This window comes from Dromiciops gliroides, chromosome 2 (genome assembly GCF_019393635.1).
Source record: "Dromiciops gliroides isolate mDroGli1 chromosome 2, mDroGli1.pri, whole genome shotgun sequence".
NCBI lineage: Eukaryota > Metazoa > Chordata > Mammalia > Microbiotheria > Microbiotheriidae > Dromiciops > Dromiciops gliroides.
The window spans coordinates 418,295,738-418,367,826 of NC_057862.1; positions in this window are offsets into that span (position 1 = coordinate 418,295,738).

Here is a 72,089-nt window from a genome sequence, read left to right on the forward strand (position 1 = left end):
CTAGCTGATATAGCTCTATCAAACATCACTCTTCATGAACTCTGTAAATATGTTGAGCAAACAGTATTTACCTATTTACAAATCCAAATGTTCATACCTTGATGTTAGTAAAGCTTAACTCTAACATTACCCATCAGTTTATTGGTAAGTACAACCTTATATTTGAATAAATCACAAAATTGTAGTTTTCTTCCAATTGCATTACAATGAAATTGCTCAGTAAGATGAATTCTAAAAGCCCATTCAATCAATCAACAAACACTGCAGGCCTACTCGGGGCTAGGTATTTTGGGGCCACTAAGAAGCAAAAGAAACTGTTCTGACCCTCAGGGAGCTGACACTTCCCCTTGCTCTCCACAGGTGTTCAGTACCTTTGGGCAGTCTTTGTAATCAGCATTTTTTTCCCCACTCCAGCAAAGGTGATATCACCACGTGTTAACCGCTGACTTCAAGTGCAAACTGTACACTTTCAAAATGTGGACCATTATTTTAATCAGCATAATTACTAATACTTTATGTGCCAAGACAAAGGTGAAATTCAAGAGATAGGATTTGCCTGTGGTGGGATCAATTATCATAACTTACTGTGAGTGCAGTGCACTTCCTTCATTACCAGAAGCAAAAGATCTTTGCACTAAAGATTCTCACCTAAATCCTACTGTTATACATCATCTGCAAAACATGTCACTAATGTAAGCATCTTAAAAACACTTACATGTACACAAGTAAATAGCAGAAAATAAACCAAATAGAAGTTGGAGAACCCTGTGCTCTTTGAGAGAACAAAAACTAACTCTGCAAAACACATTGGCATCTTTGACATCATTTCTGATCCCAAACATTCTAATCTCAAACTTCACCAGCAACTACAGGAGGATAGAATAGGGCTATAGTCAGACAATTCTCCTATAATCGCTAGCTGGAAGGGTTCAGATCTCCTGCTGAGCCTAAAGGAGGCATTTCAGAATCCATATGGACAGCATAAAAAGAATCTATCTCTTCTTGTTGGATGGACAGAGCATTAGAAATTAAACAAAGGGTTCAGGCACTCCAAAACACAATCCATGAAGGATTTTAAAGAAGATATTATTGTATTTTTTAAAATCCCCTTGTATTTGCATGCTAGAGTTTATATGGCTCCTTTAGCTCTGCTGTATTGATAGGCATATATTTTCACACTATATAAACAAAGGGAGAAATTCAGTAAAAACCACTTAGCAATTATTGTAGTCTTATTGGGTTTATTTAAATTGTTAAAATGAATCCAATTATAATGTGGAAAATGGTGCGTGTTCCTCTGTGTGTATGTGTGTTTCTGTGTGTGTGTTTCCATGCATGTACTTGCTTACCTCTCCACTTAAAGAAAGAAAACCAAGTGGGTCTAACTTCCTTTTTTTCTGGGGACCAATGGCCACCAACGCCATAAGGTTTTGCATCCCTCTCATCAGTGCAAGTTCTTGTTGCTGTATCTGTTGCAGAGAGAGAAAGTATTTCATGCTCAGATTTCTTTTTCAAACTACCTTTTGTCTCTCATGGAGAGAGAACAATTGGTATAGAAGAATTTAATTTCTGAAAAAATCACCTTTGTCCCATACTTCAGAAGACTTCAAAAGATCAGGGCCCCAAAGAATTTAACAGCAATCCAACAGATATTTATTAAACACCAACTATGTACAAGGAACCACAGTAGGTATACAAAGACACACAAAAAAGTCTCTCTTCTCTCTTAGGGGGATTTGCTGTAGAATACATATGCAGATACAGAGACATTGATTTCAAATAACAATGTTAATTTCTCAAACAATTCCAATGCACAACTCCTAGCCCATCTTCAAAGCAACTTTTGCATATCACCAAGAGCAGTGTCTTCTCTGCCTCCACCATTACCACCCCCTAAAATGCGTTAGAATTTCTAATAAATTTACATTTCCAGCCAGGGATTTCTAACTGAAGGTGGGACTTATGTTCCAATTTAGCACCATGCAATGGGTTTTGTTCCTTTTTGGGGTCCTGGAATAGGAGGTTTCTTTGCTGGTATGGTATAGGGGAAAGAATGTCTGCTTAGGAGTAGTAAGGCCCAGGTTCCAATGCTCACTCCCTCATTGACTACCTGTCCTTCAAATAATGATTTATTTGAAAGTCTTTTTTTTTTTTTTTGCAGGTCAATGTGGTTTAAGTGACTTGCCCAGGGTCACACAGCTAATAAGTATCAAGTGTCTGAGGCCGGATTTGAGCTCAGGTCTTCCTGAATTCAGGACCGGTGCTTTATCCACTGCACTACCTAGCTGCCCCCTTCCTTTGCTTTTAAAGCTTAAAGTTCCTTTCCATTATTTTTATTTCTAGGCATAATTGTACTTTTTGGAGAATTCACTCAGATGTTCTGTTAGAATGCATCAGAGAATCTCATGGTTGGAAGGAGTATCAGAAGCCTTGTAGTCTATCCTAGACCAGCACAAGAATTCTCTCTTCATTATACAGTGCAAGTGATTGTCCAAATTTTGGTTAACATTTTCCAATAAGAAAGAACCTATTAACTACACCCATTGTCACCCCCAATCTACTTTTGCCTAGCTCTAATTGTTGGAAAGCTTTTCCTAAGAACTTTTTTTGGTCCCAGTGTGCCTTTGGGCACTGGGTAGAAGTTACAAAGAGGCAAATTTAGGATTGAGGTAAAGAAAAACTTCCTAAAAATGAAAATTATCCAAAAGTATAATTGGCTACCTTAGAAGTTGGTGGGTTCCTAGCTGTCCTGTGAGTTCCTAGTTGGTGTGCCACCTAGCAGCCCAAGCATTATGCTATAGGAAAGATTCCTCAGAAGCAGCTAGGTGGCACAGTGACTACAGTCAGGAAGACTCATCTTTATGAGTTCGAATCTGGCTTCAGACACTTACTCATTGTATGACCCTGGGCAAATCACTTATCACTATTTGTCTTAGTTTCCTCATCTATAAAATGAGCTGGAGAAGGAAATGGCAAACCACTCTGGTATCTCTGCCAAGAAACCCCCAAATAGGGGCACAAAGAATCAGATACAATTGAAACAACTGAACAACAACAAAGATTCCTTATGAGTTGGGGTTGGATTAGATGGCTGTAGAAGGCCCTTCTAACTCAAAAAATAATGTGATTTTTGTGAATTTTTTCCTTATCGAAAGCCTAAGTTTGCCTCTCTGAAACTTGCATCCATTTCCCCTGCTTCTTTAGAACAAGTCTAATTGATCTGGATTTCTATTCAAATAATTGAAGACACATATCATGTTCCTCTTTTGTCTTCTCTTGTCCAGGCTAAATTTCCTTAGTTCCTTTAATTGATCCTCATATAGCACCATCTCAAGACTTTTCACCTTCTTGGTTGTTTTCTACTGGACACTCCTCTAGCTTATCAATGTCCTTCCTAAAATGTGACACCTAGAACTGAGCTCAATACTCTAAACATGATTTTACCAAAGCAGAAACAGATTGCCTATCTAGTCTTGGACATTATGCCTTTTTTTTAAAGGCTACCTAATTAGCATTAGCTTTCTTGGTTACCATATTATATGCATATTGAGCTTGCTATCCACTAAGACCCTCAGATCTTTTTTGGGTGTACTACTATCTAGGCACACACCCAAATCTTGGACTTAATGACTTTTTTTTTCAGGGCAATTGGGGTTAAGTGACCTGCCCAGGGTCACACAGCTAATAAGTGTCAAGTGTCTGAGGTTGGATTTGAACTCAGGTCCTCCTGACTCCAGGGCTGGTGCTCTATCCACTACACCACCTAGCTGCCCCGGACTTAATAACTTTTAAACCAACTATGACTTTACATTTATCCCTATTAAATTTAACCTATTTATATTCAATCCGATGGTCTGTCAAGATCTTTTTGTCTCCTGACTCTATCATTAATTTCATTAGCTTTCCAGCTTTATGTCATTTGCCAATATGATAATCATACAATTTATACCTTTACTGAAGTCACTGATAAAAATAGTAATCATAAGAAAGTCAACACTGATTCCAGAGGCCTTCTGAGAACCTCCTTCTAAGTTGGCATTGAACCATTAATGACTACTCTTTGGGTCTATCCATTCAACTAGTTCTAAGTCCAACTAACTATACTACTATTTAGGCCACATTGCTCCACCTTTTCCATAAGGATAGCATGAAAGACTGTGTCACATGCTTTGCTAAAATCTAGGTAAACTATACATACAGCATTTTTCTGATCTACCAATCTAGTAACCTTGTCAAAGAGTCTGATGAAGTCATATTCAACATGCTGGCTTTTTGTGATCACCACTTCCTTTTCTAGATGCTCAATAACTATATTCAAATACACAAATGGATCCATTTTTTCCATCTATTTTGGATGTTCTCTCCAGGGATACAGATTAAAGTACAATTATGATTGCGCCCATTCTGTACAACTCTTGGTCATTCCTCCCATAGGTTCATCATCCAGGGTAGAGGCCCTGCTTCCATTTCTCTTGACATTACAAAGATATTACCACTGGTGGTAGAAGATTCTTGCAATTTCTCTTGCCCTTGTCATACTGACTAGCTCCTCTTCTCTTCCTATCATACATTTCTGATAATATATTTTACTCCTGATCTTCAAATTTCCTCATTGGTTATGTATTGTATTCCACTCATATCTACCTTTCACCTCTCCCTATTCCTCTGAGCAATATTTATTTTCAGTTCTATAGGAACTGCTGTGTTCTATATCTCAGAGCCATATAGCAACACTGGTAAAATGTTAATTTTTTTTTTTAGTGAGGCAATTGGGGTTAAGTGACTTGCCCAGGGTCACACAGCTAGTAAGTATTAAGTGTCTGAGGCCGGATTTGAACTCAGGTACTCCTGACTCCAGGGCCAGTGCTCTATCCACTGCACCATCTAGCTGCCTGTAAAATGTTAATATTAAGAAGATGGATTTTTGCTTCCAGGAGAATGTGGTCGTTAAAGGAGCATTACACTTTTCTGAAGGAAAACCAGTCTACTACCATTCTTTGCTTTAATTCTGGATCCAACTCATTTTCTATTTGTACTTTCCTAGATATACATACTGATGGACAAGCTCTCTAGGTTACCCATCCAACTGTACATCATAATCAGGATGAAAGATATTTTTCATTTACTTGTTCTTCCCTGTGTGCATGGTCAGGCAAAATCTTTTTGAGTACTTATTGTTTTTCCCCAAAAGCTCTTCAGTGTTCTAGAGTTGGTTACAAACAGCACAATTTCATCCACAAAAAGGAGTACCATTCATAGGCAACACCCCTTCAGTCTCTTCCCTGGAGCTCTTCTGTGGCAGGTGCAAATACTTTTGGTGAGTATACATCTCATCTCCTTCATGCTTATCTGGAGCTTTTGATAAAAAAGGTCATTGAAAAGGGTTATTTCTGTTCTTTCTTTCAAGGAATCTTGAATGATTTGAATGGATGAATGGGAAGAGAACCATGAAGGCAACATTTTGCCCTCCTGAATTAAACATTTTCTCATAATCAACAAACAACTGTGGGACCTTTATTCTTTATATCTTTCAGTCAATTGTGAAATGGTAAAAACATAGTCTATTATTAAATACTGCTTACATAAGCCTTCCTGCTCTACTAATACCCTCATTGAAGATGCCCTTGTTTAGTGTAATAAATGAGTCTCATAAGGATTTTGAATAAATGGAAAAGTAAGCATATAAGTGAGTAGTTGGTGATGTTTTCTCAGTTGCCTTTGGGGGGTGGTATTAATAAGGTTTGAGACTATTTTCCTATACCTTTGCTATCTTACCTCTCTTAGCTGCCTTGCAAATGAATTTCTTAATTCCATCACAAAGCATAGGCTTTAGGACAGATCCTCTGTACTTGGTTTGTTATCTTTGTTTTCCTTGACTTTTTTAATCTTTAGTACCATTTCTACTCTCTTATAAGCATAACTAGAAATGTGATGTTCGAGTATAAGGTATAGAGTGATGGTAAAAACAGTTCATTATTTTAAAAAAGCATTTTAGAAACAACTTTGCAGATCCTTTCCATTTTTCTTCTGTTTGTTGCCCTCTTTTTTGTTTTAAAATGTTTTTAGGATGACTTTGCTCACTTCTTATCAAGTTTTCTTTAAATTGGTTTTATTCGCCACTGCCTATCTCTTTTCTATGAGATGATACTGCTCATAATCATCCATCATCTTTCTTTGTAATATTTTACAGACAAGTTTGTATTCTAAAATAATGTTGTTTTGGTCATCATTTCTCTCCATTTAACAAGTAGCTCAAATATTTGATGACTAAGGCACTTGATGGGCTCTTTTGTTCTTTTTGCTACAGCAATTGATTGACAGCAACAATTAGCTAGACCCAGACACTCAAACAAAGAATGAAACTTCTGTTGCAATCCCTGTGTCTTGTACATGATGCATACTTGATAAATGTTTGTTGGGTAGTATTGAATTAAATCCTAAAGACTGTTGATTCTTTTGCATGCTCTTAATTTCAATCTGGTTAAGCTATGCCTCTGGTTCCCATTTAAAATTATTCAGATCAATGCTTAGACCAAGAATAGTTGTCAACAGCTTCATCAATTCATATATTTCCCAATAACAAGACATATTTAAAAATTGTTGCTTATAGGAAGAAGGCATGAATGAAGAGGGAGGGCACCAGTTTTATTTCTCAAAAATAATATCTCTGGCATGCCATCTCTTCACCTTGCTTTATACCATCTTATACCCCGTTGATACTTGGAGAACTCCTGCCATATGACTATATTTTCCTGGTTGGTATGAGTCTACTATATCTAGCTAGCCCCAGACTCTTACCTATAATACTATTATATCCTACTTGAATTCTTCTCTCCCATATTGACCCCATCTCCCTTTCTACCTCTTACTCTAGAAACAGCAATTAAATCAATACAACCATTGCTTCTAAAAAGGGCATGTTAAGCAATTACCCCATGATTCTATTCATCATCTCTGTAAACTCCCCAAATGCTCTTCCTCAGACACCATTGTCCTATCTGTATGGCCTTCTCCATTAGAATGTAAGCTTTTTGTAGGGACTGTCTTTGGAATTTGTATTCCCAATGCTTAGCATACTGTCTGGTCCATAATAAACACTTAATAAATGGTTCTTCATTCATTCATATATTGGTTGAACTGTTGAATAAAATTATTACAATTGGTGTTGATGTCATTTTGTTGTCCATTACCCATTTTTCATTATCAATTACTTATTTCAATAGTTCAGCATTTAAATTGTTTCAATTATATGCCACATCTTTTTCTTATTATTATTCTTTCTCCTAATTTTTTTTCACTAACTTTACTTCTAATTATATATTCTGTGTACTTCCTAGGAATCACAGTTAGAGTTCATTCTCTTCTTTTTAAAAAAAAAAGACAGAATTTTTGGTCTTCTCTGAACCTGTGATATTACTCTAGTTCTCAACCATCTGTCAAAGATTCCTAAAAATGGCTTAGTGATCACATCTGCTGGTTTTTTCCAGCCCCACAGTTCATCTGGACCAGGTGGTTTGTAATCATGAAAGACAACTACTGAACTTTCTTAGCCTTTTTTATCTGAATATCAATTTCCTGGTAGTTATTTTTATTATGTTTTTTGAGATATGACTATATGCTTGCAAAGCTGGGGCTGGCATCACACTGACCAGATTCACTAATGAAGAGGGAATGTACCAGTTTTATTTCTCAAAAGTAATGCCTTTGACAGAAGTAAGACTGAGAAAGAAAAGTCATTCTCAGAACCAGAATATTCCTTGGACTACATCCAAGTAATCTTTAGGAACCTAAGAAGATACCAATCAAAAAGAGGCACAGAATTGTGTATTTTCAAGGGCCTTTAAACGGGCACTTAGTCAAACCCCTCATATAATGTGTGAAACACCTCTACAAGATTTCTTTTAATTGTTTATTTCTAACTTGAATATATTCAATGAGGGGGAGCTCATCACTTTATGAAATGGTATATTTCATTGTTGGACAACTTTGATTGTTACAAAGTTCGTTACATTCCACAGACTTCCTAAACAGAGAGAAAAACTTTGTCATTGCACAGAAATTAAATTCTAAAACAATAAATCCCACCAAACCTATTCTAGTCGGCCAGTGACTAAAGATAGCAATTTATAAAATGGAGGCAGGATTTAGTAAATAACATGTATTTAATTGCAAAAGCAACTAAGTTTCTGAATGTTTTATTTTATACTGACTCCCATTCTCTTTTCCATATAATGATATATGCTGATTTGGGAGAGATTTGTTAGATATAATCTTTTGCTCAAGAATCATATTGCTGACATGACATCATTCTCATCACATGAAGCATAGCAACCTCTCCTCAAATAAAAGGTCACGTGGGCTGACAGGCACATTTCCAAACTATTTCAGTGCTTGACTTACCTATATAAAAATGAAAATTTCTGAACATGATTTGTGGACTTAAGTCACAAAATCAGAAATCTAAAATTTATTGGTAGACAAGACATCCCACTGCATTTCTTTAAGAATTCTTTATCCTAGAAATTCTTCAGACTTCAAATGTAAAATTTTAGCAGAATTCATTAAATTGTTTTCATTTAGTTTAGTTTTTTTGGTAAAAGAATGAGACTTCTGATACAATCCTTATGCCTTGTACATCACAGGTGCTTGATAAATGTTTGGTGAGCTCAATTAAATTAAATCCTAAAGACTGTTGATTCTTTTGAATGCTCTTAACTGCAATCTGGTTAAGCTATGCCTCTGCTTCCCATTTAAAATTATTCAGATTAATGTTTAGGCCAAAGATAGTTGTCAACAGGTTCATCAATTCATATATTTCCCAATAACAGGACAGATTAAAAAATGATTGCTTATAGGAAGAAGGCAAGGTATGCATGCCATCTCTTCACCGGTTCGCGTTCAGTTTTTACCTCAAATATCTTTGGCTCTCTTCCAGATTAAATGCCAGTTAGACAGACCTGCCCGCTTAGCCTTTCAAGGCAGATAGCAGCAGTGGTGAGCTCTAATCATTTACAAAGGTCATGATCGGAAGCTAGCCCGTAAGCAGTCATTTAAAATTCGATTGATCCCTATTTGTAGTCAGGGAAAGAAAATGGACATTTCAGCTGTATTGTAATTATGAGGCTTCGAGGCAACTGTAAATAGATGTGCAAATCTAGATACTGGCAAATACCTGGGAGAAGAAATTATTACTCTGGTATAACACAGAGCCAGGAAAGGTTGAAGATAAAATTGCATATAAAAAAAAGATCAATCATCTTTTGGCTAATTTTCTATGCTCACCAACCCATAAGGGTTATCACAATTATCAGAAGTCTGCTGAATACATTAAAGATAGGGCCAACTTGCTTAAAGTGATCTGTTAAAAAGCTCAAAGCAGAGGCCCTCACCATGGTGGAAATTTTCAGACCAAAGGGCTACTGAAATGTCACAGGAGCCATGGGTCAGAAACACTGGAGAATATAAAAGGGGCAAATATTATGGTCTATTCATAATCACCATTGCCTGGCTCAGTGACTCAGACCCTCAGTGCAGAGCAGAGTAGTGAGGCAGACATTAATAGAAGGTCTATGAGCTACAGTCATCCATGAGAGACGCGGTTTGGGCAGTACTTTTCCTCTGTGGAGAGGCATAAGATGCCGCTAGCCAGCCTTCTCACCACAAACTAGCTCTCCTTTGGCAGCACCTACACAGAAGATAAGTGAATTAATAATGTGAGGGATGATGATTGATTTTTTTTTGGACTAAATAAATAAGCCTGAGCTTTAATTTCCTCCTCTCTAAAATGAGGGGGTTGACTGAAATGCTTTCCAAGGACCCTTCTAGTTCTGACATTCTCTAAATATGGTTCTATTCCCTTAATCCCCATGACTTCCCCACCCTCAATCCATTCTCTCTTAAGCCCGACAGGAAATGCCAGGGCATTACTGAATATACATGTATATACACAGACAGACAGACAGACACATATACATAGGATATCGTGTGTGTGTGTGTGTGTGTGTGTGTGTGTGTGTGTGTAAGAAATATGTACTTCAGCAACCTGAGCCCAGGAATGTATGAAGTTCCACAGCCATGAAGGAGGCATCCTCACAAAGCCAATGGTTTTAGAACCTTAGCCTCTTCACAAACTCTGTCAGTGGTACTTGCTGACTTAGAAGAGCCTCTATTCTCATAGATTCACAAACTTTCAGGGGTAGAAGGGACCTTAAAAGTCATCTAGTAAAAACTTCTCATTTCACTGATGAGGAAACAGAGACTCCAATAAAGGGAAAGATCACACACAGCAAGAACTTGAACCGAGGTTTTCAAGTTGAGCGTCCTTCCAGCATGCTACAATTTGAGTACATTTCGTGATTTTGTTTGGTCTTTGGGGGATTTCAACCTTGAAATCTCCAAGCCTGGCTAGAGCTATTTACATAGTATCTGGAACTATAGCTTTGAGAATATTCTTTCTTCAACGCATGACACAGCATTTCCTTGCTTATTCTGAAGAGGAAGTAAGTTCTAATTAACTGACCAATGATCAATGAACGTGGCATGGAATGACCTGAGGACATTTATTAAAAACGCTGTGCTGTGACACTGGTACATAAACCCATACAGGATGAGTGAATGAATAAAGGTGACCATGACTATTACATCTCCTGATGAGTCAGACAGACATCTGGGACTCAACATGCATGCGTGCATTCATTCATTCAACATGTTACATGGAGGGGCAGCTAGGTTAGCGGAGTGGATAGAGCACTGGCCCTGGAGTCAGGAGGACCCGAGTTCAAATCTGGCATCAGACATTTAACACTTACTAGCTGTGTGACCCTGGGCAAGTTACTTAACCCCAATTGCCTCACCAAAAAACAAAAACAAAAAACCCCTCCAAAACAAAACAAACAAACAAAAAAACCCCATGTTACATGGAAGGCACTGTGATCAGTATTGTAGGAGAAAAAGGAGACTAAGGCTTGGCCCCTACACGCAAGGAGAGAGAAGATGCATGCAAATAGTTACAAGAGAAGATAAATATGAGAAATATCATAAAAGAGGTACAAACTAAGCAATAAAAGAAATCAAGGGATGGAAAGCTCACTTCCAACTTGGGTGATCAAGGAAAGCTTCTTTGAATAAAGTGCATTTTGGGTGCAACATTGCAGAATTCAAATTGGTCATCCAGGTAAGAAGCATTTCTAAAGCATTTACTACATGCTGGACTATAGGGCACTGAGCACTGGGGCTGCAAAGAAAGGCAAAAGCAGTCCCTGCCTTCAAGGAGTTCTCCTTCCAACGGGGGAGAGAAACATGAAAACAAATAGATACCTAGAAGATCTGTACGGAGTAGATGCCAAGTAAACTCAGACAGAGAAAGCACAGCAGCTTGGAGGGTGGGGAGAAAAGCAAGAAAGGCCTTCAGCAGAAGGTGATATTTGAGCTGTATCTTGAAGGAATCCAGGGAATGAGGGAGCATCTCATTCCAGGTATGAGGGACAGACAATGCAAAGACGCTGAAATGAAGACATTTAAAAATCACTGCTCTGGTGTAAGGACACATTCATGGCTGTGGTCATGACATCAGCAAAGGGGTGGGTAGTAAAAGGTAAGAAAAGACCCATAGGGCAGCTAGGTGGAACAGTGGATAAAGCACCGGCCTTGGATTCAGGAAGACCTGAGTTCAAATCCAGCCTCAGACACTTGACACTTACAAGCTGTGTGACCCTGGGCAAGTCACTTAACCCTCAATGCCCTGAAAAAAAAAATAGAAAAGAAAAGACCCATAGAACACATTCAAAGAAACTTAGGAAATTTTATATGAAGTGATGCAGAGTAAAGAAAGCAGAGCTAAAAAATAAGACTACACACATTTACAACAAGGTAAATTAAGACAATTTCTAAATGCCAACAAAACTCAGATCAAATGCAATAGACAATGTTGATTTTTGTTGTTCATTTGTTTCAGTCATGACTGACTCTTTGTGATCCCATTTGGGGTTTTCTTGGCAAAGATACTGGAGTTATTTGCCATTTTCTTCTCTAGTTTATTGTAAGCATCCTTTAAGTGAGTTGCCTAGTGTCACACAACTAGTAAAAATCTGAGGCTAGATTTGAACTCAGGAAGATGTCTTCCTGACTCCAGGCCCAGGCCTCTATCTACTGTGCCATCTTGCTTCCCAGACATTGTTGATACCAAATGATTAAAGTCAAAGTCTACCTTCCTCTTCCTTGTTAACAAATGGTAAATAACAAAAGTGCAAAGTGTTGCCAGCAACAATCAGCACTTTTACTTAATTGCTTTTTGGGAATACACTTGGTGGAGAGGGAGAGTTGGTAGGATATATCTGTTGTGTTGAAACAAAAATTACCAATCAAATTAAATCAAATTAAAAGGAAATGGATTAGTAATGTGCATATTGCTAAAGGATGCTTAAGCTCTTGGCAAAAAACCAAACAGAACAAAAACAGGAGTACAATTGCAAATGCAGAAATAGAGCATCGAAGACTATTATTTCCTCCATGAAGCCTTCCCTAGTCACCATGGTCAAAAGTGATCTCCCCCTCCCCTGAACACCAAGACATCTCAAGACATCCATCTGAAAAGACCCAGAAACTGCCCATGTTCCGCCAATGAGTAAATGTCAGATATGGGATTTGAACCAAATCTGGCATTCTTTCCACTATATAGAATATGTTATATGTTGCTTTTTATTGTGATCATATTTATACATCTCATGTCCTCCATTAGACTATAAACTCCTCGAGGATACTAACAATATCCAATGAGTCTTTGCATTCCCCATAGCAGCTAGGATAGTGATTTACATTAATAACATCTTAATAGATGCTTATTGAATGTGAGAAGGGAAAAAGGAAGGAAGGGAGGAAGGAAGAGAGGGAGGAAGGAAGGAAGGGAGGAAGGAAGAAAGGAAGGAAGGAAGAGAGGGAGAAATGGAAAAAATATTTCAAAAGAATTCGATGAAAAATGAATAAACAAATTTAGAATTTAGCTTATGTGAAAGGGTGAATAATCAAAGGTAGGCCTAGAAAGGTAGATTAAAGTTAGATCATGGAGAGAACCCTGAACTCCAAGATTAGAAGTCTGTATTTTATCCTGTGGGCAAGAGCCTTTGAAGATTTTTAGTTTCGTGACTTTATCATATCTGGGTTGCAGAAAGATTACTTTAGCTTGAGTGGTAGCATCGAAGGGGAGGGGAGAGAGAAGAGGAGAGACTAGAGGCAGAGAGACCAGATAGGAGTCCATCGTGAAAGGCCAGGTAAGATTTAGTAAGGCCCTGAACTAGGGTAATGGCAGTAGAAACTGGAATGAGGGAGCAGATACTGAATGAAACTTGTTCAGACTGAACACACTTTACCTCTTACACCTTCCACTCTTTCAAACTTTTCTATTTCTGTTGCAATATCTTCCCACTAACTTAGGCTTTAACACAATGGTCATCTTTGGCTTCTCCTTCTTCTGGAGGGCCACCCCCCCACCCCCCAATCTAATCACTTATCAAATCCTGTCAACTCTAATTTAACGATACTTCTCCCATCTGTCCTCTCTCTCCTTTCCACTTACACGGCCACCACCTTAATCAGGCCCACTCCACCATTTACCTAGACCACTGTAATAAATTCCCAACTCATCTTATTCTTCTCAATGGCTCTCCAATCTGTTCTTGTGCAATTATCTAAATAAGTATGGTTCTGACCATGTTACTTCCCTACTCAAACCGCGCCCCCCCCCCAAAAAAAACCCACTGTTCCTTACTAAGTGCTGAGTATACAAAGAAAGGCAAAAATACAGTCTCTGTTCTCAAGGATCTCACACTGTTATCAGTGAGATAACATGTGAACAACTATGGATAAGATATAAATAATAAAATAGAGATAATCTCAGAGGGAAGGCACTGGCATTAAAGGAAACAGGAAGGTGAGAATTTAGCTGAGATTTGAAGGAAGCCCTAGAAACCAGGAGGTATAGAAGGAAGAATATTCCAGGCATAGGAGCCAGTCAGTGAAAAGGTACCAGATCTGGAGACCAGAGTATCTTGGGCAAGGAGCAGAAAGGATAATAATATCACTGGATTGCAGAGTACATGGAAGGGTGACAGTTATCTTCTTAGACTGGAAAGGTATGGAAGGGCCAGGTGATGAAGGGCTTTCAAAGTCAGAGGATTTTATATTTTATCCTAAAGGTATTATTGGAGTGTACTGAATGGGAGCAATCTTTCCATTGCAAAGCACTATCTCACAACTCCCTTTGAAAGGTGGGTGGTATGGATATTGTCAAGACCATTTTAGGAACGAGGAAATTAGGGCTCAGAAAAGCCGAGTAACTTTCTAGTCACAATGTCATTCAGCTAGTAAATGTCAGATGTAGGATTTGAACCAATTCCAGTACTCTTTCCATTACATCACACTGCATCACAAAGATGAATAAGACCTGTCCCCTTACACTCAGGGGAGCTGACAATCCAGTGGGGGAGATAAGACGTGTACAGCTGTCTAGAATTTATAATATTTAATTTTCAAATGGATTTTTTTTACTTACTCAATTAAACAAAATGCCTACAAAGTCTTTCATAAGACTAATGACAAGTGCAGCCTTGGCACATATAAAAATAGCTTCTATAAAAACAGCTAAAATTTAAAATGAAAAATTATTGAATCAAGAATATGCCCAGTTCATTTTAAAGCAAAGCCTATCTTAAATTATTCAATTTCATGACCCGAATTGAACCACAGAGGGAAAAATACTCTTCATCACTCAGAGACTCCACTACTTCCCACATTTGTTTTGTAGAACTGAATCGTGTTCCCACAAACCCTCAACTGGGAGATTATCACCAAACTCAAGAAAAAAAGAGGGAGATGACTTTCAAGCAAATTGAAACCTTTAAAATCAATTCCCAGCTAATGAAGAGTTCTGACTATCCCAAATATCCTTTGTCCCTTATGTCTATAGGGATTACTGGCAGTAGCAGGGTAAAAAGATAATGCTGAAGTTATGAACCTGGAAGATCAGATGATGATGCCTTTGACAGAAACAGAGAGGAAAGGGTTTTGGGGAAAAGGTAATGAGTTCCATTTTAGACATGTTGGGAGGATTAAAACTCAGGGGGAGAGACTGGAACTGGTTGTATACACACACATACACATATGTGTATATATGTATATATCCATATTTATCTATATGTCATCTGCATAGAATTAAACCAATAGAAGCTAATAAGGTTATCAAAAGGAACATATACAGGGAGAGAAGAGGCCTAAGACAGGACCTTTGGGAATACCCACAACTAAGAGACATGATATGGACAATGAGTCAGAAAAGGAGACAGAGAAGGAGAACATATGTAGGTCAGGGGCCAACCAGGAAAGAATACAGTCAGGAAAACTGGGAGGAGTGAGTCACCAGTAGGAGAGAGAAGTACTAAGTGTTAAATGCAGCAGATAGGTTGAGAAGGATGAGAAAAGGCCATTAGATTTGGCAATTAAGAGTTCACTGTTAACTTTAAAGAAAGAAGTTTTACTGAATGATGAGGTTGGGAACAAGATTTCAAAGAAAGGGTTGAGGAATAAAGAGGAGAGAAAGTATCAAGTATAGACAATTTTTTCAAGTAGGTTTTGAAATCTATTCCAGTTTACTCCAGTATTCTTTTTTTTTTTTCCTGGGTGGGGCAATGAGGGTTAAGTGACTTGCCCAGGGTCACACAGCTAGTGAGTGTCAAGTGTCTGAGCTTGGATTTGAGCTCAGGTCCTCCTAACTGCCGGGCCAGTGCTTTATCCACTGCGCCGCCTAGCTGCCCCCTACTCTAGTATTCTTGTAGACATTTGCTATACACCTAGGGGAATCTGGGTGGCACAAGGAATAGAGCACTGGGCTTGGCATCAGGAAAGCATCCTCATGAGTTCAAATCTGGTCTCAGATACTTACTAGATGGGTGACCCTAGGCAAGTTACTTAACCCTGTTTGCCTCAGTTTATCATCTATGAAATTAGCTGGAGAAGGAAATGGCAAAGGACTCCAGTGTCTTTGCCAAGAAAACCCCAAATGAGGTCACAAAGAGTCAAACAAGACTGAAACGACTACTCAACAACAACAACAACAACATAGAGTCAGTGTACTGTTCCATGTAGTCTAGTTAAAATACTATAATGGTAGGCAATTTTATTAAACAGGATGCTGATAAATAATCCATTAGAAAATTTAATATCAGGGCAGCTAGGTGGCGCAGTGGTTAGAGCACCGGCTCTGGAGTCAGGAGTACCTGAGTTCAAATCCGGCCTCAGACACTTAACACTTACTAGCTGTGTGACCCTAGGCAAGTCACTTAACCCCAATTGCCTCACAAAAAAATTAAAAAAAAAAACAAAGAAGATTTAATATCAATAGTATCTCAAAATGGAGAGAATTTGTTCCCCCGGTTTTTTCCAAACTGAATAAATAAGGTCCTTAAAAAAAACCAAAAACAAAACAAACCTAGAAAAGCCTTATCTAGAAAGTGCCTGTCATAATATAGATTGATCTGTGAAAAGTACATACCTTTAAAGAGTACATTTTCTGTGACCCTATCAAAACAGACAATTAATGATGAGGCCCTCTTAAACAAGTAGGATACCTGTTAACAACATACACACACCTGATAGAATACATTATCTGTGAACTGATGCTAGGCAATTAACAAGTTTCTGCTCTATTAAATACAACACATTACATCACTATCAGAATGAAGTGGCCTAAGAAAGAGTAATTTCTACATTCTATTCAGTAGCATTTTGATCTCATCCATCTATTTTGGGTATATCTGGGCAACAGCACTTTGAACTAATATGCTGGGCTGGCCTTGGAATCAGGAAGACCTGGGTGCAAATCTTGCCTCTGGCAACTTATTGGCTGCTTAAATATGGACAAGATACTGAACCTCCAGGCAACTCTCTAAAACTATCCCTTTCTGAGGAGTTGCAGGTTGCATTGATGAAATAAACTTATATACAGGAAGGGCCCTAACCCAGTGAAATTACAGGTCCAGACCAACATACAACTTACTACAAAAACCTCAGTGGTTTTAGCTACACAAAGTATCTTTACCAATGATGGTTACTAAAATGAAAGGCACAAAGACAGCTTAAATATTGTTTATGAACATGTTCTCTTACAACATTAATCACTGTCCTTAAGGGCTCTAAGTGGCACATTAAAAGACTAGAAGCAAAAAAGAAAGTGACTCCAGGAAGTCCTTATTGTTCCTTCCTTATCTTTGCTCCTTAGAAACCCCATCTTTGCTTCAGGGCTTGGCTCAGGAGTCACCTTGAGGCAGGGTGGTGCTGGTAAATAGATTTAACAAAGGGGGATGGGAGGGGAAAATGTAGAATTTAACCACATGCATTTATAAATTTAATCTGCATTATTAGCACTTTTAAAAATCTAGACTGAGAAACAATAGATCGAGCCCAGATTTGTAGAATTTTGCAGATTTCTGAGGTGGAAATGCTCAAAATGAAAATTTAACAGTTGGTTCTTGCAGTTGGTTAAAGTGGGTTCCAGAACACCCTAGCCTCAAAAAGGTATTTTCTTACCAGTCCCACCTTTAATAGGTATGGCTCGGGCCCTCCTCAAATTATCTTGTGTTTATTTATCTGTGAATACCTGTATTTCCCTAGTATATAAGAACTGCTATATACTAGGACTGTTGGGTTTGGGGCTTGTTTTTTATATTTGTTAGGACTGCTAGATGGCTTAGTGGATAGAGTGTTGGGCCTTGATTCAGGAATACCAGAGTTCAAATCCAGCTTTAGACATTGGCTGTGTGATCCTGCTTTAACCTCTGCTTCATTTTCCTTTTCTCTTTCTTGTTATTCAGTCATTTTCAGTAGCATGGGATCCTTTGTAACCCTATTTGGGACTTTCTTGGCAAAGACACTGGAGTGGCTAGCCATTTCCTTCTCTAGCTCATTTTACAACTTTACAGATGAGGAAACAGAAACAATACAGGTTAAGTGGCTTGCCCAGGGTCACACAGCTAGTAAGTGTCAAGTGTCTGAGGTCAAATTTGAACTCAGGTCCTCCTGAATCCAGGGCCAGTGCTTTATCTACTGCACCACCTAGCTGCCCCAAATGATTCTTTTTTTTTTTTTTGCAGGGTGATGAGGGTTAGTGACTTGCCCAGGGGTCACACAGCTAGTAGTGTCAAGTGTTTGAGGCGGATTTGAACTCAGGTCCTCCTCAATCAGGGTCGGTGCTCTATCCACTGTGCCACCTAGTTGCCCCTGAGGCCAGATTTGAACTGGGGAAGAAGAGTCTTCCTGACTCCAGGCCCAACACTCTGTCCTCTGTGCCACCTAGCTGCCCTCTCTTTTCTGAAAAAGGGGATAAATAATAGCACCAACCTCCAGGATTGTTGTGAAGATCAAATGAGATAATAATTGTAAAATGTTCAGCACAGTGCCTGGTGCATAGTAGGTGCTATATGAATGTGAGCTATTATTATTTTATCACCAGTGCCTAGCACACAGCAGGCATTTACATGTTGCGGAATGAATTTAAATTGAAAACTAAATTAGTTTCTAGCTGATGAACAAATGAATTTGCAATGTTTCCTAATTTGTAGATGGTCTGCCATTATGGCAAATATATACACACAGAGCCATCTGCATGAGAATCACAAACTACAATGATAATAGAGAAGATAGAATTTATTTGTTAATGCTTCCTGCAGAGGAATCCCAATACACTGTATACATCACCTTCCTACAGAAAATTCAGAAGAATTTGCCACACTGCCTCTACACAGAAGGTAAGGGGTAACTGAGGGACAACCCCTATATTTCACTGGTATCTAAGCAGTGGTGGATCACCATGAGAGATTTACAAGACTAGAGTCATAAAGGATGAAGAGGCATGGATGGGTTATGATCTGAAGTACTGGAACACCCATATAAAATCACAGATCAGTAGATGCATATTTAACCCAAACAAGGAGAGATGGCATTATTATTATTATTATTTTCTTTTGTTTGTTTTGGCAGGGCAGTGAGGGTTAAGTGACTTGCCCAGGGTCACACAGTTAGTTGTCAAGTGCCTGAAGCTGGATTTGAACTCAGGTCCTCCTGAATCCAAGGCCAGTGCTTTATCCACTGAGCCACCTAGCTGCCCCCAAGATGGTATTATTTTTAAATTGTTCAATAAAATTTCAAAAACGTACGTCAGTAAAAAATATTTACTAAGTTGCTACAGTGAGCATATTATTAAGTGTCATGAGGATCCTGAGAAACTCTAATTAATGCCTATCCTCCAGAAGTTTGCATCCTAGGTAGGCAGTTCAGGCATAAATGCATAGTATGATTGTTGGTCTCTAAATGATAGATTTAGAGTTTTTTGAAAGGGGCATTAAAGGCATTAATCCAACACCCTCATTTTACAAGTGAGGAAACTGAGACACAGAGATGCCCTGCAGAAACAGAACTGAGATTTGAATATAAGTCCTTTGATTGTACTCATTCAACATGAAAATATAATCAGAGAAATCACAAGGAAAGTACCAAGTCAGTGGTAGAAATAGTAAGTGCTAAGTTTGAGGAAGGAGTGATAAATCATTATGGAATGGGATAGTCTGGGAAAGCTTCGTAAAGGAGGAGAAAGTTGTTGGGAAAAGTTGTAGGAAATGAATGCTTAATTATTAAAATTCAATTATTTTAAACTCAGTTTTTTTTCCTGACTTCTTTCTTTTCTGGTAAATGATGAGACCAAGCCAAACTACATGATAGAGAAATCCAAAGAGATTTCTATTCAATTCAGTAAGCATTCATTAAGCCCTTACTATCTTAGGCATTGGAGATTTACTGCCAAAAAATAGACTCTACCCTAAAGGAACTTACTTTCTCCCGTAGGTGCAGAATATGCGTACAGATAAATAAATACAAAGTCCTTTCAGGTGGGGAAAGTGATAACAACCAGGGGAAATTGACTTTGTTGGAAGTGGATTTTGAATTGAGCTTTGAAGGGAACTAAGGATTCCTAGCTAGGTGTTGGAGTGGATAGAGTGTCAGGCCTGGAGTCAGGAAGACCTGAGTTCAAATCCAGCCTCAGATACTTACCAGTTATGTGACACTGGGCAAGTCAATTAACCCTGTTTGCTTCAGTTGCAAAGCATTCCAGTATCTTTGCCAAGAAACCCTCCCCAAAGGGATCATAGTTGGACCCAACTGAAAGATGATTTGAACAACAGAAAAGAATTTAGCATTTTCATTAATTATGAATTTTTAAAAATCATTATTCTGAAAAGAAAGAAGGAATTGATCATTTATTAAGCACCTACTATGTGCCAGGCACTGTGTTAAGCACTTAAATAATATCTCATTTGATCCATTGGCTCTAGAGGGCTTTACCAGACTGCCAAAGGAATCCATGTCTGGAGAATGTGAAGAACCATCTGAACTAGAGCTAGGTGGGAGGTCACCTCATCCATCTGCCTCATTTTATACACCCAGAAGTTGTGGTTCAAGCAAGGTAAGTGGCAATGGTTTAGATTTCGAGCCTAGGACTCCTGACTGGAGCTGGCTTCAAACAATAGATCATCTCATCCTCCCTAGTAAATCAAACAGCCATTCCACTCCAGCCCCAACTTCATCCTATAGGCCTGGCCTCAGAGAGTAATTTTGAATTTTGTCATCCTCTGACATGGCTGAGGAGACCATTCTCTCTGGTTCTGGGCTGGGTCTGAACAAGAGACCTGGTAACAAAGGTGCTGCTGTCTGAGCCCTTGTAATTAGGCTTTATCTAAGAGGGAGAAGCATAGGTACTTGGGCAGCCAGGTGGTACGTTACAATTATAGAGTGCTAGACCTGGACTCAGGAAGACCCTGAATTCAAATTCTGTTTCAGGGATTTACTAGCCATGTGTAGCCCCTGGTTAAGTCATTTAACCTCTGCTTGAGCTCAGTTCTTTAACTGCAAAATGGGGGTGATAATAGCACCTACCTCCTAGGTCTTATAAGAATAAAACAAAATAATATTTGTAAAGTGTTTTGCAAACCTTAAAATGCTATGTAAATGTTAGTTATGATTCCTAGATCTGTGATTTCACTAGTATATGAATTTCCCAGTGAAGAACTTATACCAAAGGTAGGTCACCATCTTCTCTGAATTTATAGCTCTAGATAGTTGCTTGGGGCATTGAGAAGCTAAGTGACTTGTCTGTCACACAGCCAATAGGTGTCAGAGGTGAAACTTAAACCCATGTCTTCCAGCTATGAGGCCAGCTCTTTATTATATATATACACACACATATACATATATATGTATACACATACACACACACATATATATATATATATATATATAAATTTATTATATTATGCCACACTGCCTTAGCACAGTTCCTGGCACATAGTTGGTATTTCATAAATGTTTATTGCCAATTGGCTGCTTGCCTGCCTCTCTTCATACATAATTATCATCAAATTGATGTGGTAACACTGACGCAAAAACACACTGTACAGTCATATTCACAGGTGTGAGCAAACAACATCCCTGTATCTGAGGCTACCTCAGCGCATGAGGACCAGAGATCTGCATTGCATTATAAAAATGTTAAGCTCCTTGAGGGCAAGGACTATTCTATTTTTGTCTATGCATCTTTAGTACCTTATATGGTATACTCTAAATACATTCCCATTGAAAAAAAATCCAAGCACTTTTGAGGCAGCTAGGTGATACAGTGAATAGGCTGTTGGACCTAAAGAAGGCCCGATCTAGCCTCAGAAATTTCCTAGCTATATGACCCTGGGCAAGTCACGTAATTGCTGTATGCCTCAGTTTCCTCAACTGTAAAATGAGGATAATAATAGCATAGACTTCCAGGGTTTCTGTGATGATCAAATGGAATAATACTTGTAAAGTATTTAGCACATAGTAGGAACATGCTTGATACATGCTTATTCCTTTTTCCCTTTCTTCCCCACTTTTTAAAATACTGCTGACTAAGCAACAAGATGGCAGTTCATGGAAGAAGACATCAGGATTATTCTCTTCAGTGACTGGGTGAGATCTCCCAGACAAGTTTAAAAACTCAGAGATGTGGGGTATTGGAAACCTGTGAAATCCAACTATTTAAACCTCAGTGAGGCTCACCTGCTGAGAGGAGAGCTTCCCTGAGAGACAAATATTATTTAGCTCTGAAACCCTCTGCTGCTTTGTAAATTAGTTGTGAAATTACATTTCAAGATACAGAATTATAACTTAGCTATTTTGCCCTTAGAACCTTTGGATCACAAAAGGCCTCCCTGCTCAGGTAGGTGGTCACACTCCACAAAGAAGGAAGCAAGACACCATAGGAAGCTGACAAAGGCCAGTGCCAGGAGAGATAGACACCACTCTAACTCAATTCCATTTTTCTTCTGATTTCTGCTGGTTTCCTTCAACTCCTTCTTTGTACTGCTTTCTTTTATTTTGATGTCACTTGCATTCCTAACATTCCTCTCCCCATCGCTGCCATCCTTATAACAAAGAATAAGAAAAAAGGGGAAGGGGGGATTTAGAAAAACCAACCAATATCAAAAAAGTCTGATATTATATGCAATGTTCCACACCCACAATTCCTCTCCTCAGCAAAGAAAGTGGGGGGAAGTTGCCTTCTCTTATCTTTTCCTTGTAGCAAGCTTGATTAATACAATTTCAAAGCATTGTATAAATTATTTAACTGGTTCTACTAATGTTTCTTTCTATCAGTTCAACTAAACTTTCCATACTCCTCTGTAGTAATCACATTGTCCTTTCACAAAGTACAGTCATTTCCATTATATATTCATGTTCCATCACTTTTTTAACCATTCACACACCATTCACCACCATCCACAACTTGTTTAACCATTAAGCACGAAACCCAGTTTATGGGCATTTATATTTATTTTGAATATAGTTTGTGTAATTTATTCATGTTCAAGTTGTCTCCCCCATTTGTATATATGCTTCTTGTAAGTCAGGATTATTTCATTCTTTGTACTTGTGCCCCCACCACAGTGAATGAATGAATGAGGCATTTATTAACAATTTACTATGTGCAAAGCACTGGATACACAAAGAGAAAAAATAAGATAGTCTGTGTTCTCAAAGATCAGCCAGACAGCAAATGGAAGGTTTCAGTAGTAAGTCAAAATGGAAACATTCTTTGGTCCTTAGGGAGAAGCAGCCAGACAGATCTTCTTTAGTTTCCACTGATAAAAGCATATCAATTTATTGTACTGAACCATTTGACAGTGTCAAGGACTTTGGTGGCAAGAACTTATGTAGCATATAGTAGGTGCTTAATAAATGCTTATTGATTAATTTGATTGATTACTGGGATATCAGGCAATCTTCGCCTCACACAGAAAGAAATTTAGGTGAGGGAAGATAATCACATATCATTTTTCATTTTATATTTTGGTGTGCAGAAGAGTGGTCACAACTCTTAAGCTCATCCATTTATCATTTTAATGGGATCTTAGAAGCTCTGAGCTAGAAACAACCTTAGAGGTAGGCTGGTCCCAGTCTTCTACCCAATTTGGAAACCCCCCTGTCCACAAATAGGTCAAGCAAGTGAGCAAGTAGCTAAAGAAACGTTTCTGCTACTACAGTACTCCCATTTAGTACAAATACACAAAAGTAGTCTCACACAACTACATTTACACAAGATGTTCTCTAGTGTAATGTATGGATCATCATTTATGCCTTCTATGTCCTTTTTTTTTTTTTAATATTGGTGAGGCAATTGGGGTTAAGTGACTTGCCCAGGGTCACACAGCTAGTAAGTGTGTTAAGGGTCTGAGGTCGGATTTGAACTCAGGTCCTCCTGAATCCAGGGCCGGTGCTCTACCCACTGTGCCACCTAGCCGCCCCTCTTCTATGTCCTTTTACAGTGATTGTGAACCATCATTTGTAAGGATTACTCTTGTAATTCTCCATAATTAAAGTTAAGGAGAAAGAGCCAAGAGTACGGACATGGATTTTCAGAAAAATAATGTCACATACAAAGATATATGTCAACAAACAAGCCAATGTTATTTGCCTGAGATACTTTGGAACTCTAATACTCCACAAATAAGGCAACATCAGCTCCTCTTTACCCCCTATCTCAATCACTTACCACTCCCACAGCAGCTACAGGCATCCCGGAATGAATCCAGTCTCAGAATCATATCTAAACTACTTTGCCAAAGAAAATTGAAGCACAAATAATTCTCAGGTACTATTGAATACAATGCAGCCTAAAGCTTATAAGACTCTCAAGTGAAACAACAATGGTTTATCCTTAAATAGAAAAAATTTTGAGAAGTTTGTTATTCATGTTAGAGCTGGAAAGCACCTTAGAAATACTCTAGTCTAAGGGCAGCTAGGTGGTGCAGTGGATAAAGCACCAGCCTTGGATTCTGGAGGACCTGAAATTCAAATCTGGTTTCAAGCACTTGACACTTACTAGCTATGTGACCCTGGGCAAGTCACTTAACCCTTATTGACCAGAAAAAAAAAATCCTCTAGTCTAGTCAATCCACAAGGCAGGTAAGTAGTATAGTGGATAGAGAGCTGAGCCTGGAGTCAAGAGGACCTGAGTTAAAATCTGCTTTCAGACACTTACTAGCTGTGTGACCTTGGGCAAGTCACTTAACCCTGTTTGCCTCTGTTTTTTCATCTGTAAAATGAGTTGGAGAAGAAAATAGCAAACCACTCCGGTATCTTTTCCAAGAAACCCCAATGGGGTTACAAAGAGTAAGATGACTGAACAACAACAAAGTCAATCTAGTCATTGTGTTAAAGAGGAGGAAACAGTAACTGAGAGAGAGGGAAATGATGTGTTCAAGGTCACCACAGCCAATTCATGGTAAAACCAAGACTTAAACCCAGATCTCTGGACTCCTAGTTCAAAAATCATTTTACTATATTCCTGGAATCTAATCAATATTCTATTACTTTATAGATAAGGGGGGGAAAAACCTGAGGATGGGGTTAGAAAATGCCTTCTGCCAGGGTGTCTCAAAGCTAATACCATAGCAGAAAAAATGGTCCTGAAGAACTGCTACCCTTGTTTACGTTTTTCCATTAAGAACAAATACCCAATAATTTCCTTTTTTCTAAAGGAAATATTTGCAAATCTTTTGCCACATTTCTCAGCAAGTGAGCATATGCTATTACTGCAAATGCTCAAGATGAGTAAAAAGGTTAAGTGTGTTTAAGATATTATTAACCACGAACTCTGGTGACAGACTAAAAATCAGGGATCCCCAGAAGAGAGACCCACATTTTGTGTTATCATCCCCACACAACTGCCTACGAGAAACTCTGTGTACCCTAACTGCAACCCTCATTTTAGCAAATGAAGAAATGTTGCAATTTACTAAAAGTCATTTGACGGTAATAAGTAATTTAATCATAGAGTGGAGAGAATGTCACTGAAGCTCATTTCTAAGTGTCCCAGGGCAGATGGGAAATGGAAATAGAGAGGAATAGTGTAGGATGGTGCATGCTGAGACTCACTATCATTTAAGTAGGCATGATGATATCCTGGAAGGGGTATGGGTGAGGATAAACTTGGGCTGAATCTGCCTTCATCACTTACTTTTCGGAGGTCACCGAATCCTCTATGCCTCAGTTTTCTCATCTATAAAATGGAGACAGTATTATCTGTAATATATCAGAGAACTGCTATGAGTATCAAATGAGCTTTTGTAGATAAAGTACTGTGGCAACCTTAAAAAGCTATGTAAGAGTCAATAATTATTATTTATCTTATTCAGTCCAGAGTTTGAACAGGTTTCAGTGATATGATAAAAATTTTATTTTTCAATTTTCTTTTAATGATACAAAACCTTTAAGATGACGTATCCAAATGCAGCCTTCCTAGTAAGTGCTTGTATTTGGGTAAAAGAAAAATCTGGTTGGAGATGCTTATAATCCTAGTGCAGGTGAAGAGAACTCTCAATTGGTGTCAGGAAAACCTGAGTTTAAATCTAGCTTCAGATACTTATAAATTGTGTGACCTTGGACAAGTCGCCTTTTGACTGCCTTAGTTTTCTTCATCTAAAAAATAGGGGATAATATAATATATGTACCAGGGGGGGCAGCTAGGTGGCCCAGTGGATAAAGCACTGGCTTTGGATTCAGGAGTATCTGAGTTCAAATCCAGCCTCAGGACACTTGGACACTTACCATCTGTGTGACCTGGGCAAGTCACTTAACCCTCATTGCCCCACAAAAATTTAAAATAATAAATAATAATATGTACCTCCCAGGGTTGTTGTGAGGAAAAAGTGGGGTAGTAATTTGTAAAATGTCTTATAAACCTTAAGGTGCTATATACATACTAGCTCTGCCAGATGATGGTGGGGGAGGGACATTTGGACAAAGGAAATTTAGTGAAATATGAGTTCATTTAGGCTCAAATCTAACACTGAGTTTGAATCATCTTTACTGTGAAAATTATGTAATCAAAAAATATAATGTAAAGTCAACCTCATTCCTCCTTTATCACTGTCCCCCAAACCCTTCCTCCAACCAAACCCACCCCCAACATTCTTTATTTCTCCCAATATTCCCAAACCCAAGGCTACCGCCTTTCCTAATTCTCCTACCATCACTGTTCCCTAGCCCTGCTCCCCTCCCCCATCATTTCCTAACCTTCCCTGCACCAGATTTTTAGGATGGGGATGGAGTTCTCCAGCCATTTTTCAGACTCTGACAAGAAGTAAATTAAGGAATCGTGTAAGTACAATATAGGAGTCATCCCTTCCTATTGATCACATATATTTACATCCTTACAAAGATGTGAATTCTTTGCATTCTCACTCCACAAGGGAAAATCTCAATGATTATTCATTTTCAAATAAAAAATAGAAGGTAGATGAGAAGAATGACTTCACAGGCTGCAGCTTTCTCAGGGCACTAGTGTGAGGCTCTTCTCTCGCGCCCGAAGGGGCTTTGTGTGCAAGTCCCTCTAATTAACAAGGTGAATCATGCAGCAGTTCTCTAATTAGTGAACATGACAAGCCAATGGAAACAAGCAGGCAGACCTGGCTACGGAGCTGGTCAACAAAAGGCAAAGCAAAATGCCAGGAAAACATGCAGATTTCTGAGAAATAAATGAGGAAAAGTCATTGGATTGAGGGGCAAAGCCTCTAATTTCCCTCTTTGTAATTTATGATGTCAACAACTACTTGGTAAGTCAGAGTTTCCGACCACTCATCACAGCACCTTCCCAGAACAACCCTTCTCTGCCCACAGAAAGGGCAGCCTTCCTTGAAATCATCATCATTTATCAATTTGAGGATCTTTTTCAACTGTTCCAGTTTTCAGAAGCTGAATTTGCTTATGGCCCAAACTCCCTCCAAGTCATCTTCATTCCTAATGCTCCATAAAAGAGCTCAGAATGGCTAAATACATATTTCTGATGTGATATCATTTTAGGCAATGCCACCTTTGCTGTAACTGACCCAGATGACACAGTCGCTGACAGGATATTTCCTAAAAGGCTTATTCCCACCAACAGACACACCTACATGTCCAAAGACACCTTCTGTTAGAGGGCCTCTGCTCTTCCTCTTCTAGCAGACAAAGCTCTTGATCCATCAATCCACTGACATTTATTAAATGCCCGCTATATGTCATCTCTTGTCTTGTCTGGTAGTGGCCTAGTCTGGCCCCTGAATGGCTTCTTTGGGGAGCACAAAGGTGAAGCTGGTCAGTGCATATAGATTTATATTGGACCTGCCACTGACTTTTCATACTTTATTTTAATTTATCCTGATGTGTGGTTTGTTCAGACCCCTTGGCTGTGGCTCTGGGCAAAAGGCAATGCTGATGGAGGAAAAAGAAAAAAGCTTTCTTTTTGCAGTTATTCTTTATGTACATGTGGGTCAGCCTCCATATAAAAACCAGCCAGCTTGTCCCTTTCTCCCTGATGTCTAGATTCCTTCCCCCGCCGCCCTTTCTTTCTTTTTTTTTTTTAACTTGAAGGTTTTCCTAAACACATCCATGTCAGATAAGTGAACAAAGCTGCAATTCTCAAGCTTTTAGGCTAAGATTTAAATTCAGGTCTTTAAGCTCTGTTTGCTGAGAAAGCCCCCTCCCTTTTTCTCTCCCCCCACTTCCCACACAACCTCCGTTGCCTCACAGGCTATCGCTGCTTTGATACAAATATCACTTGTGAGCTTTAATAAATAATACTAACAACAGAACTGCATCAACCAAGAACTGACTAATGCATGGATCGGTTAAAATACAAAGAAACTGATCCTTTCATAATCTGGGCCTCTGTAGATCATGACCAGAATGGATTTTCTCTCATCATCTAGTAAGTCTGATTTCACTTACTATCTGTTAAATTTCTCCAATTTCCTTTACATGTCATTCACCACAATCCTTCTCAGGACAAGGCCTGGCAGCTTTAAGTCTATGAAAAGAACTGCATCTTAACATCAAGGCAGGAGTTCCATCAGTGTTTATGAGGTACTTGTTCTGTAGCAGGCACTGCACTTAGTGTTCTCTGCCTTTGAGGAGCGCACAGTCTCACAAGGGCAGACGGCATGGACCCATGTGTAATACCTTGGGGAGAAAGCACTTAGCTCCCCTATCCCGAATCAGGAGGTAAAGGAGCAGGTGCTTCACCTAAGTCTTGAAGGAACCTAGGGGGATCATGTGTTGTTGTTTGTCCTTCATTCCCAAAGAGAACCATGACATCACCCTGATGTCATGATTTGCACTGAATTAGATTTAAGTAAGGCAGGGCAGTGCAAGGTTACCAACTTCACTCTCTCCTCCAGAGTCATCTGGATCCAGTGGCAAAATAGATATCAAGACGATTGGAGATGGCCCTGGATGTTTAAGGCAATTGGGGTTGTGACTTTCCTAGGGCCACACAGCTAGTAAGTATCTGAAGTGAGATTTGAACTCAGATCCTCCTGACTTCAGGGCCAGTGCTTTATGTGTAAGAAGGCTGGAAAGTGGGGGCAGCTAGGTGGCGCAGTGGATAGAACACCGGCCCTGGAGTCAGGAGTACCTGAGTTCAAATCCGGCCTCAGACACTTAACACACACTTACTAGCTGTGTGACCCTGGGCAAGTCACTTAACCCCAATTGTCTCACTAAAAAAAAAAAAAGAAGAAGAAGAAGGCTGGAAAGTTAGGATGGAGCCAGATTATAAAGGGTTTTAAATTAGGGGAGGATTTTATACTTGACCCTTCAGGTAACAGGGAACCAATGGAGTTTATTGAGTAGGGAAGTGAACGGGTCAGACCAGAACTTTAAGAAAATCATATTTTCATCTGTATGGAGGATTGATTGGAAAGAGAAGAGGCTTGGGGCAGGGAGACCAGTCAGGGGGCTATTACAATGACCCAGGCAAGAGGGGAGGAGGGCCTAAATTAAGGTGATGGATGAGTGAAGAGAAGAGGACGCATGTAAGAGGTGTCATGAAGGTAGAAATCACAGATCTGGTAACTGATGGATATGTGGGATGAAGGTGAGGAGTGGAAAATGACACTGATGTCGAAAACCTGGATGACTGCAAAAGATGGTGGGGCCCACAATAGAAACAGGGAAGTCTGGCAAGACTGTTAGGAATCTGCTCACAGCTGAACCATCATTTGTCATATTCACTAAGAAAGTATTCAGCAAACAAGCATTCAAACTAACAACTCACGCTTGTTGGGTCAAAGGTCACTCCCCAAAGGACTTGGCTTTATAAAGCAAAATAGCAGAACCAAAGGAAAGGGATCATTTTGGTTCTGCTTTTATATCACCAGCGCTTAGGACGTTTTCTTGAATACAGTAGGTTCCCCATAAAATGTTTACTAAATTAAACCTGTGATCCTGTGAACCACTGAAAGTTTCTGGTAATTATTTTTAGATGGCAGCTATGATCAAATATTAATAACATCAAAACATAAAACATGAACAAATTAAAATGTTTGAGAATCAATACAGACTTCCTGCCTCTTATTTTAAGAAATCTAGAAGGTTTTGGGAAAAGTTAAAAACAGGATATCCTTCCTTCAGAGTGACCCTCCTCTCCTGCCAAAATCCAATTATTTTTAGTGTAAATGACTGATTCCAAGTCAAACAAATCTCTGAGATACTTGGGAAATGTAAATTAAAAATTGGATGATTTGGAAATACTGTGATCATTCAACAAGTCACAATCAAAGCATGAATGCCCCACAATTCTCCTTCCCAGCATTGTACAGCAATGATATAAAATATGTGAAAAGCACTATAGAAATAATAGTTACTATTATTTAATATTGAGTCTATAGAGTGTATAGACTTTTCTACTATATGACTACTAACTATAATATTTCAGGCTGAGTTTTCTTTCTTTTAAAATACATTTTTATTGATATCTTGTTTTTATGTTACCTGCATTTCTCTTGCATCCTTTCCCCATCCCCCTCCATAGAGCTGCCTCATATAACAAAGAATATTTTAAAAGAAAAAAACAATCAATATGTTTAGAAAAAAAAACAACCTGAAAATATAGGCAATGTTTCACATTTATGAACCTCCACCTTCTGCAAAAGAGTGGGGGGAATTTCTTCTCTGAACCCCTCTTTGGGGCCATATTTGTTCTTTGTAGTTTTACAACATTCACTTTTTAAAAATTATTTTGTGGTGGTTCTTCCCATTTACATTGTTGTAATAGTTATGTATATGTTTTCTTGCCTCTTCTTACTTCACTTTGTGTCAGTTCATGTAAATTTTTGCATGCTTCTCTGTATTCATATTTGTTGTTCTTTACAACACAATAATATTTCATTATATTCATGTACCACAGTTGATATAGAAAATTCCCCCAATCAATAGGCATAGGCTTTGTTTCCAATTCTTTGCTAAAACAACCAAAAATAAAATGCAGCTATAAATATTTTGGTGTACATGGAGACTTTCTTTTTATCAGTGACCTCCTTGGGGCCTAGTAGTAGAGTCAACGAATATGGAGATTTTGGTTACTTTATTTGCATAATTCCAAATGGCTTTCCAAAATGGTTGTATTAATACAAAACTCCATCAACAATGCATAACTTTCAAGAACAAGTTTTATGTTTCTATCTTTTTACCACCCCCTATAGGACTGACTATTCCCATTTTTTTACATCTTTGCCAATTTACTGGGTAGGAGGGGAAACCTAATGGTTGTTTTGACTTGCATTTCTCTTATTATTAGTGATTTGAAGTATTCTCTCATATTGTTGTTAATAGTTTGCAATTTTTCTTTGGGGACTGTTTGGTTTTCTAAGTGGATTCTCTTAGATTCACAACATCCCTAAAACATTGTATGCAAAATACTTCTCTTTCTCTTGAAGACTGTTCACCTTCATGTTTCAGGCTAAAGTAAAAATTATTTCTAATATTTTTCAAAAAAAAAATCTAAACATTTGGGAGACTTCCCGAACCACAGACTTTCTTAAATTAAAGTGAGGTATAGAATGCATGCTCCAAAAGCCTAGGGATACTCAGAATCAACCTACTTTTTCTCCTTGCTCTATATAAATTTCAACAACTCACTTGCTGTTCTGGTGTCTTAGTTTTTCCATCTGTAAAGTGGGGAGGGGATGAGGACTATTGCCAGCCTCACAGAATTGCTTTCAGAATTAATTAAAGCTTGTAAGATCTTTGAGATCCACAGATAAAAGGGACTCTGCATAAAGTATTATTAAGCATTATTAATTATGCAACAAGGACAATTTCAGAAATTTGGGTAATTATAGCATCAATGCTAGTGAATATTAGGGTTACAAATGAAAGTTACTTTCATTATCATTCATATTTTTACCTGCTCACAATTTTGTGGGTGCTTTACTTCTTCATACTGAATGATCCCCTGCTCAGTTTGTGAAGAAGTAAGGGTCAGATAGTTAAGCTAACTCATTACAGATGTTTTTGCATTAAATATGTGGAACATTTTCTTTTTCTTTCTTAAAATTAAGGTCATTTTTGCACAAATAGTTGGAAAATGGCTCAACCCATTTACTTGGAAATTAGCATGTGGGTATAATATTCCCCCCCAAAAGAAGTAAGTCCCTTTGGAATTTAGAAACCATTGAACAAAGTTAACTAAATTTATGTTTGGAGCATACTAGTAAACACACCATCTAAAGAAATTCTAATTTGCTGGGAAGAACATCTCTCAGGGACAACAACTTCCATTACCCACACTTTCTTGTTGCGTTTGTTTTAGACCCAGAACTGAACACAAGCAGCATGGGGTTACTGACAGCGCCAGATTACATGAATACAGTCCTGAGGATTGTGCCTGCTGTCAGGAAGCACTGGGAAGGCAGATGGCTGTGGAGGGAAGGGATTTTCTTACAGTTTTGCCAAGGGAACAGCCCCAACTACATGTGATGCATTAGGGACCAGAGACCACAAGCTAGTTAAAGTACCGGGAAGCATATTTAACCCGGTTTTCATCCTGAGTTTATGGGTCCAAAGTTCATTCTATCCATTGAGACAGGAAAATGTCTTATCACAGCAAGAAAAACTAAAGAGCTACTGGGATCACAGCAAATTCTCAAAGGAAACGGGCAGAACAGACAACTTAGAAAATAATTTCTAAGAATTTTGTTTCAATTTATTCCCCCTTTAAAAAGACCCTGGACTCCCAAGGCCATGACTTTGATAGAGTGGCCTGACTCTCTTACCATTTGGCCAGTTCTAGCAGGATTGTTCCCATTCTCTTACTTTCCCAGTGGGCCTGCTTCTCTTAGTAAAACCAAGACCCAGTCCACTGGGGGAGGGGCGGGGGGGGGCATTCATTTTGAGTCCTGCAGGCCCAGAAAGGTAGGAATAGTTGGGACTAATGAAGGAGATTCCTAAAAATTTGTTAAGTAGAGCAATCTGGTAATATTCCTATCATTCCCAAGACCATCCCAGTGACCTTTGGTAAGGCACTTTCTGTCATGTTTCTACCTACACTGTACAGACTTATAAACAAAAGCATTTTCTTTTGGCATACCATTAAAATTTCAAAGTCATCAATTATTTTTCTAAATTAGCAGACATCCAGACACACATTAAAATAGCCACATGTAATTCTTAAGACCATTAACACAACATCTCTGCATTAAAGATAATGCCTTTTCAAGAAATAAAAAGAATCATGCTCCATCTTAAAAATCAACTTTCAAAATTATTACTCCAAATAAAAGGAACTAATTCATGGAAATAAATAAAATAATTAAACAAATCATTTCCCATGCTGACACCATCAATCTAACCTTCATTTCATGCACATTTCTTATTAAGAGTGAACATTTCTCTCTTTGCTGTCTTCCTGAATACAATTAACACCTGATTTCAGTTTTTATGTTCATTCTAATTTCCCATTTTGTATCTTTGACACCTCCCTAAAGCCTATTTGACTTGTCTGACACATTTGCCAGATATTATGAGCACTTTTTGCAGGATAGATATTTCTTAATGTTACTTTTTGGGGGAGTTAATAGATTTTCATGAGGTTTGACATGTGAATACAACCTTTGGCCACAAAGGGTGAAAAGCCCTTAGAACATAAGAAGAGTGATAGTTTTGAAAAAGGGAAGATTAAAAGAAAGATCTTCAGATGTTAGTGCTTTCTAAAGTTAAAGGACAAAACATATGAATGATATTTGCATGGAAACCATGCCAAACTGCTGAAAAGACCCATACCATGATTAAGAGAGGTTTTTCATGGCATAAAAACAGAGTTCCCTCTCTTCCTCCAAACGCTTTCGAAAGCTTATCTGCCCACTCTTTCCTGATATTGGTATTAGACTAAAAATTATAATCATTATAACTCAGATAGATGATAGATAGATAGTTTGAAGGTTTACAAAGCATTGTACCTATAACATGAAGTCTCTTACACAACTTCAATTCAATATATCTGACAGTTTGCTGGATATTTGCACTAGGTTGTCCCATAAATACCTCAAATGCAAAATGAAGACAGAAATCATCATTTTCTCTACTAACCCTAACCATCCTCCTAACTTCTGGTTTTCTGTTGATTTCTCCCAGTCATTCAAAGCTCAAAACCGAAGCATAATCTTGGAACGATTCCCTTTTCCCTCACCCCCAATCATTTTCCAAGCCTTGGTAATTCTATTTATTGTTTGTTTGTTTGTGGGGCAATGGGGGTTAAGTGACTTGCCCAGGGTCACACAGCTAGTAAGTGTCAAGTGTCCGAGGCCGGATTTGAACTCAGGTCCTCCTGAATCCAGGGCCAGTGCTTTATCCACTGCACCACCTAGCCACCCCCTGGTAATTCTATTTAAAGACTACCTTCTGCACCATCGGTCTCCCTTCTCTCTGTTCACATTGCACTACCCTCATTCAAGTAATCAAATTCTCTCACCTAGACTATTGGGCTTCCTACTTGGATTTCCTGCTTCCAATGCTTCTCTTTCTGATCAAACCTTCACATAGTTGCCATGATGATCTACCTAATGCATGGAATTTGACTAGATCACCCCTCTGCTCAAAAACCATTCCTGCTCTCTATTGCTGACAGACAGGGTAACGCACCAACTCCTTAGGCCTGATGCTCACAGACCTCAATGGTCTGTCTCCAACCTGCCTTTCCAGTCTTGTGTCATATTTCTCCCTTCACACACTCTACATTCCAACCAGTTGGTTTTAATTTCTATTTCCTCAAATTCAGTATACTGTCTCCTGCAAACACGCAGACCTTCCCCTACTCTTGGCATGCCCTCCTTTGTTAGCTCTGCTTTTCAGTCCCCTCTTATCTTTAAATGCCACCTCCAAGAAGCTTTCTGTGATTCCCTCCAGCTTAAAGGGATCTCTCCTGCCTCAGATTTTCTTGCAGCACTACTGTGCTCCCCATTATCTTTTTTTTTTTTTAAGTGAGGCAATTGAGGTTACGTGACTTGCCCAGGGTCACACAGCTAGTAAGTGTTAAGTGTCTGAGGCCGGATTTGAACTCAGGTCCTCCTGACTCCAGGGCTGGTGCTCTATCCACTGCACCACCTAGCTCCCCCATTCCCATTATCTTGATTATACTTATCTGTATACATGTTTTATTTCTCCTAGGAGAGTGTAAGCAAACTCCTTGAGAGAATAATGCCTTGTAGGTAGTAGGTGCTTTATAAATGCTAATTGATTAACAGAGACTACATCATTTTTTAAATCTTTGTATGCCTGGAGACTAACACAATGCTTCCCTCGCTTAATTTTGTCTGTTGAATTGAATTTAACTGAAAAATGACTACCTTTGAAATCCTGCCCCCCAAATAAGTCAAAAGCTGAAATTGTGATTTTTTTTTTTTGCAGGTCTGTCTGTGATGTCATAAGGGAAACCGAGGTCGCCCTTGTGAATAGCACTGGGCACTGAAATGCTCAGTGAATTATCTGAAAAATAGACTTCTTTCAGTTTACTCCAGCTGTGGAGACCTGGCACCAGGAAAATGTTTTCTCCAAGTCTGACTTTTTAAGAATAATTCTCAGCTGTTGTTTTTTCCTCCACTACATCTGAACACTCATGGATCCCATGAGACCTTTTTTTTTTTCCCCTTTAGAAAAAATAGTTGTGGGATGCAGCCAGAAAGATAAGAGGCCCCTTTTCCTATTCCAGATGCATCCATCTTCATTGCCTGAATAAATCTTAACTGCCTAGCATTAAGTAGACCACAAGCTCACTAACTAACCTTGTATCTTCCTTTACATTTATATAGCAAGGCTGAAAGATAGAATGAATGAATGTTTAATGATAAAACACAATTCGTTTTCCTTCAGCAAATAAACAGTAAACAACCTGTGACCATCCACCCAGGCAGAGGGCCATTTAGTGTCACAAAGACCCTGGGAACCTTCTTCCTTTGTCACTTCCTACTGTGATCAGCCAACAAACATGTTCAGCAGGTCTCAAAGGCTTTTAAAAGGCGACATAGAAAACCAAATTTATTTTCCCAGACCCCCAAAATATATAATGACTCCCTTTCAACTATTCGAATTATATAGATATTCATTTATTGCAATAAACACATACTTGAGGGGAAATTTGACCATACTGTTTACATAGGATTGGGTAATAATGCCATTTATTTACTTTTTTAAAAAAGTGTAACTGGAGGGGGGAGAAACATTTTTTAGCTACAACATGCGAAGGCAGTATCTCATTATTCAATTATGATGATATCCTTGTATATCAAGAAGGCTCTTTAACAGGCTTAAACATTAAGGTATTTCCCATGGAAAAAGAAAACTAAAAATAGAAAATACAAACAAGATACCTTTGTCATCGTTGAACACAAATTATTGGATACACTGTTTATTTAACAGGTAGAGGTGGAGAACATGGCATGCAACTGAAAAATTGAGTACTGAGGAAACTTGGAAAATGATAGCTTAAAAATAGATCTGCCTATTTCAAAATTATCTAGGTATTCATTTATCTAAAACTATTTGAATCTATTTCCATTATAGTCCTGGATTTGTGACAGTGCCACATAATTCTGCAAATTTACCACAGATGACATTATTGTCCTACATTTTCTTCCTTCAAGCTTCCTTGTTCTACTACCCTGAATTTAGTGAACAAGTCCAATTTCACCATGAGCTGGACACCATGGTGAGCAAATGCTTGCTGCTTGCTTGCTTCTTGACTGACCTAGATTTGATTAAGTGGAAGAGAGCCGTTTGACTGTATTTGGGAAATTGTGAAGTGCTTGCCATGATTCTGGCTACTCTGTACCACAAAAGTCCATTTGAGTTTTACACAAGTATTCCTAATAGTCATATCATATAATTGGGAATCATAGAACACAATGACATCAGAATAGTCAAAATTTTCAGATGATATAATGACCAAAAATAGACATAGAATGGGTGTAACCAGAATGTAGCATATTATCCAATGATGACTTGCTCTTGGGGAGAGGTAATTATAGACATATCAGGCGATTTGTATGACTAGAAAAAGGAGGTGTGATAGTTACATAGTGAAAGTGATCTGTCAGCGGAGCCTAAGAATTTCAGTAATACTCACAAGAATACAGGCTGCCCCAAAAGTCTTAGTGCAGCTTTGGGAAGCTTTTGGGACACCCTGTATAAAGCTACCTAGACAAAGGCCTCTGATAGGTTGGGTAGATTCTCTGTGAGGATTTATACGAGGGTTAGGGCAAGAGCCTTATGGGTCTCATCTTTTTATCCTGTCATAGCTCAGCAGTGCCTCATCTTCCTCATCCTTTTAGCTATCCATCCTTAATCCTGTGATATCCTTCTTGTGAGTAAACAACCCATACTACTCACAGATAGTGTTTTAGGTTTGATTTCCAATTCACCTCCTTGATAGTGTCAGCATTTTGTTGACATTTTTGGATACGGTGGCAAACCTGGATTGTCTTTTCAAGGAATAGGTTACAGTGATCACTTTCTTAAACTCCAAATGTTAGCTCAGTAGTCATTATCTTATTTTATTTGTTTGTTTTGGGGGGTTGTTGTTTGTTTTTGGCGGGGAAATGAGGGTAAAGTGATTTGTCCAGTGTCACACAGCTAGCAAGTGTCAAGTGTCTGAAGTCAAATTTGAACTCAGGTCCTCCTGAATCCAGGATCGGTGCTTTATCTACTGCGCCACCTAGCTGCCCCCTAGTCATTATCTTATAATGGATGTAGCTAGGTAGTATATTGAATGTGAGTTCTAGATTTGGAGTCAAGAAGACCCATGTTCCAGTCCTCCCTCAGATACTTACTAGCTGTGTGATCCTGAGCAAGTCACTGAACCTTTCTTTTTTTTTTTTTTTTTTTTTTTGGCAGGGCAATGAGGGTTAAGTGACTTGCCCAGGGTCACACAGCTAGTAAGTGTCAAGTGTCTGAGGCTGGCTTTGAACTCAGGTCCTCCTGAATCCAGGGCCAGTGCTTTATCCACTGCGCCACCTAGCTGCCCCCTGAACCTTTCTTGACATAAGTTTCCTTATTTGTAAAATGGGAATGATAATAGTGCCTCCACAGGGTTTTTGTGAGGATTAAATGAGATGTTGTATGTGAAGCACTTTGCAAACCTTAAAGTGCTATACAAACGCTAGCTATTATTATAAGTATAATTCAAACTAAGTAGACATTGGATTATTTTTCACTAAATGCACCTCTAATTAGCCATCATGAAATTCACTGCTACTTTTCTGTCCATTCAAATAACCTTATGAGATCTTTCCATAGCCTGCCCCTTCAGTTTATCATTTCCCTACCTGGAATACCTTAACTTAGAGAATTTGTGGTGTGCCAATTTCACAAACAGGGAGACAGAATGGTTGAGCTTTAGGAGAAGGAAGGCAGCAGCTAATGCTAAGGATCCTTAGGAGGGCTTCATCCTCTCTCCCACTCGAGGTTGCCTCTATGCAGCCTGATAAAAGCAGGAGAGCCCAGGGCATCTGTGCTCATGTTCCCTAAATTGGTCTTTATAATTGGTGGCTACAGAATTATGCTGACAGTAGGGAAAGCAAAGTGTGAGGTGAGACTTCATTGTGGGCAGAGACATGGGGTTTGGGGAGTCTGGTTACTAGAGTGGGCTTTCCCTCTGTTATTTTGGTTCCTGGGAAAGATTTGGGGGCTTTGAGCTCAGTAGCAAGCTGTCTAAGGCCTTGGGCGCAGAAGAGACTCAGGAGCTGGGGGTGTGGCTCTGTGTCACAGAGTCAGTGACAATTTTGTCCTTGATAATACCTTTCAAGCCCTTTCCTATTTTCTCTGGCAAATCTGTGTCACAGATCATAGGACCCTGGCAGCCAAAAGTCAAGAGACCCTGACATGTATTCCTTTTTCCAGATCATTTGTTAAAAAGGTTAAATCATGTGACTCTCAAGGATAGTCCCCAGGAGAATCCTATTGTTAATGACACAGAGCTATCATTAAGTCCATTTGCCAGAAAGATAAAACAAGGCAGTAACAGGGAATGCTTCAGTCAAGATTTCACAAGAGAGACAGACCACAAAAGCACAAGAAAATATTAATCTAGTTTGCCAAGGCTTGATATTATTTCAAATACTTGAAATCATATTGTACAAAGAAATTCAAACTCATTCAAGATTACCAAAGAGCTATAAGGTAACATTTATCATTTTCTCTTCACCTCTAAGAAAACTAGTTAAATGGGTAGGATATCCTTTTAACCTATGAACATTAACAAGTCAGAAAATAGAAATAAAAATGTCTTCAAACTGTGCCATATCTAAAGGCAACTGAGTCCAATTCCAGAAGCAATAACTCAAAAAAGACAAATGTATCCAAATTAAAATCATTAAGATACCCTTTTCGTGCTTTTTTCCTAGAATGACTCAATATATGCTTGCGGCAACCATTTTTGTACATAAACACTAACTTAGTCAAACTGTTCTCCTAACTTTAAAAGCCTTGGACCACTTATCAGATTATAGTTGTTCTGGGGTGGGGTATAATTACTGATACTATTTATTTCAAGAAACTCAGTAAGTTTTCTCCTAATTGTATTGTGTTTTCAGTAGACCTCATGGTTACCAAAGTGATGAGTTTATGATATTCTCTCGGTAATGTTACTTATGCTATAGGTCATTTATCAAATCTTGAATGTTAGCATTTAAAGCCGAAATAATAAAGGATTCACTTGCAAGTGGGGCTGGTCCATCAACCAGAACATTCGCAGTGTCGGAGAGCTCCTTCTGCCTGTATATAATCTTTCCAAGATCTCTGGATTTATCTGTGTCATCCTTGTCTGGCTCCACCTGAGATGATGGTGCAGCGCTCCTTATGAGTGTGGTGGTGTGCACTCCCTGGAGAGTGGCTTACCAAGTCATCAGCCCCTGACTCTTTTTGATTAGAGCTTGCCTCCCCAACCCCTCTGGCTATTCTTGTGTGCCCACGATAGGGAGGTTGTCTCAATCTGGGTTAGGTCTAAGGATATAGTGAGCTACAGCTTCCCCCTAACACTCATACTCCAACTTCCAGCAAGTAAAGACATGAGGCATTGTGGAATTATGCCTTTCAGCTTTCCTCAAGATGTGAGTTAGAACAAAGGGCCTCAACCTTAAAGTCTTTAGTTGTGATATAGTATAACACATCCAAACACATATATTCTTCTTTTGTTTTTTTTTTTTTAGTGAAGCATTGGGGTTAAGTGACTTGCCCAGGGTCACACAGCTAGTAAGTTTTACATGTCTGAGGCTGGATTTGAACTCAGGTACTCCTGACTCCAGGGCCAGTGCTCTATCCACTGCACCACCTAGCTGCCCCACATATATTCTTTAAGATTGAATGTTTACTTCTAATAGTAAAGGCTACTAGAAAACTAGTGTAACTTCAAACGCAAGGGATGACATATTTTATTTACAGATGAAATTCTTTATGCTTATCCTTCCATCCCAAAGGTTCATTTCATAGGCGCAGATTCTTTAATACACACACACACACACACACACACACACACACACACACACACAGAGTTTCTTCCTTCTTGCACTTTGCCATGTAGTCATTTCAAAGAGGTAAAAGTAGAAGCTGCCTAGGCTGTTGTTTTTTCCTCCTACCTTTATATTAGGGTAAACTTCTAATGTTTTTTTGGTAGTCAGTCAGTCAATCAATAAACATTTATTAAGTACATACTATATGTACTGTGCTAAGTACTAAGGATATCAAAAAAATGGTAAAAGATAGTTGCTGTTCTCTGGGAATCCCCAATCTAATGGGGGGAGACAACAAACTACTACTATATAGGAGGATTATTGGTGGCTTGGTTCTTAGTTTTAAGTCTCTTCAGCTTACTTTTGCTCTTAATCCTCTATCTTCAAAACCATTTGTTTTGTAGCTGCCCTGTGCAAAGCACTATGCTAAATAATGAGGTAAAAGCAAAGATTAAATAAGACACAAAGTCCAACAGAATCTCCATTCACCTCCATTCACCACCTAGCAAAGGCATACAACATACAAATATAATACAAAATGATACAGGATTAAATACAAAAGAGAGGTTGAAAATGAGTGCTAGTTGAAGGCCCAGGGACAAAAATTAAATAAATAAAAATAAAAATCATTAACCATTTGAGGGATCAGAGAAGGCTACCCAGAGAAGGTGGCACCAAGCTTGGATCTCAAATAATGTTTAGGATTCCAGAAGGTAAGGAGAGGAAGAGATGGCATTCCAGAGATAAAGAATGAACAGAGGCAGGATAGTGTGCAATGGTATGTGAAGCAGATGATAAGTAACGGAGTTCAGCTGGGAGTAGTAGTATAAAATAAGGCTGGAAAGGCAGGTTAGAGTCAGTGTGGAAAGCACTGAATGCCAAATGAAGCAGCATGAACTAGTAGCTAGGCTACTGAAGGTATCTGGGTTGAGAAGTCACATGATCAGACCTGTGTATAAGGAAGACTGAGCTGGCAGGGTGTAGACAGTTTAGAGGAGGGGAAAATGGAGATAAGTAAATCCGCTCTCATTTTCCCAAGTGCTTTATACATGATCAAAACTATTCTATTGGCAATTTACTTTATATAGAAATATAGACAATATGGAAAATCCCCATGATCGATACCATTTTAGTCCATTATATCTCAGGCAAAGGATACCGTCAACTTAAAATCTGAATGTAAGACAATAACATGCTTCTTGTACCAAAGGGGAAATACATGTAATCAACAAATGTTTACATGTTCCTTACATGTGTAAGCTGTAAGGTATAAAGGGAGGTGCTTATTCAAAATCAAAGGGAATCCTTACGTGAAAAAAGAGCTTATAATTTAGTTGGAAGGAAAAAAGGACCGATTTGTAAAGACTTAGACCACAAAAAGAAGAAATTAACTGCTTGATATATAGGTGATACTAGAACAGTTGTTAGACATTGTGGTAAATATCCTGTGAAAGGTGCAATGGGAGTTCAGAGGAGGAAGGGAAGAAATCACTTCAGGCTGGGAAAATCAAGGAAAACTATAGAAGAGGATTTGTTGCTTCATCAAGAAATATGTTTAGAAGCCTTAGGAACTGATGCCAAAAAGATGAAAATCTGCCATTGCAAACTGAAAACTATATCTTATTCCTCAAAATGTTTTAGACTTTAAAAGGTACAGATCATTTTCACTTGAAGCTTTAAGGTTTGGGGGGTTTTGTTTTTTTGTTTTGTTTTGTTTTTGTGGGGCAATAAGGGTTAAGTGACTTGCCCAGGGTCACACAGCTAGTAAGTGTCAAGTGTCTGAGGCTGGATTTGAACTCAGGTCCTCCTGAGTCCACGGTCAGTGCTTTATCCACTGTGCCACCTAGCTGCCCCATAAGCTTTATATTTTAACCATTATCTGGAGAGTGTCCATTTATATCAGGAATAGACTTTTTTGTAGACTGGTTGACTGTTACCTGAGTTGACCTGAGTTATCCAGAGGAAGGCTGTAATTCTCTACTTCCTTCTGGATGTGGAAACTTCAACTCAGCTCAATAAACATGAATTCAGAATTCATGTGCTAGGGGTAAGGGATACAGGAACTTACATGCTACCATCTACTGGGATATATAATGCATATACAGATCAGTACATAATTCTGTGTAAATCACCTAACCCCTTTGAGCCTCGGTTTCCTCATCTGTAAAATGAGGGGATTGGTTTTGATGGCCTCTAATGTCCTTTCTAACTCAAAATCTATGATCTTATGATAAGTAAATGGAAGGTGATTGAGGAGGCAGAAGTGGGAGGAAGAAACCACTAACAACCAGTGGGGACAAGAAGAAAATTGGACAAAGCCCATTGTAAGTCGTGTTACCTGAACTGAAATTTGAAGCAAAAAATAATTCTACAGGCACAGTTGAGGAAAAACAGCATTTGGAGTACAACAATGGTATTAAAATCATGAACTAGTTAGCAGGTGAATGGATGTCAGTCACTCTTACCTTTTTCTGAGGTTGACTGTATTTGCAAGGTGACTCCTTTCCAACCATTCCATCATTCCATATCCTCTAGAGCAAAGCTTCTTAAACTGTGGGTCAAGACCCCATATGGTAGCCGTAAATGAATGTGGGATTGAAAAAAAACATGGCAGTAAATGTCTGATTCATATACCTATTTTATATGCATATATACCCAGGGTCACGTAAATATTTCTCGGGTGAAAAGGGGTTGTGCAAGTGGAAAAAATTTAAGCAGCCCTGTCTTAGGGAGGGACTTTCCAACCAAGCCCTTGAAGGATGGGAGGTATCCACCTCCATGCTAGGTCAGTCTGTTAGCTAGCTATAGGGCTCTTTAACTCATTTGTCTAAAAAATCCTGGTGAAATAATCTTTTTTTCCTATTGTATTAAATGTAAATTAACAGCTATTTCTTTGACTCTTAGTCCCTAGTCAGAGATCACGCTTTGGCAAAATACCACAGTTTTCAATCCAACTTGCTCTCTCTCTCTCTCTCTCTCTCTCTCTCTCTCTCTCTCTCCTCTGCTCCACTGAAGTCCAACAATAACACAAACAGTTTAGCAATATAGGTAGTTAACAGCTTTGCCACTCGGCTCTTAAGAAACAAAATAAATATTTAACCACAAAATGGTTAACTTTTACAGATTTCTTTTTTTTTTTTTTGGTGAGGCAATTGGGGTTAAGTGACTTGCCCAGGGTCACACAGCTAGTGTTAAGTGTCTAAGGCCGAATTTGAACTCAGGTCCTCCTGAATCCAGGGCCAGTGCTCTATCCACTGCACCACCTAGCTGCCCCAAAATAGTTAACTTTTAAGAAAGATAAAGGTGAAGGTAGGGGATGGGAAGACATCAGACTCAGACACAGGGATTTGCATTCTTGGAACAGAAACTGAAAGGGGAAAAAGGAAGAAAATTTAAAATCAATAAGCTCCATTTGTAGCTGCAACAGACTTTATCAGTAATAGATCCTTCCTTACAAACCTCATGCATGACTTACCACATAGCCTTGGTTCCATAGTCCAGCACTGAGTGAGCTCATGACTGAAATCTCTGCTGCTTTCACCTCCTCTGGCTTCTGCAAGATTCTACTTCTCCTCTTTCCATAAATCCAAAAAGAGAGGCAGAACAAGCTTGTCAAAGTCAGGCCCTCCACCAGAAACAAGGTCATCATAAAATTCCCTAGGAAGAGAGGTCAAAGAGGATACTAGGAGATGTTTACCTAAAATCAGTAGGTATTCATCTTTATCATCTTGATCTCCTTGGAGATACCTGGAAGAAGAGTGACCAATGTGCAAGGTATACAAATCAAAACCATTTACAGGAAGCTCCTTCTTCTCTCTTACTCTATACCTCAAAATCCTTGGATATCATCCACTATTCTTTCCTTTACTTCAGTCTCTGATGAAGAAATGGCCCTGCTCCTCTACAAGACCAATTCCTCCATACTTGTATCCTCAATTCCATCCTCTTCAACTCCTCCAGTAGTTTGCCTCAGTAATCATCCCTTCTGTTTCTCTAAGCTTCAATCTTTCCTGCCCAATAGAACAGGCTCCTTTAGGGAAGAATTATTTCATTTTTGTCTCTCTGTCCCCATTACCTAGTATAAAGGGTGCTTGTTGAATGACTGATTTAACCAGTAAGAGATCCTTAGTAACCTTGGAGAGAGAAGTAGAGTGATAGGGTTGAATGATAGAATGCAAAGCCCTGAGAAGTGACTGGGAGATGAAGAAGTAGAGGAATTAAATGTAGATGACTTTTTCTAGGAGTTTTGCTGTAAAAGAGCTATATGACAGCTAATGGTCATGAAAGGGGTCAAATGAAGCTGTTCTTTTGATTTTTGTTTTGTTTTAAAGATGGGGAAGATTTGAACATGTTTGTAGGCAGTAGGAAAGGAGTCAAGAGATAAGGGCAGATTGAAGATGAAAGAAAGAAAGGGAAGAATGATCAAGGGTATAATAAGCTCCTAGATAAAGTATGAGGGTAGAAGCTTAACCTCTGACTTTTTCTGATCACTTCAATAGATTACCAACTAAATTTCTATCCAATGAAATTCTGCCAGAACAAGTATAACTCAGAAATTTAAATTCAGTAAACAGGGACCAACCATACTAAGAAATCATATGCAAAGATATAATTTTCACTTTTATTGTTCCAGCTGTTATCCTGTTAATTGATACAACCTATTTATTCATAAATAAATGTATTCATAGCAAAAATATGGATTATCAAATCTGATGTAACCTTCTGTCTAAACATTTAGAATTCTTCAGCCATATATTTTCTCCCCTTGTAATTATTATTTACAAGCTGGGGAAAAATCCATCATTACTGATGCTACTCTCTGCTATGTATATTAAAAGCATGATTTTGATTTGGCAAGTTAGAATGGAATATCGTGCTTTTTGATATCAATCTGTGTCATTTTGTTTGATAACACATGGTATCTTCTAGATATTGAGTTGACATTTCGATATAATGCAAGCTATAATGCTGAGGAAAATTTTTTATAGAATTAGTAGAATCTGAATAACGTATTATTTTCTTGGTCAGAATTTGTTGGTTTTGAATCTCTTGAAAATAGGCGTGAAAAAGTTAAATTAAAGATTAACATAAGAAAAATTTTCTCTTTATCGATACTAGTCTGCTTGCTATTAAATATGGGGTACCATATGACCAGCCCCACATTTACTTCCTGTAGCATACCTATGTATAAAGGAACCTTTGAATGCAGGCTGTTTATAAAATGGGGATATCTGAATTTCTACTTTCACAAGGTACAGTTGAAGACCCCAGGAAATACCACAGGCTACCAAGTGATTTACAGAGGATATGTGCCACACGAGGATAAAGACTCAGAAATACTCCCCTGCAGGGCAATCAAAAGCCCACAAATAGGCCTTAACATGCCTGCGAAGGAACATACTTAAGGTTGCTAGTCTTAAGTGGATTCTGTCACTATAAAAATTCTTAACTACTTGTATATGTCAATATGGAACATTAGTATAATTCTTAGAACCTCTTTGGTGTCTGCATCTGAAGGAGCCAAACTAGGGCATAAATAACAGAACTTAACATCATATTAGTTATTTAGGGAAACATCCAATATGGCATTTTGGTATTTTTTTCATTGTTGTGAATCATAATAACATTATTAACATATTGACAATTTGATGAGGTAGGGAAATAAATTCTATGTACTGTGTGTGTGTGTGTGTGTGTGTGTGTGTGTGTGGTGTGTGCACACACACACTAATATTAGAGTGCCTAAGAATAAATGGATGTGGGGAGCAGCTAGTGGCGCAGTGGGATAGAGCACTGGCCCTGGAGTCAGGAATACCTGAGTTCAAAATCCGGCCTCAGACACTTAACACTTACTAGCTGTGTGACCCTGGCAAGTCACTTAACCCCCAATTGCCTCACTAAAAAAATAAAAATTAAAAAAAATAAAAAGAATAAATGGATGTGTCCAGAGCAAAGGATGTGAGAGAGAAAATTTCTTAGGGGCTTTGAGCCATGAGAATTGTGCATACAACAAGTAGGAGAGTCTTTAGGCATACAGATTGCTGCAATGTAGGTCATTATTATGGGGGGGGGGCAATGAGGATTAAATGATCTGCCCAGGGTCACACAGTTAGTAAGTGTCAAGTGTCTGAGTCTGTATTTGAACTCAGGTACTCCTGAGTCCAGTGCCAGTGCTTTATCCACTGTGCCACCTAGCTGCCCCCAAGGTCATTATTTTTTATACTTAACCAATTGTCTGTCAATACTGCTAAGTTCATTTCAGTTACAAAACTAAAGTGGTAGTCATTCTTTCCATGTTGTGTTTTCATACACAGAATAAAAATGTCTGTATTCACATAGCAGTTGGCCAAGGGCACTTCTATGGGACAGGATTGCTGAGATAGTAGGATGTCCTGCATTGAAGAAAGCACTTTTTGTTCCCATGTGTCAATACTGATAGGGATTCTTGGGAAGGCAGGAACCAATGTTTCTTGGTGACCAAGAAGAAGGCAGAACATCCTGAGAACGAGTCTGACAGAATATGAGCTCCCTCTTGACAATGCTATCCCCTCTCTCTGCTTTGGGAGAACCAGCTCCTCTCCAACATGTTAATTTCTGAATTGCTGATTGACTTCAGAACTCTACAAATTGCCCTCCAGTACATACTATAAGAGTTAAAGATGCCTACACACTTTGATGGTCTCTTTCATCCTTCAGGAATCTTGGAACCTCTGCTGTGAGAGGCTCCTCTCTAGGAGATGAACAAGAAGCAACATTCCTATAGATTCCACATCATCAAAGCCCTTGACAGGCATTAACTGACTGACCTTCCCCTCAGGCAGGCAAGTGATGCTATCCTATTCCTCTGTCACAGCTGAGAAAACTGTTGCTGAGAGATGGAATGAATGGCTGACCCAAGGCCACAGAGGGCAGAAATATTTAAGGTTGGGATTCACATTCATGAACAACTGGTATCTATCATTGTGGGGATAAAGACCAATACCTTGGACCTGACTGACCACTGATAGAAGCAGATTTATAAGATCTCTGAGGAGTAAGATCTGGAGCTTTAGTTAAGATGAATCTTTGCCTTTACATTGAAAAAGTCTGCCTTTTATCAAAATACAAATCTTAGTATGGTGAGGTGTGAAATTACAAAACAAAAACTTCAGTAGGGCAAAAGCTCTTACTGCCTCCTTAATTGTAATGCAAGATCTGCCTCAGAAGCAGTTTTCAACCTGAAGCAAAGTACCTTGTGCCTATTCCTGACAGAGATGAAAGCCAATCTCTGAGGTGCAGAAACAGCCAATCAGATGCTCCTAAGGGTGGAAGATAAAACAAGAGAGGGGGAGGAGGAGGAACACCTTCCCTCAAGGGGAAAGGAACAGGGTTTGGATCAGTTACTTCCCACCTTTCCAAAACCAAGGTGGAAGTTCCTCTGTGCTGACTTCAGGGGGTCCTGGGGCTTGTCAGAGGGGGGAAGAAAACTAGGATTAACATATCAAAAACAAATAAGGAGGGGGAAAAGAGTACTAGGAGAGTGAATACATGAGGAGCCTTCTGGTGGCTTCTTACTAATCAGTCAACACTCTGCCCTAAAACCATTTTGTAGACCCTCTCTTTGCCCTCCCCACTCCCACCAATACTCTTCATTCTTGTTGGTGTTTTGTTTTGGTTTTCAATTTTGAAAATAGGAATAGAATGCTTATTTTGTTTCCTCAAATTTTAAAAACATATTTATTTAAAGTTTGAGAATTTCAATTCTATCCATCCCTCCTTCCCCTCCCCTGCCATCCCTGAGATGGTAAACAATCAGATATAGCTTTTATATATTCAATTATGCATAACATTTTCATATTAGTAATTTTGTACAGGAGGACTCAAATAAGAGAAAAAAATAAAAGAAAGAAACTGAAAATATCATGCTTCAATTCTGTGTTCAATCAATATTAGTTCCTTTCTCTGGATGTGGAGAGCATGCTTCATCATTAGTCCTTTAGGATTTGTCTTGGATCATCGTATTGCTGAGTCATTCACAATTCTTCGTCGAACAATACTGCCTGTCACCAGTACAATGTTCTCCTGGTTTTGTTCACTTCACTATGCATCAGTTTCATGTAAGTCTTTCCAGTTATTTTTAAAATCATTCTGCTTCTCATTTCTTATATATGGCACCATATATTACATTATAATAATATACCACAGCTTGTTTAGCCATTCCCCAATTGATGGGCATCCCCTTGATTTCCATTCTTAGCCACCACAAAAAGAGCTGCTATAAATATTTTTGTACAAATAGGTCCTTTTCCCTTTTTTTGGATGTCTTTGGGATATAGACCTAGCAGTGGTATTGCTGGATCAAAGGATATGCACAGTTTTACAGCCCTTTGGGTATAGTTTCTTGGTATTTTTTTTAACCCTTCTGGTAACTGAGGACCATTACATTCTACCTAGAAGGGCAAACAAGCCCCTATTTCACAGTAGGATTAAAAAGGAAGAAATTCTTTGGCAGCTTACTAGGAGGGCTCTTTTTCTAGGAATTATTAATTGATGCATGGACAGGGTCTCAGGAAACAGAAACAGCTAAATTTCTGAAGATTTAGATTTCATATTCAAATGGAATGACAAACGTTCAAGAGCTGACTAAATAATTTCTGAGGTGTAATGCCACCAAAGAAAGCAGAATTCCCTAAAATTGACATTTTCAGGAACAAGTGTCTGACAAGTGATATCTAAGGTGTGTTGAGTTGCCCTTCCCCAGGTCTCAATTCTTTCTCTCACTCCTCACTCATCCTGCCATGTGTCTATCTATGACTTCCTTGCTACTAGCACTAGTTCACCTAGTCTTACAGACATGCCACCCAATTTTCTCTAGAGCAATAGATGTTCAAGAGCCTCTCATGAAGCATCCCATTTCTTTAGGCAGAGTCTAATGTCAACTATTTCAGGCACTGAGAATTTAGCTTCCCAAGTAAGAGAGTAACTTTTTTATGGGTCTTCCATGTTAATGGTTCAAAAGGTTTCATTCCATGTAAATTTTTTTCTAAAGTTTTGTCAGTTGTTATACTAAGTATTTACACAACACACACATACATACACACACACAAATCTCTTTCTAACCTTATTTTCTCACTACTGCCCTAAGTTTGAGCCAAACTAGGGCTGATCCTGTTCCTTGAAGAAGGCCCCTATAATTTTCCCACCTCTTTGGTCCCCACTTCATCTCAAGTCTCCCTTTCCATCTCCCTCCTACTGGAAATCTTATTTATCCTTCAAGGGCCCAGGTCAAATATCATCCCATTCATGACATATTCCCTAAATTCCCCAGTTAGAAAGGATCTCTCTCTCTCTCTCTCTTTTTTTCTTTTTGGTAAATGCCCATAGTACTATGACTCTTTCTTAGGATCCTGAAGAACCACCAGTCACTTAAATCCAATTCACTGAAAGTCATGATATTATCCCAATGTCACAGTCCTCTTCAAGAATGAAGGACAAACAACAACAACAGGACCCTGAAACCTCAATTCCTTATGTGGTAGTTAATTGTGTATAGTATAAACCCTCCTTGGGGATATGATATGTGATGGAACCCCTCACCAAACCGTACAACAGGTACAGTTACCTGCCAGTGGTTGATGTCTGACCACCTCCTGTCAGGTGTGATGACTCTTTTAATTGGCTGCTAAGTTGAACTCCCTGGAGTTCAGAAATCTTCAGCTTTTCTTCCTGTTGGCTTCAATATGTAGGGACTGCTCTCTGAGCTTTGGAGTATCAGTGTAAGGATGCTTTTCCTCACAGCATGCTCTATAGGTCATGAGCCTCCTAGGAAAACCTGGATCTTGGATGGGGTGGCTTTCTATTTGTATCATATTTCCTTTGGTAGAGGGCCTTCTGAGATCTTGAAAGGCAGCTGGTGTCTGCCTCCTGAGCAGAGAGGCATCAGCTACCAGGATACCTGCATCAGAAACACTAGCAGAGGCTGATCAGCTGAGAAGGAAATAGTTCCCTACAGAGAAAGTAGCCATAACTAGAAGTAAGAGCCTCTTCCGTGTTCATTGGGATATCCTCAGTAGAAGTGAAATGTAAAATAGCTACAGAGAGCTGCAGATATACCAATAAGGCTTGAATTTTAGCTTTCCATCTGATTGTAATCATACTATTATTCTTTAGAATGGCTTAATACAATTTTTTCCTGTGTGGGAATAAAAGCATCTGTTCCATACATGATTCATGTTAGCATCGGGATACATTTTTTTACTTCTTCTATCTGTCCTGGGGGGGACCCCTTAGATTAGTGTTCAAGTACTCTTTTTTTCCTGGGTATTTCCTTATATTCTGCATTCTACTCTTTGGGGATCTTTCCTGGTTAGAAAGGAATTTACAATCATTTTGGAAAGACAAAACATACATACATGAAATAGCTCGTAACAAGAGGAAGGGTATGATTAACTACCAACATGAATAGGGACAGATAATAAGTGCTCATGAATCATGGGAAGATTTCAGTTAATTTTAACACAGACTCATACAATACCTAGTGAGCATGTTTCAAGAAATGAATATGAATATACAGTAACCACCTCATAGTGGTTTCCATTCCTCGTGGGTGGGATCAAAACAGCCTCTCTCATATGGAGTCCTTATATTATTAATTACCTTGTGGTGACTTAATTATTGCTAATCCTTCTTTCAGCCTGCTACCAGTGATATGGTCTGTTTTATGACCTATTTAATTGAACCATTTTTATGGAAGTTGGAGAATTTGTATCTCTAATTCATGCTTGTGATTAACTTCTCCTTTCTTTCCTGCAGAATATATAACTGATGCTGCCTTTTCTTTACATTAGATATAAAACACAATAAAGTATGCATTTCCCAAGACTGTCTGCCCCATAATCCTCATGGCCTCTTCCTTATTTCAAGATGATCATAGATGCACATTGATTTTTACATGCATAGACTGAATCAACAACAACAATTTTTAGAAAGATCAGACCATTGAATCTGAGACTAGAAAGCATTTCTACTTGATTCTCAGTTCCGGCTACTTCAACTGAAACATGCTGCTTCCTTTAACACAAAATTAGCATCCCAGGATACTTAAAATGTTTTCATGACAAATACTCAAAATTCAAGCCCCAAATGAAAGAGAATAAAAAATTCAATACATGAGTCTCATCCTATACCCTGTCAGCCAAGCCGAAAGTCTAGTGGATAAAGCCTATAAATTCCAGAGTGAAACTTGAAATCTGAGAGCTGGGTCCCTGATCATCCAAACCCAAGAATGACACAAGAATAATAAAAATGATGGTAACTAACTTTTATGTAGCACTGTGGGCTTTCAAAGTTACCTTCCCTCAAAGAACAAAAATCTGTAGGTAGTGTAGGTATTTGAAGCCATTCTCTGAAATTGACAAAACTGGGGCTCAGAGCAATTTCAGTCCCTTACTCATGGCTATACTGTAAGTATTGAAGCTAAGATTTCCTTATATTTCATCATTCATCTATTCATTCAATCATACAATCTAATATTTATTAAGCTCCTACTGTGTACATACCACTGGGCTAAATGCTAGAAGAGTTTATTAGATAAAACATTGTGTTTGCTCTCACAGGACTTACAATCTAGGTAAAGAAATAAGACAAAAGTGCAAATAATTATCTACATAATATTATATAATAGATGCATTAGGGAAGTACAAAACAAAATTCTAAATAAGTTTACAGAGATATCAAGGAAGTTACAAAGAGTAAGTGGCATTTGAGTTGGGCTTTAAATGATTTCTTTAAAGGCATTCATTGATTATAACAATTTTCTATAGAAATTTAATCCATATAAAGCAATAATAACAGTGAGACCAAAAGAGCTTAGAACCACCTCCATTAGGAAATGATTTATCTTTTCACCAAACAGACAGTATGGTAGCCAAGGAAAATATCAGTTTAATTTCATTTGCAAAACATTACAGAGGAGAATGGTGAGCTGTATCATCACCTGTTCTACAAAATAGCAAGGCAGGGAAGGGAAATTGAATCTACAGAAAACTTCACATAAGACCTAAGCCAAAGCATCCCAAAAGCATATATAGGTAAAGCTATAATGGCAACAAGTAAACAAAAACAAATCCTCAATGTCTCCCCCAAAGCAAAAAAAAAAAAAACAAACAAAAACAAAACAGATTTTCTAGTGTTATTAGAGGACCTGTTTTCAACATCAATGACAGGAGAATGACATACACAAGGGTGTACCCCAGAGCTTTGGTCCCTAGCACTCTTCTCTTCTTTTTATAGTTTTTTTTTTCTTATCAGATGCTATAAATTCAATTACTATCTCTAAGTAGAAGACTCCTAGATCTATATATTCAATCTAGTTCTCTTCTGAGCTCTAATCATTGATCTACCACTGCCTCTTGGACATGTCCAGTTGAATGTTCCATAAGTATCTCAAATTTAACCTGTCCAAAAGAGAACTCATTATCTATTCTCTACAAATCCCCTTCACTTTCTTCTTAATTTCCCTAATACTATCAAGGATACAACATCTTAGTCACCTACATTTGCAACCTGAGAGTTATCCTCCATTTTTCATTTTTCCTCTCCTGCCACATTCAATCAGTTGCCAAGTATATTGATTCTACCTCCAAAGCATATCTCATACCTTTGTCCTTTTGTCCATTCACATGGCCAACTCATTAGTTGTTCAGTTGTTTTTTAATCATGCCCAACTCCTTGGGATCCCCATTTGGGGTTTTCGTTGCAAAGATACTGGAGTGGTTTGCCATTTCCTTCTCCAACTCATTCTACAGATGAAGAACTGAGGCAAATAGGGTTAAGTTACTTCCCAGTGTGACGTAACTAGTAAGTGTCTGAAACTGTATTTGAACTCAGGAAGATGAGTCTTCCTGACTCCAGGCCCAGCACTCTATCCACTGTGCCACCTAGCTGCCTAGTAACTTCATTCAGACCTTCATTATTTCTTTCCTGGAATTTTCCAATAGCATCCTCATTGATCAACCTGATTTTAGTTTCTCTTCTTTACAATCCATTCTCCACATAGCTGTCAAACTTATATTCCTTAAGTACAGATGTGACCATGTCACTTTCCTGTTGAAAAAAACTATATGAGCTCCCTATTTCCACTAGGATAAAATACAAACTTCTCTGTTAGGTGTTTAATTTTTTTTTTCAGAACCTAGCACCAATTTATCTTTCAGGTTTATTATTCATTACTGTCCTTCACATGCTCTATATCCTAGCTAATCTGGACCACTTGTTCCCCATATATGAAATTCCATCTCCCATCTGCATACCTTTGCATAGAATGTCCCCCATGCCTAGAAAGCATTGTCTCCTCTCCTGTACCTTGAAAGTCCCTAGTTTCTAAAAAAAAACCCCAACAACAACACAAAAACAAAAAAAAACAAACAGCTCTGTTCCCCCTTCTTACTGAGTAGCTAAAAGTATATAACTAGAGTAAATAATGAAATAAATAGCTAGAATGAAAATTTTGTTTTGGTAAAAATTTTGTTTAAAAAAAATCATATAATTATATGTGCCAGATATTTTAAAATTGGGTTCAGAATTTTCTAATTTTTCAATTGCTATTTGAATTTCTTCAATATATCAACATAACAATTTGCTAACTTACATCACAAGGCAATTATAAGTAATAACTAAAGTTCCTTCCCTTTCTGGGACTTGAATTTGAGGTGAAGAATGAAATAGATGAACATCAGAAGTTGAAGGATGGTAGAATTGATGCCATTTTAAAGTATTTCTTAGGCTATATAACTACATTGGCAATATCAAATTCATAACCAATAGGGCTCATTCTACAAGTCAGATCCTCATAGATTCTTTTAGATTCCTCCCTTCAGTCTGTTGTTGGCAGGTTTGGATAAGGATAGGAGCAGCAACTAGTATGGAAAAATGTAAATTCTCTTGTCTAGAGGTTCCTAATTTGATGTTCTCAGGTAGAGCTATAAGATTTGAGCTAGCTCTCACTACCTGACTCGGTTATTGGCAAAGCAAACTTGAATTGTATTAAGATCTATTTTGTAAGAGAGTTTAACAAAAAGGGGATCTCTGCAAGTGGCCTGAACTGGAGAAGCAAAACTTCTAGAAGAAGATGCTCTGAAACTCTACCCATCCCAGCATGTCTAAGAGGAAAGATCTCCAGAGGATCAGAAGACTGCATCAGGAGATGTCTCAGAAACCACCCAGCTGTATGAGGTGAGATGTCTGAGCCCTAAGATATGATGGACTGATGAAATAGAAAGTGGGAATGGGTTACCGAGAACAAAGCTATGCCATTATTCTTTGTAAGGCCTGCGTGCCAAGGGGATTTGCCCCAGGAGCTCCTGGTCAATGCATTGGTAAATCTATCTCCTTCTTCCCCTCACATTGTTTCCCATCATAAGCCCCATTAGTTTAAAAATCCTTGATAAAGCATCTGTCATGTTAGTGATTCACTGAAGTGATTGTATCTCTTAAGTAAATCAAAGGGGAAATGGGAGAAATTAGTATTAGTACTAATTATATAATAATTGAAATCATTAATTTGTGATCCACCCGTTTCCTCCCATTTTCTGGTAAAGGCCTGTTAAGGTCAGTCAGTCTCTGAAGGACATGACTGATTGATGAGATTGCTCTTAGTCCTCAAGGCATATAACCCTATGAGTCCTACACAAAGTCCCCTTCCATTGCTCCATATTGGCATGGAGTTAACCTTGGGTTTTCAAAGGTTATATACTATTAGTGGGGCATGCTCTGACTGTTCTATAATGCTAGAAAAGTTTTTTATTATGGTCCTATAAATAGATAATATTTATTTTCCAAGGATTAGCCTGGCTACTTGCAGATTAATTCTTAGCTATGGTAACCCTTGAAAAGTACAAAAACGGCCTTCTGACCTTTGCATTCCCCCGTCTGCTTCGATATAGTTACAGCGACAGAGATTTAGGAAAGAGGACTAAGAATCACAAAATTACATGCCATTTATAAACCTTAATTTGAGTGCTCTAATGGAAAATTCCTGTCCATTAATCCTGAAATTCTTACTGTAAATGAAGCAGAAGGCAGAAGGAAGTTAACACTATATGGATGGATAACCCACAGGTTCTCCTTGGAAAGCAAATAAATGAGTTGGCCAAGTTGGTTTTATCATGTGTCCAAAGGCAAAAAGATAAACAACAGTTTCATGGGACATTTGGTCATCTCATATAGCAGTGGTCATGATAGGCATGTTGTTGTATACTTGATTTGGGAAGCTAGGTCGTGAGGTGCCTGGAGTCAGGAAGACTCATCTTTCTGAGTTCAAATCTGGGCCTTAGACACTTATTAGCTGTGTCACCCTGGGCAAGTCACTTTACTCTGTTTTACTTACTTCCCTCATCTACAAAATGAGCTGGAAGAGAAAATGGCAAACCACTTGAAGGTCTTTTTACCAAGAAAATCCCAAATCGAGTCACAAAAAGTTGGGACATGACTGAAAAACAACAAAAGTATATTGCTTGAACAGAATAATTACTGTCATAAGAAACAACGAACATAAGGGAATTCAGAGAAAACTGAAGTAATAAAAAACAAAGTGAACAGAACTATTAAGATAATATACACAATAATTAAGATAATGTAAAGGAAAACAAAGTAAAAGCCATCATTGTTCAGGTCAATGCAATGGCCAATCTTGACCCTAGAAGACGATGGTGGTTGAAACATGACTATCTTTTCTCTCTTGATGTTTTTGGCCTAATTCTACTTGACTAGACTTCTCCCCTGCCTCCTTCCTTCTTTCTCTTCTGTTTTTTCAACAATGACAGGTGCTATTGTAGGATAAGATGACTGAGAAGATTTGATAGATTTTGAAAAAATATATAAATCAATGCAAAATTTCTTTAAAGAATGCCCTTTTTGAGGCTGAATTTCCATGTCTTTTCCAGGTTAAAAATGCAATGGCCATTCACAGGCCAATACTACTTCTGAGTGGCACAGGTTTGACCTATTCCACTGGGCTGCTGTACCCTTCCTTAGGAAGCCTGGTCCTCCTTACCCATTCCCCTGACCAGAGACTTCATCATATTTTTAGCCCACTGGAGCTCAGAAATCCTGACCTCAAGGGATCCTCCAGCTTCTGTCTTCCTAGTATTGGGGATTACAGGTGTGTGCCATCATGTCTAGCAAGAATGTCTATTGTTTGGACTGTTGTATGCAGTTGGATAGACAGCCCATATAGGCAACTCAATGATACAAATATCTTAGTCACTTCAGATGGACAGTGAACTGGGCCCAGAATTGAAGAGGAGAAAGAGAGAGGGCTGGATTGCATTAGGGAAACAACACAGTGCTTTTAACAACTCCAAGCTTCTCCATGAAATAAAGGCCTATCTTCTTAACATCATTATTCCTCATAGGATGCTATCTATGACAGAAAAATCATGGAATACCAGTCTCCAAAGAATTAAGTTTCAGGTCACCCAGAAAGCAATCAAGAGATGCACAATAGGTGTGGATAAGCCAAAAGAACTGCCAGTGAAGTGAGCACTAAAAACATCATAAAAGAAATGAAGAAAATGTATGACCTGAAGAGAAGGTAAGCCCTTTGCAGGGCTAGAGTGAGCGAAGTCATATACTACGTCCCCTGTGCGCTCCACTGGCATCCGCATGGTGTCATGGTCTAAAGGAAGCCTCTCAGTGCATGGGCTAGGCCCTCTATCTTGAATGTATAGAAGATGCCTAGAGGATATATAGAAGAGAATGACAAGAGTCTCACAGGATGAGAAGACATGGGTAGATTGAAACATGTACCCCTAGAGGCAATACACAAAGTGAAGAAATCAGATCTATCTAAGCATTTTTCCTCTAAAATTCAATTTCTATGTGTTTTATTCATTATACTCTTCTAAAAGAGATGCAGCTATCAATGACATACAGTGATCGTTTTATATATTGTGCGTACCTTTAATTTGGTTAAAATATGGGTTAGGAGAATATAGTTAGTATGAATCAAGAAGAAGCATGTCACAGTGCATAGAGAGCCAGCCTCAGAGTAAGGAAGACCTGGGTTCAAGTCCTTCCTCTGACACACACTGGCTATATGAGCGTCTTACTTAATCTTCTATGCTCTGTACAGTTCTCTAAGACTATAAGTTGCAGATCATGTGCCAACATGCATTGGTAAAAGGAGTTTCTGTACCTATGAATTCCCTAAAGAAAATCTTAGGTCCAGTCCCTGTCCCAGTGAATCAAGAAAAATGAACTTTGAGACTCAATGCCAAAGCCCTAAATAGCAAGGCAGCAGGGACTGTGTCTCAGGATGGGGAAATTGATATGGCACTCATGGCACCATCCCAAAGGTGCTTCCTGCCCTATCATCCTGATCCTGGAAGCTGTGGTCACTGCCAGATTCATCTATAGATGTCTTTCTTCCCCGGCCCTGCTACTGACAGTGGTGGAACACTTTGTGATGAACATACTTGTAGCAATGTAGAAATCTGAGAGCTTAAAGATATGTTCCCTCTCCAACAATGACTAGACCCTTGATTCCTTCACCCTACCACCAGCACCACCAGCACTACAGCAGAGGTGTGCGAAGATCTTTTCAGCAGGATGAAAAGAGCCCAGTGCCCCAAGGCCAGATTTCTTTGCCAGGATGGCACTCCAGGAAATCTTTCTCACTACATTCCCCCCACCCCACAACTGCTTGCCCCAGGTGAAAATGTTGCTAATTATGGCTCTGCTGAGTTTATCAGTATGTAAGAAAAAAAATTAACCTAGATTGAATACATGGTTTGTGACTGACCTTTTAAAAAATCAGACCTATAATTTTATCATTGTAGGGAGTTCCTTGGGATGGAGGTGGAGGGGACTTCCTCTGCTAATGCAGATCAATGCCTTCTCTGCCGCTGGAAGTCTTAGATTGCTGCCTGGGGTATGGAGAAGTTAATGAACTTGCCCAGGATCACACAGTCAGTATCACTTTAACACATATACATATAAACACATACATGATATATACATGTATGTGTATATATGTATCTATATTATATACACATTTATATCTCCATTCATAATCTCTGCTCTGTACTTTATTCACACTTTATCTCCTGCTTACTAGCTATTTCCCTCCTAGACTTCCTTTTCTTAGGCATCCGCTGTCTTATGGTCAACTACCCCACCCCCCTCTCTAAATCTCTGAGATTCAGAATCTAAGGCTGCTTAGACAGTAATTCCCTTCCCCTGCTACCATCTCCTGGTCCTTTGTTCCCATTTGCCACAGCCCTACCCCTCCTGGGTCTTTATCCCACTCTGTCCTATCCCTCCATTGTGTCCCTAGGAGAATATAAGCCCCATGAGAGCAGGACCTACTTCCTTTTTGTTTCTGTATCCCCATTGCACAATGCCCTCACCATAACTTGCATTTCATAGATGTTTCTTAAATGAATGTTGAATGCCTCATGGAATTCTCAATCTATTTTCAACAAATTGCCCTTCATATTAGACACTATATCACACTTCATCCACACCCTTATAGTCATAAGAATCTGGCTCCCTCTGGAAGATGCTACATCCCTGCCCTCTTTTCTTCAACACTGGATGATCCTTGTCTCATGTTTCCATCCATACTGAGCCTAGAGGAATAGGAGCAGGCATAGACCTAACTCCTTACTTCCACATCCTGACCCTCTTCCTTGTGCCATCACTCAGGAAATTGTTTCATTGGGGGGGGGTGTGTGCGAGGCTATGAGGGTTAAGTGACTTGCCCAAGTCACACAGCTAGTAAGTGTTAAGTGTCTGAGGCCGGATTTGAACTCAGGTCCTCCTGATTCCAGGGCCTGTGCTATATCCACTGTGCCACCTAGCTGACCCCCACTCAGCAAATTATTCAGCTTTATTGCCCTAGCCAGAACCTGGTAACAGTTATCTACCATCCCTCAGATCATTCTTTCTCCTTTCTTAAAGAGTTGTTCAAAGTCTTTCTCACCTGCTTAACTCTTACTCTTTTACTTGGTACTTCAATATACATGTTCATGTGTCCTTAAACATCCTGGCTACTCGAATTTATCAACTGCTTCACCTCTTGTGACCTTAGCCACAAACAGGAATTGCTTTGCTCTGCATCTCATCATCACCCCCAAGTTTTCCACCTCCCAAATCAGACTTTGAAATTCTGGTATCTATCACAGCTTCACTTCTCCTAAATCTCTTCTTCATCCTTACCACAACTTCTATCCCTTTCTTGCCTTCCCAGGCCATGATCTTTGTTCTGGCCTCAATTTCCTCTCTTCAAAATCATGACACTAATTTACCAGTTCAGTTTTCTGCTATCCTCAAACTTTTCCCCAATGTCTTTTCTAATGCCATTTATCTTTTTTCCAAACCTCAAGTCTGCTTTACATCTCTCTCTCTCTCTCTTCTTGGCTACTACATATATGCTGCTGATTACTACTAGAAGTTATCATAGTGGTGCTGAGAGGATCCTCTACAAATTTATGCTGTCTAATTTTGACTGGATCCTCACTGATGGACAGCATTTCTTTATTCCTTCCTGTTTGACTTCTTATTGCATTTACCATAGAGCCTTTTTTTATTCATGTGCAGTTTTCTTTCTTTTTCTTTTTTTTTTGCCATTTAATAAACCTTTTTATTGAAATATCATGTCTTATCTCCTCACACATATCATCTCCTTTGCTCTTCCTCTCAACAAAAGACCATTCCTTATACTTTTCCAAGAAAATTGAGGGCACCCATCATCACCATCCTCTTCTTACCACCTCTATCTATACCTCAAAACCCCTTTAGGTCTTCCTCCATTCTCTACTCCTTTGCTCTTGTCTCAGAGGAAAAGGTGGTCATCTACCCCTGCTGTCCATCCAATCCTCCTTTGTTTCCTTCATGAGCCCATCTTTTCAACTATTGCCTCTCTTTTTATAAAAATCTTTAGTCTCTATCCATTGGCTCCTTCCCTATGCCCTATGAATATGTCCAAATCTCACCCATCCTTAAAAAAAAGACTTCCTGTTATCCTTTCTTGCTATTAGCCTATATTTTTTCCCCTCAATTTTATTGCCAAGGTCCTAGCAAAAGCTTTCTAAACTCTCTTTCTCTCCTCCCATTTGTGCTCAGCCCCTTAACATCTGGCTTTTGATCTTTTCACTTGATGGATGTTGCTCTCTCCAAGGTTAATAATAATCTCTTAATTTCTAGATTGAATGGCCTTTTATCAGTCCTCATCCTTTTTAATCTCTCTGTGGCTTTTGATAAATTTCCTGAACCTTCCTTCTTGGTCTCCTTTGTTAGATCATCATCAGTTGTCCTGACCCAAAGGGTTGGTTGTATCCCAGGCTCTAACCTGAATTCCTCTCCTCTCCTTTCACTGACACTTTCTGTCTGTCTCTATCTCTCTGGCTCTGGCTCTCTTTCTCTGGCTCTCTGTTTCTCTTTGTCTCTCTCTCTTTCTCATTTCATGAGGTCCCTTAGGTTCACCAACCATTTTTTTCCCCCACCCCACCTCTTGTAGGCTTAGACTCAGTTTTGCTGGGTAAGGTATTCTTGGGTAAACCGATGTCTTTTGCCTTTTAGAATATGGTATTTCAAATTTTCCATTCCTTTATACTGGTAGCTGCTAAGACTTGTGCTTTTTTTATCTGGCTGCTTGCAGTATTTTTCTTTGACCTAGAAACTCCTGTATTAGGCTATGTTGTTCCTAGGAGTTTTCATTTTGGTGTTTCTTTCAGAAGGTAACTGGTAGAATCTTTCTATTTTAACTCTGTCCTCTGGATCTAATAGATCTAGACAGTTTTCATTTGTGATTTCATTAAATATAGTTTCGAAGCCTTTTTTAAAATATGGTTTTCAAGTATTCCAGTGACTTACATTTTCTCTTCTTGAACTGTTTCCCAGGTCAATTGTTTTTTATATCACAGATCTATCTTCCTTCCAAGTTGACATTAAACTATTAATGACTACATTTTTTTTTTTTTGGTGAGGCAATTGGGGTTAAGTGGCTTGCCCAGGGTCACACAGCTAGTAAGTATTAAGTGCCTGAGGTCATATTTGAACTCAGGTCCTTCTGAATTCAGGTGTTCTATCCACTGCGCCACCTAGCTGCCCCACTGACTACATTTTAAGTGTAGCCATTCAACCAGTTTTGAGTTCATCTAATTATATATTATATTATGATCCAGGCCATATCTCTCCATCTTTTCCAAACGAATAATCAAGGTACTTTATCAGGTACCTTAGCAAAATCCAGGTAACTATATTTACCTATAGACTCCTCCTTATCTATCAAATTAGTAACACTAACAAAAAAAAAAAGGAAATAAGTTTAGTCTAGAGCAAAGCTTCTTAAACTGTGGCTTGCAACCCCATATAGGGTCATGTAACTGAATGTGGGGATCATGAAAAATTTGGCAACATTAAAAAGTTATGTATGCCTATTTTATATACCTATATACTCAGGTGAAAAGGGGTCATGAGTGGAAAAATTTTAAGAAGTCCCTGTCTAGAGTGGCCTTTTCTTGATGAAGCTAGGCTGGCTCTTTATAATCACCATGTCTTTTTTCTAGATGTTCACTGATCTTCTCTTTAATGATTCATTCTAGAATCTTCCCAGAAATATGTCAATCTCACTGCCCCATATTTTGCAGACTCTCTTCTCTTCCATGCTTTTCCTTTCTCTGGGATTGCATTATCTTTCCTAAGTTCCACAATCTTTAAAATTTCATTGACAGAATCTCAGCAATCATATTCACCAATTCTTTCAGTTGCCAAGGATGTAGCTCAGGGGTTCTTAACCTTTTTTGTGTATGACTTTGGCAGTCTGATGAAACCAGACTTAATATAATGTATGCATAAAATGAAATGCATAGGATTATAAAGGAAAAAAAGTTATTTCGAAATAAGGGTGTAATTTTTCCCACCTAAGTTCATAGATCCCCATGATGGACAAGAGATTCTTGTCCATTTTCAACCTCTGAGGACCCAAGATTGAGAATCTGATGAAATTCCTCTGGACCAAGTAACGAGTCCATCAAGGGCAGGTAGGTGCTCTCTTATCAGCTTCTTGCTTATTTTGATTGTCAACTCCCTGTCAGCCATTTTTGCTATTTCTTTTCTAGGGCAAAATTCATTCTCCCTGGCAGATAAAACAGAAAGAAAATAAGAACTGAACAGCTTTGCTTTCTTGCTCTTGTCGGTTATCATCATCTCAACTACTCAAAGGAAAAGTATTAACCCTTCTTTGATTTTCTTCTTTACCCCTACAAAGTTTAAAAAAAAAAAAACCTTCCCAACACCACATTTTTTTCGTTCTAGGCTTCTCTCAACAGCCTTTCTTATTCTGACTTTTAACACAACTAGCACCACTTTTCTTTTTCAAATTAATAAACTTTTTTCTCTTTCTTATTTCCTGCTATTAAAAAAAACTTGTAAAAAATATGCATAACCAAGCAAAATGAATTCCCACATTGGCTATGTCCAAAATTTGTTATGTTTCATTCTGCTTCTTGAATATATCACCTTTCTGTTAAGAGGTCCCCAGTAAGGGGCGACTAGATGGCGCAGTGGTTAAAGCGCTGGCCCTGGATTCAGGAGTACCTGAGTTCAAGTCCGGCCTCAGACACTTGACACTTGCTAGCTGTGTGACCCTGGGCAAGTCACTTAACCCCCATTGCCCCGCAAAAAATAAAGAGGTCCCCAGTAATTATGGTTGGTCATTGCATTGATCAAAGTTATTAAAAATTTCTAAGTTGTTGGCTTTTACAGTGTTGTTTTAGAAAGTATTCCCCTGGTTCTGCTCAAACACAGCATAAGTTCATATAAGTCTTCCCAAGTTTCTCTAAAACCATTCCTTTAGTTATTTCTTACAGCACAATAATATTCCATTGCATTCATGCACTATAATGGGCACCCAATCAGTTTCCAGTTCTTTGACACCCCAAAAAAAATTGCTATAAATGTCTTTGTATTTATGACCCTTACACTATTTCTACCAAACCATGCATGTTGTCCTCATATATTCATATTGTTATCTAACCTTATTTCCATATTCTATTCATAACTTTTTACAATGTAAGTTAGAAACTATGTGTCCAGAAGACTGAAGATGAAACATGTCATTCACCTACTGCTAGAGAGATGATGGACTTAAAATGGAGACATAGCCTCTGCCTTCTCATGCTTAGCCAATGTGGGAATGTATTTTGTTAGATTATGCATGTTTATGATGAGGATTTTATTTTTCTGTGTTTGTTGTTCTATTGGGAAGACAGTAGAAGGTTACAAATTCATGTAAACTTAATTGAATACTTTTAAAAAATCTGTCATTTGAGGAGGTCTTTTTGTATATGTATCAGTCTCTTCAAACAATTATCATTTTTTTCTTCTTTGTGGAATCACTGACCTTCATGTCTTCAGAATTTTGTTCTTGAGAGTTTCCTTTCTTTTCCTTCTGGGCTGATTTCCCTTATACAATTTTAGTCTACAAAATTTTACCAATTCTACCTTTGAACTCTTTGAAATCTACTTTCTCAGAACCTAAGAGTATGTCAGGCTATGTCTAGCTTTCTTCTCTTCTATTACAAACTCTGGGAAGGAGTGATCACATCTCCCCAAGGTTCCCATCATGTCCATTGCAACAGTCAATGCCTCCCTTTTAGTGAGAATCATAGCTAGCATAGAGTTTTCTCTTGATGATTCTTCTACCTTTTGAAGGGTGAAATTATTATTAAGGCCAGTCAATAAGTTATTAGCTTCTTTGCTTTTGGCAAAGAGAGGGCTCCTTTGTGCCTAGATAATTGAAGCCTCCTATCACCACTATAACATATCTCATTATATTCTTTATTTCTGTTCTGGCTAGTTTCAACTCCATTGAAGAAGATGCCCTTCCCAGGTTAAATTTATCACCTCTAATCTCATCACCATGCTGCTAACTCAAGCCTTGACTGACACCCCCTCTCTTAACCTCCACTCCCCTCTGATTGTGGGACTGGAGAATGAAGTACCAAACTCCTCCCAATGCCTTTCTTTATAGAGGGGAGAAACTGGACTTCTTGGCTTGTTCCACTCTGCAGCCCTTGCTCTGCCTCGTTTCAACTGTTCCCTTGCTAAAGATTTTTTTTTTGCATCTTTTGTCTTCAGTGAGCAATAGTAAGGAAGTACAAAATGTGCTCTTAGTTCCTTGACCAAAACTCTTTATGGTCCAGCCATACTGGCTTATTACCATTGCTCACACATCTGTTGTCTCCATGCCTTTGCATTGTCTGTTCTCCATGCTTTGAAGGCTAACTATCCTTACCCCCATGTCTCAGAATTCCTGTCTTCCTTTAATACTAAGCTCAGCTACCACCTTTTGTAGGAAGTCTTTCCCAGTCTTCCTGGCTGCTAGTGCCTTACCCTGTAAAATCACTTTCTATCTACTGGACCCAAGTTCAAATTTGGCCTCAGACACTTGACACTTACTAGCTGTGTGACCCTGGGCAAGTCACTTAACCCTCATTGTCCCACAAAAAAAAAAAAAGGAATGTAAACTCCTTGAGGGCAGGCACTACTTTTTCCTTTTCTTTGTATCCATAAATGCTTAGCCTAGTGCTTATCCCATGGTTAAGTCCTTAATAAATGTTTGCTTATTGAGTTTGATCTATTCAATGAATACTTTTGTACAATATCATTTGTGCCAACTAGATATGGGCAACAGTTATCCTTTTTTAAATTTTTTTTGGCGGGGCAATGAGGGTTAAGTGACTTGCCCAGCGTCACACATCTAGTAAGTGTCAAGTGTCTGAGGCCAAATTTGAACTCAGGTCCTTCTGAATCCAAGACCGGTGCTTTATCCACTGCACCACCTAGCTGCCCCCAAACAGTTATCCTTTTTGATAAGTCTGGTTGTGGAAAGAGATTTTAACTCTTGGTATGTGCTCTGTTGGGACGTGCAAGTAGGTGGCACAGTAAATAAAGCCCCTGACCTGAAGTCAGGAAGACTAATCTACCTGAGTTCAAATTTGGCCCCAGATACTTACTAGCTTAATCCTATCTGCCTCAGTTTCCTCATTGGTAAAAGTGAGCTGGAGAAGGAAATGGCTAACTATTCCAATATCTTTTCCAAGAAAACCCCAAATAGGGGTCACAAAGAGTCGAACATAACTGAAATGACTGAACAACAATGTTCTCTGTTACAAAGCATCATCCCCATCTGTTGTGAGTTACCTGAATTGCAGGCTTAAATCCTAGAGAAAGAAACAAAGACCAGAGAAGGTATGCCTAGTAAATTCAATCCTATTTCTGTGATGTAAATGTCATAGCATCTCAGATTGGGAAATATGCTACACAAGAGTCAAATGGTTAGTCTTCTGACCTTAGGACAAACATATATAAGAAATTTCTAGTTTTACAAAATACTCTGAAAAAGTCTCTCCAGATAAAAAGCAAAATTCTCAAAAAAATTAACTATGATATGCTTTACTTTCAAAATAGAATATATATATACATATGTTATAGTTCTTTCTGGCAGGAAGTATATGTATTGGAATAGAAATAATGTTTTATTAAAACTTCTCAGGCTGTTTATGGTCTAAGTAAAAAGATAATTTTTAATCACATAGATTTAAAGCTAATTTTTAAAGAATTATTAAAGAAAAAAAGAAATGTGTCATCATTGTTGTCCTTGTCATTGAGTCATTCAGTCATGTTTGATTCTTTGTGCCCCTGTGGACCACAGCATGCCAGGCCCTTCTGCCCTCCACTGCCACCCAAAGTCTGTCGCAGTTCATGTTTGTTGTTTTCACAACACTATCTATCCATCTCATTCTCTGCCATCCCTCCTTTTGCCTTCAATCTTTCCTAGCATCAGGCTCTTTTTCAATGAGTCATATCTTCTTATTATGTGGCCAAAATATTTAAGCTTCAGTTTCAGTATTTGTCCTTCCAACGAATAGTCAGAGTTAATTTCTTTAAGTGTTGACCGATTTGATCTCCTTGCTCTCCAAGGAATTCTTAAGTCTTCTCCAGAACCACAATTTGAAAGTGTTATAGCACTCAGTTTTCCTTAGTCCAACTCTCAGCAGGATAAATTCCAAGCTTATCAGTATATCACAATATCTATTATATGGAGCAGTGGATGGAGCACTGGCCCTGGAGTCAGGAGGACCTGAGTTCAAATCTGGACTCAGACACTTAACACTTACTGGCTGTGTAAACCTGGTCAAATCACTTAACCCCAATTGCCTCACCAAAACAAAACAATATCTATTATGTTATTCACTGGTATCACTATCAGAGATGGAATCCTGGGTTGGGGAAAACATTAGTCTAATGTAGTGTGGCATTCCTGATATTCATGTTTCCATATTACTGTTATTTTTCTCCTAAAAACTGAAATAGAAATTCTGTTGTAATAATTTATTTCTCATCATAAAAGTTACTTAGAAATTGTGGAATTCCTAAATGAACTAAAGTCAAAGGCTCTTTGAGTGATCTCTCCCTTTTCACCTTTGCCTCTTGGAAATCCCTAACACCTTCAAGTTTCATTTCAAGTTCCATTCCCTTTAAAGAGTCTTTTCCAGAGTTGATAGTCTGTCTACACATATCCTGAATCTCTTTGTACTTATTTTGTATATATGCTGTAACTACCTATTTGTGAACACAATACATTCCCCCAGCAGAATGAAATGCCCTTAAGGATAGGGACTGTCTTACATTGGTATCCCCAGCATCTAGCACAATACCTGGAACATAGTAGGAATTTAATAAATAAATAAATAAATTTAATAAATAAATTTAATAAAGTAGGAATAAATAAATAAAATGATTGAGTAATCTCTCCCTTGGCTCTTCCATGGCACTTTGTGCCTCCCTTAATTTTGCTCAACATATAATATTCCATTTTGTGTCATGGCATTCTTCTTCACTAAATTATAAACTTCATCAGTGTAAAGAATATGTATTCCTCTATTGTGCAGCACCCATAATGCTACAGGTTCTGCATACAGAAGGCATCCAGTTTTAAAACATGAACCTGTGAATTGAATTCATTCTGAAAACCTGTTTTTGAAAAATGAAACTTCTCTGCATGTTACAGCTGCCTGCAAGGCAATATGTAGAAGTCAGAAAATTAAACACCTTCATTCAAAGGGAGGGAAAGAAACAAGGCCAAAGAATCAAAGACACTATGTGACCTTGCATAAGTCATTTAACTCTCTCTAGGCCTTAGTTTTCTCATCTGAAAAATGAAAAGGTTGACTTCGATGACCTCTAAGGTCCTTTCTAGCTCTAAATCCTTTGAAAATATTAAATCTGTGTCTAGTTTAAGTTTGCCCACCATCAAGGAAGTAATAGCCCAATTCCGGAAGAGTAAATCCTACTCAAAACCACCATGGCTATTTGGTTTGGGAAAGGCTAAGATATTTACCACCAAAATGTTTACTAAGTCAAGGTTTAGCAGGTACACATTTCATTTTAAGAATATATATATATATATATAAATATATATATATATATATATACATATGTATTCATATATCATCACTCCCTCTAGTGGGATTAAAAATTAACCAGGTTTTAAACTATTTCACCTCTTTTGGAGCAGCAGTGAAGAACTACTCTATATTTTCATGTGACATTCTAATCTTCATTCCTTTTTGAGTGCTAGAGTGAATGAATTTTATTTTCCTGAAATTAGATAACATGCTAGAATAATGGAATTTTTCATCTCCTTCAAGAAAAAAAGTCACCACTGATCTGAATCATTAGCTTCACATGACCTCAGAAAATTATAAACACTTTTAACACTTTTACTTAGAAGAAGAAAACAATCAAACAAGCCATGAACTATATAGTTGATATAAACTTTGATGTCTAAAGAAGGTCCTGTTTTCACTGCCAAAGCACACCTGAACTATCTTAATTTTACCACATTTTACTGACTTCAATTTTTCTTGCATATGTACAGGACTAAAAATTTTATCTTTGGGGAAAGGATGCCAGACCTATGATTTCACGCTTGTGAGGAACTCCTAATGTGGCAATTCCTGGGCACTGATAGGTTAGTAACTTGTCCATAGTCATACAGCTAGCAAGCCTCTGAGGGAAGATTTGAATTCAGATCTTCCCTACTGATAGGCTGGCCTTCTAGTTACTATGCAGTGCCTCTGACCTAATGACATTTGGGAATAAATGATGTCTAAGTACCATGTCCATTTAGTTAAAAAATTGTTTGTTAAGTATATTCATGGTATTTCCAAGTTTCAAATGCTATTCAAAAGTTCAGGTGATATTGTGACTTCATTTTAGATTTTCAAACTAGTCATACTGAGGGAAAACCAAAGTCTACATACCCCAACAAAGCTTAAAAAAACCCAACTCAACCCTACTTATTACCATATATATGTGCAGGAATTATAAAATTTTGACAGAAAACAAAAAAAAACAAATTTAGAAAAATAGATAAAACATAATTTGTCACATGCATCACTTTGTAACTCATTGCCCTTAATGCAATGGAATTTAATACAGCTGTTACATTACCAGGAAACAGAAATTTAGAGGAAAAGAGATAATTACATTTGGGGTTTTTTTTGTCTTTCTTCATAATGTAATCTAAGTGAAACTTCAATAACCAAAAAGCAAACACACTTATTTGATTATTTTTTGGACTACATTGACTCTGGCTAATGACTGAATAGAACTCCAAATATCTCCCACAAAATGCAAGACTCTAAGCAACCACATTGCTCACTGTTACAGAAATTAATTTAGCCCTAAAACTGATGACAAAGTTTCACATTCCTAATAAGTGACATTTTATAGTCAGACAAAAGGATATGCCTCCCACCAAAAGCTTATGCTGCGGTCATCAGCAACCCAACAAAGGCTATGTCTACCTACATGAAAATGAAAATGTAATGGATGGAAATATTCTCTTATAAAAGCTCCTTAGGCTTCACCTGTATTAACGTATTCGTTTGCAAACATTAAGATCAAAGACAAAGCAACAAATACACCCTAAAAAGTTTTTAGTCAGATTTTTATTAACGATATACAAGTAGCGAGGCATAAAAAATTAATAGGTTCAAGCCTTGAAATGTCAAATGTAATGATCTCCAGCTCTGCTTACCTCCTTTGCTTTTTGTTTCAGTCTTGCTTGCTCTGGGTCTTCTTGCCTTAAGCGACTCTGCATGGTTTAAAAAAAAAAGGGAAAAAAAAGGTTAACAGATGGTTTAAGAGCCCCTCGTCTGTTGCTGCAAGTTAAAAAATAGCAAAGACAGTGGAACAGGATACAAGGTGTCGAAGATGGGATGCTTAAATTCATAGATGTGCAATTTCAAGCCTGTAGGCCTCACCCAATAAACTGTTAAATATTCAGCTGTAAATAAAATCTACAGTAGGTCTAAAAAAATCAACGCAATTTACTTATATTATTATCAGTTCTGAGGTTTTGATCCCCCCACACACCCCATACGTGAGAATTCCCTATAAAATAACCATACTGTAAGTCTACCCAAAAAGTCTTAACCCTCAAACACCAGGCAGTCTCTTTTCATCGTTATTGCTTCTGAATCCTTCATTTCAGGTCAGCTTAACCCAAGCAATAACAAAGTGGGCACAAAAAACAAGGAGAAATATGCTGAATGCCTTCTCTAGAGCTTGGTTAGGTCTGTGGCAGTAAAATTCCAGTCTGCCAGTCTCCAGTACAATAGTCTGAGACCTTCATTGCCAAACAATGACATCGTCACACATTGCTCTCAAAGATGGGCTACTGAAACAATGCAACGTTTCTCTTTCCCATTAATGCTATCGTTAATATACTGCCAGAGAGCCTCCATCCCGAGGGGTCACCCTTAAGATTTGTGCTAATAAGAAAACGGTAATAAAATATATTTGTTTGGTTTCAAACCCTGAAAGAAAATCTTTAGTTCTTTGTAATCTGTATTTATTACCTATACATTTTTAAACAGAAAAAACAAAAGGCTTGCAATATAAACTGTCTCCTTAAGACAGAACAAAGACAAAGCCCTAAATATGAATGCTAGTGCCAATAAAAATATTAGGTTTATCTCTGGAAATTCATAGTTTGTGTTTTGATGTAAGAGAAGATAATCTTGTCTTTTCACAAGAATCAAACTTCCTAGAAACTGAGTCACATAGTGATTTACATATGTTTCCCTTCTCTATACCAACCCATCTTCTCTTCCCTCCCTCCCACATATAACCTTTCTTTTATCTGAAACTGCTGCTGGGGTTTCCCTGCCCTGTACCCACTATGCTGCTGCTGACTGGCAGCCCCAGTCTGAGGCTGCTTACACCACACTGTCATGGCCACAGCTGCTTCCCCCACACAGTATTTGTCCTGCCTACCCTACCAGCAATTGCCCCATTTTTGCTGGGCATATAGCAGTTGCATATGCCAGAACTACCTCCCGAGGCCAGTTTTTACATGTCTGAATCACCTGCATTAGGCTTTCCCAGGATGTAACAAGTGCTGACATTACAAGAGAATGCAGAATACAATAGGGTAGATATGGAGCTGCTTTTCTCACAGGGGATGTAGGTCTCCTTCTGAGGAGCCAGTCCGAAGCCAAACAACCCAGAAATCCAAGTCCATGTTAGGAAAGTCCCACTGAGTATGTCTTCCAACCCAGCCACTATTGTCATAGCTCCAACCTCTTCACTAAGACCACCCACCTTCTGGATCAGATCCACAAAGAGGAAAAGAGCAGGAAGAAGAAGGGGTAGTTTATATGGGTCAAGGGCAGTACCAAACAAGATAGGGTAGATTGGGGGGGCAAAAGGAACAGTACAAAGGAAGTCTCAATCACTCAGTGAGTCAACAAAAGTTTATTATGATTGGACACTAGCCCAGCCAGGAGAGAAACAATTTAGCAACTGAGGATAAGGATGCACTAGTATCCTTTGAACTTTTGTGGAATAACCTCTTCAGCTAATGATGAACACAAAATAAAAGAAAGAATATCCAAGAACAACAGTAATGTACAACATTCCTTCATTTATTTGAAGGAACTTTTTGAAAGATTGAAGGAATTGCCTTTTTTGAAATATAATGAACTCTTTTTAAAACAGGAAATCTAAATAATCTGTAAGCCCAAATAACTATGATTTGTTTAATGTATATTTATATGTGCATACACATATGAGCTGCACTCAACTTTTATGAGATATAAATGATAGAAAAATAAATTGATATTTCAGTGTCCTTAAGTCGTTGTTATGAGCCTTAATAATCATAATGCCCATGGTTATAAGTTTTAAATGTGTAAGAGATAGAGAACTTTTGTACTGACCCCAACCTGTAATCTACTTTTTAAAAATAAATCCCGACCCCAGTTTATTTTCTTATTATTAGCTTCTTTATTCTAAAAATAAATCGTACAGAAGTCTGGACAAAAGATTCCAGTTCAATTGGTTCTGGCTAATTTACCATTTACTTCACAAGACGGGTCCTTTTTTCCTTTTACCCCAACAACAGTGTTACAAGATTTTCTCATGCCCAAGACAGTCCTATGATAAGGACCTTATGGGCAGATAACATTACAGTGGTGACTAACACATTGAGAAATGAAATGCTACGTAAAAAACAAACTATTCAAGAAAAGAAAGAATCAAATTTAGGAAAACATTTTCTGGAAAACAAAAGTCCAACTTCATATTTATTCTGAGTTCTTTCCTTATTGGAGCACAGCACATTTTACTATGACAGTTTAAACAATCAATTCC